General features: G+C 46.9%; 2 protein-coding genes and 1 long non-coding RNA gene across 4 annotated transcripts; 1 reads left to right on the forward strand and 2 right to left on the reverse strand.

The window, feature by feature from the left end:
• Positions 1 to 1,231: 1,231 nt before the first annotated feature.
• prmt1 (protein arginine methyltransferase 1) lies at positions 1,232 to 17,692 on the reverse strand. Of its 2 annotated transcripts, none has more exons than XM_055663076.1 (10): positions 17,570 to 17,692; positions 14,062 to 14,175; positions 12,649 to 12,804; positions 11,820 to 11,883; positions 9,919 to 10,061; positions 9,285 to 9,372; positions 8,196 to 8,311; positions 7,142 to 7,292; positions 5,616 to 5,737; positions 1,232 to 4,452 (listed from the first exon to the last, which is right to left on the reverse strand). In XM_055663076.1, exons 1-10 carry the CDS (start codon positions 17,585 to 17,587, stop codon positions 4,369 to 4,371), a joined length of 1,056 nt encoding a protein of 351 aa, XP_055519051.1. In that variant the 5' UTR covers positions 17,588 to 17,692; the 3' UTR covers positions 1,232 to 4,368. The 2 variants fall into 2 exon arrangements, with proteins under 2 accessions (XP_055519051.1, XP_055519050.1); XM_055663075.1 differs by having other exon boundaries at positions 17,525 to 17,655.
• A 224-nt stretch (positions 17,693 to 17,916) lies between these two features.
• On the forward strand, positions 17,917 to 20,138 carry LOC129713778 (uncharacterized). The gene is made up of 2 exons (XR_008726280.1): positions 17,917 to 18,180; positions 19,846 to 20,138. It is a non-coding gene; the product is annotated as an uncharacterized LOC129713778 (long non-coding RNA).
• A 5,339-nt stretch (positions 20,139 to 25,477) lies between these two features.
• On the reverse strand, positions 25,478 to 43,591 carry bcl2l12 (BCL2 like 12). Its single transcript, XM_055663077.1, has 6 exons — positions 43,425 to 43,591; positions 41,261 to 41,823; positions 34,419 to 34,541; positions 33,015 to 33,103; positions 31,181 to 31,435; positions 25,478 to 27,558 (listed from the first exon to the last, which is right to left on the reverse strand). Exons 1-6 carry the CDS (start codon positions 43,589 to 43,591, stop codon positions 27,511 to 27,513), a joined length of 1,245 nt encoding a protein of 414 aa, XP_055519052.1. The 3' UTR covers positions 25,478 to 27,510.
• Positions 43,592 to 60,000: the final 16,409 nt, after the last annotated feature.

A 60,000-nucleotide genomic window follows, 5' to 3' on the forward strand; every position in this document is an offset into this window, starting at 1 on the left:
TCAAAATATTGTAAACAAAGCAGGCCATTGTCTCCAATATCCTATTTGAGTGGGGAGAACTGTGATCAGATGATTGGTGTGTAGAACATCTCCATGACAGGTTTATCAGGAATGAAGTGCTGGGAATATTCAGGTGAATCTGTGGAGACACTTAACTTTACGATTGGCTTGTTAAATGTCTTTTGTCTTGGTTCCTGAGAAACGCTCATAACCCAAACTGTTTGTAAGTAAGAAATGAACAAAGGTCGTGTGGGAGAGGATCTCAGAAACCGCTGATGGGGAGTGCAAGTAGGCACAGGAAGAGCCGTCACCAACTATCCTCATTGACAGTGAGCAAGTACTAGTGCTCCCAGCTCTGCTAGACAAAGGATCATTCTGAAGAAGGGTTTAGGCCCAAAACGTTGCCTATTTCCTTCGCTCCATAGATGCTGCCACACCCGCTGAGTTTCTCCAGCATTTTTGTCTACCTTCTACTAGGCCCAGCTGCAGTTCGGAAGAAAAGACACGCAGAAGCCCCCTTCCACCCAGCAGATATCTGCAGGATTACCAAAATATATCAAAAACCTGGGTTCAATCCTGTTCATCAGCTCTGTCTATACAGGTTTCCTACTGTGTCTTACCATCAATGTATAGAATTAAGTATAGTTAACAACCACTGACACTGAACAAATAGATCAGCTTCTTGAGACAGTTCCCATGTCCATTTCATGCCAGTTGTTGCTGTAGATCAGTTTGCCAGTAGTCACAGTGGTGCAAAAAAAGGGATGATTGTATTTATTCTTTATTTATCTGCAGGACCACAGCAGCAAGCAAATCTTCTCCCTGCCATTTCACCAGGCTCCCAAACATTTGTTACATATAGACTAGCGGAGACCGATGTTTTGGGCAGCAGTGGTGTAGCTTGTAGAGCTGCTGCCTCAATGCCAGCGACCCAGCTTCAGGCCTGTGGGGAGTTTGCTCATTGCCTTTGATCACATGGGTTTCCTCCCACATCCCAGACACGATGGTTGGTAGGTTAACTGGCCTCTGTATATCACCCCTAGTGTGTAGGAAATGGAAGTGGGATAAAACAGAACCAGTATGAACGAGTGATCGATGGTCAGCATGGACTCAGTGGGCCAAAGGGCCCGTTTCCAAGCTGTATCTGCAAACTAAAGGCAGGCGTTTGTAACCCAGGGAGGAACTTCACTACTTGTCTCATGGTAACAAAGGAAGAAAGACTCAAAGAAGGTAAAGTCAAATTTTTATTCTCAATGAATGTCACCATATATAAAAAAAACAAAAACATAATTTACTACACAGCCACAATGTTTGCCAGTCAGTACTTTGGGGGTTTTAAAAGACCAACATGACAGTCCCAATGCACTAATACTTAAAAAGATTTCAGGTACACGTCATGACTGCAACGTAGCTTTGGAAATGCAACTGCCCCTATGAAGCTTAGGGAGTTGAGAACGACATTCCTTCTCCCAGTTAAAAAGGAACCCTAACCATATTGTAGATTCAGTGCACAACCCATTGCTCTGGTCTCAGGCCAAACTCAACTACCACCAGATACTACAACCCCAATTCCAATCTATCCTGTTAATCCTGTTCTCAGAAGGAATCACAGGCAATTCATGGAGTTATCACAGTAGCCCACTAAACAACCTGGTCTTGGCTCAGTTAACACTGGTCGTGCAACTGCAGCCCAGTAATTAAAGCTGCCAGCATCCCACTGCAGATGACTCCGTGAACCATGCCTTGCTTAGCACTGTGTCTGAGCAGCACTCCTGGCAGTCAATCCAAAGCTGGGTTACAGCCTCTGGATATCATGTTGTCCACATCCAAAACACAATATCCACACATCAAGAAAGCCTACAGCAAGGCAGCACTCAAGATTCTGAGTGGTTTCTAGTTTCACATTCAGACCCGTGGAGCAGACTTAACACGTCAGGCTTGCACTGAAAAATGTAGTCACCCAGTGCCAATTAACATCACCTCAGCCCCCCTCTCCCCCATCCTCCCCTGCACAATTGATCACAGGCATCTTCTCATCAGTGAAAGCAGTGTGACCATCTAGCTTGAGCCACTTGAAGTAACAGGGTGAAAGGTATAAATCAACAGGGCTCTGGTTCAGATAGAGTAGATGCAGGTGGGCAAAACTGGATACTTGTCACTACAAGCTGGAGTGCTTGTCAACATTGGTCACACTCTCAAAGCACCTGCTGGAAAGGTAATGGGTTTTAGTGTGCATGCATTAAATGGAGGGTTGGGTGAGGAATCATCTATTATGAATGACATCCGCCTTCAAGGCTGGCTGGTGAAACAGTAGAGGCCAATTGGAAAAGGGGGGGGTGTGAGAAACATTAGTGTTTTAAGCTAAATATTTGTCTCAATAACTTGTCAAAATAACAAAACTCATTTCTCTACCCAAATGCTGCAGCAACTGAGACTGGTTCATGATGAAATGATAATGAAATGAAAAAGCCAAGGGAGTGAGTGGGGCACGACACATTCCTTCTCCGGGTGAGAGAACAAACCATATTGTGGCCTCTCTGCACAACCCATGTCCCTCCAACCCGACTCAAATGCTTTCTACAACCCTGCTTACAATCTACCCTGATAGTAGTGAGATCCTGTTTACAGAAGGAATCATAGGAGCATAATGTTTTAATTAAATTATTATTCTTTTCTAATTGCCAGGTTACAATTGTCAATGTATGCTGGGGTCATGTCAAGGCTGACTTTTATTAAACTCCCACCTGCTACAACCGTTCGTTACCTGCCTAAGACATGTAAGCTTTAGCTGTGGGGATAAAGGGAGCTGTATTTTTTTTTCTCTGGGGTGCTGGGAGGAAGGAGGGAAGCATAACCATTTCCGTTCTTGATTTTAAACATATTTTCTGCTAGTGGAAATTTTTTTTTTACAAGTAGCTAAGGTTACCACTAACAGGAAATATTTAAAATATCACAGCTTAAAATATTCTTCCCTCTCCCCAAGCCTCAGAACAGGTGATCCAATTGACTAGAACCACAAATGCCAATGAAGCAAGTTGCTACGGTAGTTATGATTATGAAGCCTTTAGCTTGGCTGTGGCATGTTTCACAGTAACACTTAACTCTTGCCATTTGCAAGACACAGAGTCTGTCATAAACCTACACCGCACACATTCAGACCTGGAGGGCTGACGTGCAAGGGAGGAATTTACAAAAAAGCTTTTTGCAGAGGATAAATGAACAGGAGGTACATGGACATGTCGCAATAGACTCGAGTCACCACACAACTGCTGAAAGGTTAAGAGGCAATTCCTTGGGAAACACCAAAATCTAAAGTTCCGGTCATAAAAAGGCGGGGGCTTTCAGAATGTTAAATGGACGGGCGAGTCATTGGAAAAATTCATTATTTCAAGACTTTAAAAATAAATTTAGTTACGCCACACTACTTTTAAATGGGGACAGAGGCAACTTAGAGGGACGAGGAAATCACTAGCTGCTCAATCATAAATGTCAGGACATGATGCCCATGTTAATAATCAAGTGCCTCAAATGTTTCTAAACACAAGATGCGTTTGGAAACACAAGACACTCGTACAAAACCGAGAGAGAAAAGGCACAACAGAATTTGTAGTTATGCCTCTGGTTTCCAACACTGGAGACACATTTGGAAAATGACTAACAAATACCAAGAACAGCTTCTTCAAACCAACTGCATTTGCCCAAATGGAGTTTGTTTGAAATCTCAGTTTACACCTCGATTCTCCCTTCCTTCCCCTCCCTCCCCTCCGTCTCTCTCTCTCTCTCTCTCTCTCGACAGCTTCTGCAGTAACATCCATTTTAACACAACTGTATTTTACAATGCATTCTGCCAGAGATGACAATCATTCCTCAAACAGTAACAAGGTCCCAAACAAGTTACTAAAAGAGTATGTGGGAATTTAGATCCACTTGCAGAAATCTAAAATACCATTTCCTCCCCCCCCCCCAACAAAAACAAATCACAGCTGTCCATGGGATAACCTAGACCTAATCTTAACCACTGCCCCCCCCCCCCCACAAAAAAAAAAAAAATCAGTCAGGAATTTGCATTAAAATGTTTCTGTTTGAAAAGCAAACAAAAACAGTAAAGCAGCGTAAGAATGGTTCCATAGTAACTCAAGTGGCAACTATTATTCTCGGTGCTCTCTCTTTCTCCCACCACCCCACAGCAGTTACCATGCTGATGGATGTCAACTGATTCAGAAAAAAACTGTCAGTCGCACAACCAAATAACAGCTTCCTTTGAAAACAAGATTATCTACATATCGGACACTACAGTAGTCGCAATCCAGCCTGCAAATGGTGCGATGTGGACGGTGCGTATGTCAGGAGTGGTGGGCGGAGACCGATCTAACGCATCTTGTAGTCGATGGAACTGGACATTTCACACAGCTGTCCTTTGAATTCAATATCCACGGTGAAGTCGAGATCTCTCTGTTGGGAAAAATGTTGCACATTTTAATAATTTCCCCCCACCTTGTTGAAATGAAATTGCTTAAAAGCTATGAAAACAATAAAAAGGAGGAAAAGTGCTGAGTAACTCAACTGGTTAGGCAGCATATCTGGAGAACATGGTTAGGTGATGTTTTGGGTCATTCAAAAGCTTGACTGAGCAGAGACGGCTGTACCAAATCTCCAAATGGAGAACGTACCAACAGCCAGTCTTGGTGAAAGGGACCGACCATTTAATAATGTCTTCATTCAGAAGACCATGCAACTTTAGAAACATAGAAAATAGGTGCAGGAGGAGGCCATTCGGCCCTTCGAGCCAACACCGCCATTCATTGTGATCATGGCTGATTGTCCCCAATCAATAACCCGTGCCTGCTTTCTCCCCATATCAATTTTAGATTTCTTCCCAACACAGATCACGTTTTTAGATACATAGGGAATCAGGTATCAATTGGTGCAGCGCCAGAGACACGGGTTTGATTCTGACTACAGGTGCAGTCTGTATGGAGTTTGCACGTTCTCCGTGACCTCGTGGGTTTTCTCTGGGTGCTCCGGTTTCTTCCCATTCTAGAGACGTACAGGTTTGTATGTCAATAGGCTTCTGCAAATTGTCTCTCACGTGTAGGATGTGAAACTGGGATAACATAGAACATGGGTAACCGATGGTCGGCACAGACACGGCGAGCTGAAGTGACCCGTTTCAATGACGTTTCTCTAAACTACTCCAGGGAATGTGTGGAAAGTGGACAGAGGATCAACCTACACGTATGCCTATAAGTTTACGACACAGTGCTTGCTGGAGTAACTCAGAGGGGCAGGCAGCATCGCTGGACAACATGGACAGGCGACGTTTCGTGTCAAAACCCATCTTCAGACTGATGTGTTGCCTTTCCATGTTTTCCAGGGATGCTACCTGACCCCGAGTTACCACAGCAATTATATAATTTGATATAAACCAGCATTGCTACTAAACCTTTTGTCAGTTTGAGAAACGTGCCCACCGCTCACTACAAATTTAACACTGTTCCCACTTGGATTAATAGCAGTGGTCCCTGGACAACATCATTCCTCAATGCAGACCCAGTTCCAGACCATACAACACTCCGAATACAGGACATGGAGCCCGTTTGTGACTTCACACTTACATTGTTCTTGGCGTTGGGTTTCATGCCAACTGTCCCAAAGATCTCCTCGCCTCGCTTGACTGTCAAATAGTCTTCCATGTAGAAAACTGTCTGCTTCCAGTGAGTGTAAGGGGCGTCAGGGGCTGCAATTAAATAGACCATTTACACCATTGGCACAAACATTCTGCAGGGAAACAGTTTATAATCCTCTGAACAGGAGGGTAATGTCCGCACAAGCACGCATAACAAAACATCACAGCTGAGCACCAAGACAGAGGCAACAATTGCACGATTTATGAAATATTCCTTATTCCTTTGGGCGTCACAGCGGTAGAATTGCTGCTTATGGTGCCAGAGACCCGGGTTCGATACTGACTACCGGTGCCGTCTGTATGGAGTTTGTACGTTCTCCCTGTGACCACGTGGGTTTCCACCGGGTACTCTGGTTTCCTTACACACTCCAAAGATACGCAGATTTGTAGGTTAAGTGGCTTTGGTAAAAGTCCCTAGTGTGGGGTAGTGCTAGTGTACTTGCTAGTGTGATTGCTGATCGGCACGGACTTGGTGGACCAAAGGGCCTCATTCTCTAATCTCTAAAGTCTAATAAATGTCTTAAAGGAGGAGAGTTCTTGTGTATTAAGGCAGAAGTTTATTTCAGTTTATTGTGACGTGCAATGAGGTACAGTGAAAAGCTTTTGTTGCGTGCTATCCTGTCAGCAGAAAGACAATACATGATTACAATTGAGCCATGTACACAAGGGTATAACGTTTAGTGCAAGTTAAAGACATTGAGGCTATAGACACAAGGGTCTAACGTTTAGTGCAAGGTAAAGTCTGATTCAGGATAGTCCAAGGGTCATCAAAGAGACATGTATGGAAATGTATAGATTCGTGATAAACAAAAAAAGCAATGCAAAATTGAAGTTACAATCTGATCAGCCATTGTTAAATGGGGCTGATCGACCTAGTACTACACTTGGTGGTCACCACCATCAAACTAGGGAGCAGTCAAAGGAGTAAGGAGAGAATTGGGTGGTAAATTTCAAAAGGTTGAGGCTTAGACCACTAACAGTATTCTCAACTGTGGAGATTAAATGTCAGGAGAGAATACTTGGTGTGGATGTGCTAAGATAGGGAAGTTTATAAGGCTAAAGGTGTAGGAAAGAACAGATGCTGGTTTAAATCAATGATAAGACACAAAATGCTGGAGTAACTCAGGCAACATCTCTGGAGAGAAGGAATGGGTGACCTTTCGGGTCGAGGCACTTCTTCAGACTGATGTCAGGGGAGTGGGCAGTACAGAGATAAAATGTAGTCGGAGAACTGGGAAGGGGAAGGGGATGGAAAGAGGGAAAGTGAGGTCTACTGGAAGTTAGAGAAGTCAATCTTCATGCAGCTTGGGTGTAAGCTGTGAGAAAATGAGGAGGGATTTGAAAACAAGAATTTCCACCAGAAGCTCCGAAAAGGTGTTTTTCTTTTAAACCCAGTACAAAGTGATCACAAAATGTCACCCATTCTGAAACGACCAAGTACCCTTCAGTCAGTACCTGTGGAGAACCCAGTCCTCTTGTGGCAGCGAGTGAACTCAATGTTGAAGTACGCCACCAATGCGTGGATGTAGTCATTGCGTGTGACTTGAAGGCAGAAAGGCGACGTGAAGGATAGGTCGTCGACCTTCACTGTGTAAATATCCACCTCCTGAATGGAAAGAGAATTCAGTAGAAATGAGCTCTTACACATCTCAGCAACTACTCCCCTCTCCCCACCGACTCGTACAACTCAGGGAGCGCAGTGGCATAGCTGCCGTTTCACAGCACGAGGCCCGGGTTAGATCCTAACCTCGAGTGCTGTCTGTGTGGAGTTTGCATATTATAGTCAATAGGTGCAGGTGCAGGAGTAGGCCATTCGGCCCATTCAATGTGATCATGGCTGATCATCCCCAATCAGTAACCCTGCCTTCTCCCCATATCCCCTGACTCCGCTCTCTATAAGAGCCCCATCTAGCTCTCTCTTGAAAGTATCCAGAGAACCGGGCTCCACCGCCCTCTGAGGCAGTGAATTCTACAGACTCACAACTCGTGTGGAAAAAGTGTTTCCTCGTCTCTGTTCTAAATGGCTTACCCCTTATTCTTAAATTGTGGCCCGTGGTTCTGGACTCCCCCAACATCGGGAACACGTTTCCTGCCTCTAGCGTGTCCAAACCCTTAACAATCTTATATGTTTCAATAAGCTTCCCTCTCATCCTTCTAAACTCCATCATTCTCCCTGTGACTACGTGGCCTTCATCCGAGTTTCCATTCTCCTCCCACATCCCAAAGACGTGCAGATTACTAGGTTCATCGTCCTCTGTAAATGGGCAGTAGTATGTAGGGAATGGATGAAAGTGGGATAACTAGTGTGACAGGGTGATCGTTGGTGGGTGTGGACCTGGTGGTCCGAAGGGCCTGTTTATATTATGTATCATTCAAACAATCAATCCTACCAGGGTGGAGGCCTTCTGATTGCCAGCATATTGCCATACAACAGTAGCACAACCATTCCCATCAAACCGTAATCCATTTAACCTCACATTCCCCAAATGGAACAAACTCATGCACTAACCTTGATGAGACAGGCATTGGTCACCAACTGTTTGGGATCCACCACATCCACCAGTGGTTCCTTGATGGCCACATCCTTGATGCAGGACATATCAAAACCATAGACATTCTCCCACCCTGCAGGAAGAGCACAAACAGGCAGGTTACACCAAAACTATATAAAATTCTACCCTACAAAATCTGCCTTGCCCTTAACAAAAGCTTGAAAGGGCTCAGAGAAGATTTATGAGGATGTTGCCAAGACTCGAGGGCCTGAGGTATAGGGAGAAGTTGACCAGGCTAGGACTGTATTGCTTGGAGCGCAGGTAGATGAGAGGCGATCTTAGAGGTGTACAAAATCACGTGGAAGATTGCAACCTTCACGTGGTCCGCCCGGGTTCAACTAATGCAATCAACTCGAGGTGTGCAAAAATTTGAAGATCAAATAGAACAAGTTTTTTTTACACAACAACTTTGGCTGAACGCACGCTTGCGGAAGAGATAGGTGTCAGTACTATCACAAATCACGAGGGGTACATGGATATGATCAGGTAAAGGGGCACAAAGTCTCTTGGGGGCACGGCCTAGTAGGGGTATCGAGAACCAGACGTACATAGGTTTAAGGTGAGGGGGGGGGGGGTAATTTGATAGGAACCAGAGGTGCCGGGGTCCCACAAAAAGTTTGGTTTTTACACAAGGCAGGTGGAACTAGTGGATGGGGTAAACGCGTGGGCTGGCCGAAGAGATAGTGGACGTCAGAACTTATTCACACATTTCAGAAACTTGAAATAGACAAGTACATGGATAAAAATAAATATTTATAGCAAGGAAATTCCCAAAACCAGGGGCAAATTCACACCCCAGGGGGCTAAAGATCCACCACCTAGGGGGTAAATTTGTTGATTCTGAATGCTTACAGTACTTGAATAGGCCTTAGAGTCAACATGCGAGCACAAGTTAACCAAAACTCCAATTCCTAGCTACTGTTTGCAGGAGTTAGCGATGCACAAATTAGCCGAGCCTTATATTACAACAGCAGATGCACTCCATCAATACTTCACTGGCAGCACAACTCTGACAATACAAACTACCCGCCACTCTGCAAACTTACAATGGATTTTATAATCCTTGTATTGTCGGTCCTCAATGGCTGTGACGTACAAAGCAGCTCGGTCAGGGAAAATCAGCCCATCTGGTCGCTAAATAAAAACCAAAAACAGGTTTTAATCAGTGAAAAATAAACGCAGCAAAAAATCCAGCCTCACATACGCACCGTGTCTGGGATAGAGACGGTACGTGTTGGACAGTCAGGTGCAAGTCCAAACTAAAACCTTGGCTCTTATAGCACCATCAGAGACCTTGTTGGTTAAAATGCAAATGACCAGTATCTTCAGCACGCAGCCGAAGAGGGGTAAAGGCAGATGCAATCATGGCTTTCACTATCCAAGGCAATCCTTGAGACAAAGGTATTAGTACCATGGGGAAACCAGGGAGTGGAATGATGGAACTGGTATTTCCATGGACAATCTAGGATTTGAAGAACAAAGCATTCTGTTTTGTGCTGCATCATTCTCTGATTCATGAAAGCAGGATGGAGCAATCGTTACTTCTAAAACAGAGGATGAGGGAAATTGGGCAAAATTTAGTTATGATTGGCACATGCACTTCACATTGTTAAATAGGCTCGTGGACTTCCAGCTGCCAGAATTAATCACAATACACTTTCCATTTGCTTCGATACGTACCAGCCACTTGTCCCGTGCGTAGATAACCGTGTTCAGCATTGACTCGTAAAAGAGACAGTAGCCCATCCACTCACTGATGATGATGTCCACCTTCTCCACTGGCAAGTCCACTTCCTCCACCTTGCCCTTGATTATTGTGATAACTGAAACAGGAAAGAACAACGGACACTCACAAGCTGCACAGTCTCCCCTTCCGCCAAATTATAACCTCCAAAAACATGAAAGATCGAGCATAGCATGAAACAAGAGGGGAACCCAACACGTGTGGGTATTTAGCTGACAGTCACCCATAGTAGACCTGAGCTTTTTTTTGGCTTGTAATTTCCAAAATAACTTAAGTGGTTCTCCAAATCCCAATTGAAATGCATTATAACCAATGTGGCCTGCCTGATCCAAACAGCACTCCCTAATCCATCACTCGTGTTAAATCTAATTTGTGGTATGGAAATGCATTGTAACAGAACAACGTGTACAAAGGACACGCAGGTATACCACGACAGGTGGTGATCCACCATTAGAATAACAAACAACAAAAAGCAAGCTCAGATGTAGTATAGACTTGTGATGCTTCTACTATTGCACAACTTGTTTGTCGGAAGGCTGCATTTCGTGACAAGACTATACCCACCAAGAAATGAAAATGACTGGGTAATTCCATTCCAGTCAAACCTAGAGACCATACTGAGGCGATAGATTTGTCTGCAACTACCCTCATCATGTGTTTTTTTTATTTGGGAAGGATGCTACAACTTCAGGCTCTACTGCAAACTTTCCACTTGAAATAGACTAAACTGTACCATACTGAACTCCGTATGTATCCGAATACTAATCTCAACAGGTGAATCTTGAGAAACTGCTCAAGGAAATAGGACAAACCTGACCCTTCCAAACCTGGACACACGCAAGAAAACTAAGGACTTGCAGGTTAGCAGTTTTACTTGGCGTTTTTGTAATGCAGACCACAAGACCCATTTAACCCACAATCTCCGCCGTCTCAATATTGATCACCCAAAAGATCCCAAGCACAAAAACACAAAATTGCACCCGAGACAATTAAAATACAGATTTTCCTCTACTCAAACAGCTTCTCTCTGGACACATACCCTCCTAATATTACGAATCTTGCTAGCACTGGATTTCAATCTTTCAAAGCTCTTCCAAAGTTATACATCATGCTTACCTGGTGTAATTAAACATCCCCTGAAAACATATTTCCCCCAGCTCCTCGCTACTCAATTTGTTGCTTGGAAGCGTCCAATTCACTTTATAAAGCACGCGTAATCATGAACAGCAGCAGCACACCTAAAGTATTCTTTGTATGAAGTCTACTTAGTTCAGCTGGGCGGCAGCAGCAGGGAGGAAAACCTGCCCCGCTCCAATCAATTATTAAGAGATCCCATGCATAGCACAATTTGAGAACCGACAAACTAGGCTATAAACCCACAGCCACAACCTGCAAGCCAGATCTTGGCCAGGTACCAAGCTGTTGCAAACTGAATAGCATACAAATGGGCAATTCCAAAATAAGCAAATAATTTATTTTGTCTGTAATTTTTTTTTTAAATGCACACAAAACAAACATAATACAGGCAAGTCTCCAGGTTACAGAAAGGGCTTCATTCCAGAGAACTGTCCATAAACCGATTTCTCCACAAGTCACTGTAGCTACCCATATCGCATTGTTTCAGACACATTTGACACAATTCTTACATTTCATCAAACCTAATACTAACACAAGCCATAATAATACTGAGGGAATATATACAGCATAGTTATGAACACAAGACATTTTATTACGATCTTGAAAAGTGCTTAAAAATACAGGAGAATTTGAGTAAAGTTGGATTTCCAGATGGCGGGTCATTCATAACCCAGGAAGTTGCTGGATTGTGGATCCTTACCATGGTTCAGGTTGTTTGCTTTGATGATCTTCTCAGCATATTCAGAGATATTGGAACACTCAATCTGCCATTTAATTTAAAAAAAAACACATTTTACAGGAAGAATAATCATTTGAGTTTTCTTTTATCAAAAGGACAGCTAACACCAATTAAAATGAAGTCCAGAATGAAAAGATTCTCAAATGCAAGAATTCAAAAATGAACCTCGAATACCTATTGTTTAAGAGGGAACTGCAGATGCTGGAAATCAAAGGTAGACAAAAATGCTGGAGAAACTCAGCGGGTGAGGCAGCATCTATGGAGCAAAGGAAATAGGCCCATACCTATTCATCATGATGAAGATTTTTCAGAAGGACTACCATCGTGGCACGCATCATGAAGTCTAACCATTCAAAGAATAGTGGAAAATAGACAGACAAAGCTAACCAAAATATTGAGGCATTAGACTAGGTAATTCCTACATCACCATTTTTGGTCAGTCAATGAGGTGAACTGTTCCCACAAGCCCTGGGAGGCATTGTAGCTGTTTGACAACTGCCAACCACAATGAGCTACAGTATAAATAGGGTTCACTTAGCACAGTTGGCACACAGCCACCCCCTGCTTCAATGTTTACCAGATAAAGATATGGCATTTACATGCCATCTATTTCAAACTATTCAAAGCAATTGAGGTACACAATTTTTGAAACCACCTGTTCCAACATCAGAAGATTGAACTCCTGCAGGACTTTGAATGTACAGATCCTTGGTTTAATGTCACATGTGAAAGACAGCCAGGACTACATTCAAATGAGACTAGTTCCATATAGATTAGGTGTGATCCTTACCCCAATAACCTTCTTAGCACCAGCCTTCGCCGCAAACATGCACAGAATGCCCGTTCCACTTCCCACATCCAGGACTATCTTATCCTTGAAGAGATGCTTGTTATGGTACATGGAGTTTCTGTAGGTTAAAGTGCGAACCTCATCCTTCAGCATTTCCTGCGAGGAGAAAAATCATTGAAAGAGTCACAAAGGCTTACAGGGCCAGGGACTGGGGTTAGGCCCTTTCTCAAAATGAATGTAGGCTTCTTTGCTGCTGCCAGCTTCAAATGCCAAAATTAACTAGACTCCAAATTTACCCTCCAGCGTGCACTGAGAACGCAAGAAATAAATAGGTAATTCCACAGGACTATAGCTGATCTTTTACCTCGGCACCCCTCCTTCACTGGACATTCAATATAATCAGTACTGAGCATCCACAGCCCTCTTTGGAAGGACATAACAAATACACTACTCAATGGGTGAAGACATTTATTTTCAACTCTTCCGAATGGCCAACTTCATTTTATATTCTGACCCTTGCTACTGGATACTCTAAGGAGGTAAAACATAATCCCCACGTCTCTTATCGAGGCCAATACAAATATTGCACATTTCAATTAGACCATTTAATTTCTTCTGAACACTGGAAGGCACAACCCCAGTCTGTTTGATTTCTCTCCTTCCAGAAAACCACCCTTCAAGATTTCCGGTCCACTAGCTGCATTCCCTTTATCACAACTAAACCTTTCATCAGAAGAGATGCACAATATTTCAGACACAATGCCACCAAAGCCCTATATAACTGGGACCAATACATTTCTATGCTGTTTGAGATGTTCAGCTAAACACTTTGCACCTAAATCCTGTGGCAACAAAGTGCAACAACCTGTCCATTGACATTTAACTGCAATCTCACTAGAAGAAAACCAACAATAGTGATCAAATGCTCCCAGTTAGTCATGGAATAAGTTGCATTCCAAGTAATGGTCGTAGCTAGCTATCTGCTAAAACAATAAAGCGCAAACATCAAGACTAGCAAAGTAATTATTTCACGAAGACATACTGGTATCAATACTTTCACACTACCATAATATCCCCAAAGTACTTTAAGATCAATGAAGAGCTTTTCAGAGACAAACACAGGAGTCAATGTGCACAAAGCAGGCTGCCATTGCCCACACTAGCCAGTATGTCAACCCCTCTGGGAACCCTCTAAAACACAGGTAGGTCCCTGCTGAACACCTTGTCAGCAAAATACCCCAAAGTGGAGCAGGCCTTCAGTACCATGCAGCAGAATCAGCATGGGTTTCTATAGCATAAGAACCCACAACATTTTGAGCAGTGGGGAATGTTAGGTAAAGACGTGCAGTTGACATTACCATTGATTTGGTTATTTAAATGGAATAACAACTCTAACCAAGTTTTGCTACTCACCTCATGAATTCCAAAGTGCGCATAGGAATCAAAGTAATAATCCTTGGAGGTCATGTCCTCGGCCTCAGCCTTGACTGGTGTACTTCCATCTGGGGCACCAGGGAGTGAGGTAACCTGGTCAAATCGTTGCATTGAAATAGGGCATGTTGAAAAAGCATTAACCATAATCTTATGTACTTGACTTGACTTTAATATCTTCCTCATTTTCAAACCCCTTCAAGGAGTCTTCTTCTCCATACCTCGCTTTACATTCCACTACAAGTACCTCTCCTTATAACATCTACAGCTGCCCAAATTTGTACACTTTTGCCAATGTTATATCTGTACCTGGATAGGAAAAGTATAGAGAGATGTAGGCCAAGCACAGGCAAAAGGGACTAATTTAGATGGGGCTTCTTGGTCAGGATGGACGAGGTGGGCATGTTTCCATGTTGTATGATTCTATGCAAGCCTACTAAGTTGTCTCCAAACTTGCTCCAATCCCAACAGCTGACACTTCAACTGCCAAATGTACTAAGTCAGATACTTTCCAAACTTTCTCTATTTTACTTCCAGCATGAATGATAACACGGTCAGCGTTTCATTTTTGGTTTAACCACTATAATGTACAAACTGAAATACACACAGTAACTACACAAATTCAAGCTGTTAAAATTCAATTCTGATACAAGGACAATATAAACATCTAGAACAGCAAAAGTATTTAAATGCCTCAAATAAAATCCAAAACGCCAGTTTTAATTACATTAAAGAAAGTAGCTAGGAATAACATGAGGTACATAACTATGTCACTGAGTGTCAGCCTTTGTATTAGAGGAGTAATAATTGCTATGTACATCACCAGGTAATTCTGGGTCTGGGGAAAGGACTCAGCAAAACTGAGTAAAGTAATAATGAAAGCAAAAAGCAATAATGAGCAAGAAAATCCAGTACCAGCTATTTACCTACTGTCTATTGTCTACTTGTGGTTTTAAAGAGAACAAGTGGGAACATTGTAGCTTACCCTGCCATAGTTTTTGGACGTTCACTTGATTTGTACTGCTCCTAGACTGAAATATTATTCAATTCTGCCTATTGTTTAAAGGAAATGAAATAAACTAGAGAATGTTAGGACATTTAGCCTAAATTTCTTGAGGATTAGGTTCTAATTAACTTGTTAATTTGGGACATATTAACCAACGTATTCAAAGCAGTCATCTGATCAGAGGGCAGTATGGGGTTTGTAAACAGCAGGTCATACGCAACAAACTAGTTGACGAAAAATGTCTAAAGGATGCTTTTTATACTCACTATCACAGGGCACTGATATGGTCCCTCAAAGATAAATTACCTAAACTTAAAACTCAGAACACAGTTCAAAGACCTGGCTGTAAAATTCACTCAGCAACACAAAAGGGATGAGAAAGCATCTCTGGATAGAAGGAATGGGTGATGTTTCGGGTTGAGAGCCTTCTTCAGACTAACAGTCAGCGGAGAGGGAGATAAGGAAGTGTAAGGTGTGAAAACGGGACAAGGGGGACAGAGATCGTAAAAAACTGAATAAATCATTGTTAGCTGAGAGACAGTAACAAACAAAAAAGCAAACAGATAATCGGAGACAGTCAGACGGGTTGGAGAAATGGAGAGAAAGGGAAAACGTGGGTTACTTTGAAGTTAGAGAAGTCAATATTCATACCGCTGGGGTGTAAGTTGCAAATATTGGGTTTGCAATTATTTATAATATCTATAAAAAATTCAGATGATGTATTTGCTGATAACAACTTGAAGCAGCACAGCAGCAGCTACGAATGGTGTTTCCTCAGATCAAGTGACGAGGTTTCTAACCATTGCGACAAATTTGTGAGCAAATGTGGATGTCCTCCCGCAGCCCAAGACCAAATGGATAATACAAACTGTAAACTTAGTTGTGTAGAGTTTGAGCGGAAGTGTTCGGAATGCGAGAATATGTAGAAGAATATGTGAGGAGAACGTAGGATTAATGCAAATGGTTAGGATGGAACTGCAGACGATGGTTTAAACCAAAGATAGACAAAAAATGCTGGAGTAACCTAGCGGGACAGGCAGCATTTCTGGAGAGAAGGAATGGGTGGAGTTTCAGATCCGATCCGAAACGTGATCACCCATTCCTTCTCTCCAGATGCTGCCTGTCCCGTTGAGTTACTCCAGCATTTTGTGTCTAATGGAAATGGTTGGTTGGTGTAGACGCGATGGGCTGAAGGTCCGTTTATAACTGCATAACTGTGAAACAAAGCTTTAATATAGATGTAAACATTAGTTCCTATTATATTAATGGGTAGGCAAAGCTGGAAAATGCATTTCAATGCTGGCAAAGGTGACGGCATCCAAGTTGGACGAAGAGACAATCAGAACACATTTGCTAAATGATAAAAAAAAAAGCTATAAATAGAGGCACAAAGGGACTTGGGAGTGCAAGCACATAGAATAGAAGTGCCATTAACAGGTACAGAAATAGTCAATATGGCAAACAGAATGATGACCTTCATATAGAAAGAAACAAGGTGCAAGGGGATAGTAGCTACATTGCAGCCAAACTAAAAGGTGGCCTTTTTAGACAACAAATGTAATCGTCACATTGCCAGGCATCATATCACAAAGGACTATACAGATCTGAGTGGTAGCAAAAGAACAGAGCACATATCAACTAAAATGATACTTGATTATAAAAAGATTGCATAAAATAAAACTGCAATTCAGAAGATTAAACTGTGAATGGGCTGTGTGTTCCAATGTCAGTGATTGTAGAGGGTTGGAGCATTTGACTGCGTGGGCTGTGCATGGGAAGAGGGTCTGGGCATCAGCTTGAGACGGGAGTGGAAGGTGGGCTGGCTCAGTTTGCACAAGAGGCGTGGGGCTGGGCATGGAGAAAGGAGCAAGATGGAGAGCGGGAAGGGGGAGGCGTTGATCGAGGGAAAGGAATCATGCGTTGGGGAGAGGGACTGAGGCGACCTTTACTGGAAAAAAGAGGTGGAGAAGGGGCGCAAGTCCCGTAGATTGGGAAGAGTTGTTGAATGTTGCTGTTCCATTGAAGGTAGACGAGGGGACACAATGTGTGAGGAGGGGACGGGGTGCCCCTGGTCATCCCAGCTCTGGCCCCAGGTCCTCCCAGCCCTCAAAGCCCGGGGGGGGGGGGGGGGGGGGGGGGGGGGGGGGGGGGGGGGGTGCGTGAGCCTTCCAGATTATATAAATTGAAAAATAAATTAGAAAGGTTCGTTCATTGAGCTCGCCCCCAACACACTCGTGAGCGGTAACCAGGGGCCGGGCCGCACGCCGCCGCCATTTTGCCGCCGCGCCGTCCCGCCTCGAACGACCCATTGAGCGGCCGCCGCCCCTCCCACCGCCTGCCTCCCTCCCTCCCTCCCTCCCGCCCGCCCGTCCCTCCGCCCCGCGCCTTCACCAAAGCAAAACACAGGTCATTCGGTGAAGAAACATCGTGGCCATTCACCTCCGGTTTCACCCTCATGCGACTCCCCTCTGCTTCAACACCCACCTCCATACACTCGGCCATCTTGTGAAAGAAGTGCCGTCATGTTCGCCCCGCCTTTTATACCGGGAGGGAATTTGGTCCCGCCCCTGCTCAGTCCCGATTGGCCGCCTGTCCCGTCGGCTCTGATATAATTGGATAAATTAGGTGCCAGTCACGAACACCGCCTCCGTTCGCAGCGGCGTCGAGAGCAGCGATTGGTTCATCCACACGTCACTCCAGACAAAGACCTCTGTCCATTGGTTTGGCGAACGGTAGGGGCGTCTCTCTCGGTCTGGGATACGTTGATTGGATGATTGTGCCGTCTATCAACCAAACGGAGGCGGGGCGTGGCAGGGCAGGCGGAGTGTGATTGGTCGGTGGCGGCCGGCAGGAAGCAGTGCACATCCACACGTGGGGCCGGTCGGAGGATGCTGTTCCTTCTCTGCACGTGGGAGCCTGGGGCTGGAGACTCAGCTCCACCTCACTCATCCTGTCTTCACTACTCGGATGAAATGCATAAAACCGCATACAACGCACTCGGCAGAAAAGGAAAGATGGGTCATTTTCATTTGATTCATAACACTCATCTTGACTAGGGTTGTCAACTTTCTCACTCCCAAATAACGGACAAAACGGTGGGTGTAGACGGGGCATGTAAAGTGCTGGTGGGGGACAAGATTGAGGACATTGAGGGGGGAGGGGAGGGGACATTGAGGGGGGGAGGAGGGGGGACATTGGGAGGGGAGGGGACATTGAGGGGGAGGAGGGGACATTGAGGGGGAGGGGAGGGGGGACATTGGAGGGGAGGGGGGACATTGAGGGGAGGGGACATTGAGGGGAGGGGGACATTGAGGGGGAGGAGGGGACATTGGAGGGGAGGGGGGGACATTGGAGGGGAGGAGGGGACATTGGAGGGGAGGGGGACATTGAGGGGGGAGGAGGAGGGGACATTGAGGGGGAGGAGGGGACATTGAGGGGGAGGAGGGGACATTGAGGGGGAGGGAGGAGGGGACATTGAGGGGGAGGAGGGGACATTGAGGGGGGAGGGGACATTGAGGGGGAGGAGGGGACATTGAGGGGGAGGGGACATTGAGGGGGAGGAGGGGACATTGGGGGGAGGAGGGGGACATTGAGGGGGGACATTGAGGGGGGGAGGGGACATTGAGGGGGAGGAGGGGACATTGAGGGGAGGGGACATTGGCGGGGAGGGGACATGGAGGGGGAGGGGGTTACATAGATGGGCAAAATATAGTGTGCAACTGATGTGCTTAAGGGGACATGTGATTGGTCTCCCTTTCAAGGGAGATGCTAAAAATGCATTTCGTTGTCTCTGTACTGTACACTGACAATGACAATAAATTGAATCATTTCATTTCATTTTTTTCATAACAGGTGATTCACTCGTGTGCGGCGTCAACAGCCCATGCAACACGTACGCAGTTGTATCAGATCTAGGATCCGTCTGTAAGCATGTCCTCCTTCAGACGGGTAGAATAGTTTTGTTTGTCGTCACGTGTACCGAGGTACAGTGAAAAGCTTTTTTTTCGTGCTTTCCAGTCAGCAGAAAGACTATACATGATTATACAGTTTGCAGATACAGGATAAAGGGAATAACGCTTAGTGCAAGATAAAGTCCAGTAACGTCTGATTAAAGATAGTTTGTGGGCCTGCAATGAGGTAGATAGTAGCTCACAACTGCTCTCTGGTTGTTGATAGGATAGTTCAGTTGCCTGATAACAGCTGGGAAGAAACTCCCTGAATCCGGAGGTGTGCTTTTTCACACTGCTGTACCTCTTGCCTGATGGGAGAGAGGAGAAGAGCCCGCCACGGTGTGAGAGCCTGAACATCGGGCCACCCGGGGCGGCGACTGCGGGTGCTCGGAAGGCCCCGACCACGGATGAACACGGAGGGGAGGCTGGCTGGACTATGGTGCCATCCTCACCTTGGTGCCATTTATGTTATGTTGTGTCGTGGACTTTCTGTGTTTGTGTTTTTTTTAATTCAATTTCAATTTTATTTTTAATATGTTTTATTATTTATTTATTACTTATTTATTTTTTATGATTTTTTTTTATGATACTGCCTGTAAGGGAAATTCATTTCGTTGTCTCAAATTGAGACAATGACAATAAATTTGAATACAATACAATACAATACAAGAGGGAGTGAACGAGGTGAGACTGGTCTGTGAATATGTCGGTTGGCCTTGCCGAGGCAGTATGAAGTGTCGATGGAAGGGAGGTTGGTTTGTGTGGCTGCGTCCACAATATCTGAAACATCAGGTCCATTTTCTTCCACAGATGCGACCTGCAGGCTGAGCTCTTAAAGGACTTTGAAGATGCTGGAATCTTGAGCAAAACACAGTCTCTTGTGTACAACTTGATCGACTGCCAGTCATTCAAGTATCCATCATCAAGTTCAAGAGAGTTTATTGTCATGTGTCCCTGATAGGACAATGAAATTCTTGCATTGCTTCAGCACAACAGAACATAGTAGGCATGAATACAGAACAGATCAGTGTGTCCATATACCATTGTATAAATATATACACACATGAATAAATAAACTGATAAAAGTGCAAATAAACAGATAATGGGCTATTAATGTTCAGAGTTTTGTCCGAGCCGAGTTTAATAGCCTGATGGCTGTGGGGAAGCGGCTATTCCTGAATCTGGTCGTTGCAGTCTTCAAGCCCCTGTACCTTCTACCTGAAGGTAGCGGGGAGATGAGTGTGTGGCCAGGATGGTGTGGGTCCTTGATGATGCTGCCGGCCTTTTTGAGGCAGCGACTGCAATAGATCTCCCCGATGGAAGGGAGGTCAGAGCCGATGATGGACTGGGCAGTGTTTACTACTTTTTGTAGTCATCTCTTAGCTTTAACTGCTCTTATCATATCAGCTACGATTTGTGTGCATCCCAGACTCAGATCCTACATTAGTCATTCATTTCATTCCCAGTTCCATAGATCACCATCACAGATGTTAGCTCAAGTCTCACTCTTGCTGTTGACTATTAATTGAATCAGAGATTTCATCTGCGAGGATAGATAACATCCTAGAGAGAAACAAGTGAGAACAGTCTTGAGCTACTATCTACCTCATTGGAGACCATTGGACTACCGTTATTCGGACTTTACCTTGTAATAAACTTTATTCCCTTTATCCTTTAACTGTATACTTTGGATGACTCGATTGTAATCATGTATAGTCTTTCCGCTGACTGGATACCAAGCAACAAAAAAGCTTTTCACTGTACCTCAGTACACGTGATAATAAACTAAATGATCCAGTAGCCGGCTATTCCAAGTCTTCTCCTTGTTTCCTTACCAATATGTATTTCAACTGGAATATAAAAATCCAACTGTAGACGATGGAACAAGAAGTAAATTGCTGGAGGAACTCGGTGGGTCAAGCAGCATCCTTGGAAGCGACGTTTCGGGCTGTGATCCTGCTTGTCATCAGTGTTTTGAGGGAAGACAGCCAGAGGTGAAAGTGAGAGGGGTTGGGAGGTGGAACACGATGGGATGGGGGGTGATGGGTGGATGGAGAGTCTTGGAGACAGAGACTGGTGAGGGGTAGATGGAAACAGAGAAGGAAAAATACTTAGGCATATGAAAGCAGATGTAGGGTGGATGCTGGAAGATGTGAAATGTTAATTTCCCATTTCCACAGATGCTGCCTGATCGGAATGTTTTCAGCATGTTCTGTTTCATTGGTCATACCTAACAGCAGGCCAGCACAGTGCGTGTTGGCGATCACCTGTACCAATGCCCCGCAGTGCCAGATACCTGGGTTCGACCCACACCACAGGCGATGGAACTTGTTCTGCACCTGGATTCATTCCCACACCCCAAAGACACGTGGATTAGCAGGGTTAGTTTAATTCAGAGATACAACGTAGAAACAGGCCCTTCGGCCCACTGAGTCCACGCCAACCAGCAATCACCTGTACACTAGCTCTATCCTACTCACTGGGGACAATTTACAGAAGGCAATTAACCTACATACCTGCGCATCTATGCAATGTGGGAGGCAACCGGAGCAACCCTAGTGGTCACAGGGAGAACGTACATACTCCCTACAGACAGCTCCCGTAGTCAGGATTGAACCCGGGTCACTGGCGATGTAAGGCAGCAGCTCCAATATAAATAAATTTGAGGTTATCCATTTTGGTGGCAAAAACAAGGGGGCAGATTATTATCTCAATAGGGTTAGGTTAGGTAAGGGGGAGGTACAGCGAGCCCTGGGTGTCCTTGTACACCGGTCACTGAAAGTTGTCGTGCAGGTACAGTAGGCAGTGAAGAAAGCTAATGGAATGTTGGCCTTCATAACAAGAGGATTTCAGTATAGGAGTAAAGAGGTTCTTCTGCAGTTGTACAGGGCTCTGGTAAGACCACATCTGGAGTATTGCGTACAGTTTTGGTCTCCTAATTTGAGGAAGGACATCCTTGTGATTGAGGCAGTGCAGCGTAGGTTCACGAGATTGATACCTGGGATGGCGGGACTGTCATAAGAGGAAAGATTGAAAAGACTAGGCTTGTATTCACTGGAGTTTAGAAGGATGAGGGGGTATCTTATAGAAACATATAAAATTATAAAAGGACTGGACAAGCTAGATGCAGGAACAATGTTCCCAATGTTGTGCAAGTCCAGAACCAGGGGCCACAGTCTTAGAATGAAGGAGAGGCCATTTAAGACTGAGGTGAGAAAAAACTTTTTCACCCAGAGTTGTGAATTTGTGGAATTCCCTGCCACAGAGGGCAGTGGAGGCCAAATCACTGGATGGATTTAAGAGTTAGATAGAGCTCCAGGGGCTAGTGGAATCAGGGAATATGGGGAGAAGGCAGGCACGGGTTATTGATTTGGGCGATCAGCCATGATCGCAATGAATGGCGGTGCTGGGTCGAAGGGCCGGATGGCCTCCTCCTGCACCTATTTTCTATGTTTCCATGGCCCACTTGAAATGGCCCCATAGTGCGTAGATCCAGGGGAGTTAATGGGGATTGTAATGAGAATAAAACAAAAGGCATTAATATAGGATTAGTGTAAATGGGTGGTTGATGGTCAGGTCAGACTCAATGGGCTAGAACAATGAAAGCAGTCACAGGCCCTTCAGCCCACAATGTCCACGCCAACCATGATGCCAAGTTAAACTAATCTCTGCCTGTACAAAGGCCGAAGAAAGACACAAAGTGCTGGAGTAACTCAGCGGGACTGGCTGCATCTCTGGTTAGAAGGAATGGGTGTCGTTTTGGGTCGAGACCTTCTTCAGACTGAAAGTCAGGGGAGACGGAGACAAGGAAGTGTAAGGTGCGAAAACAAGACATCAAAAGAGATGTAGTTCAAGGATAACGTAAAATAGATCATTGTTAGCGAGGAGAAGGTGGCAACAAAGCAGAGATAAAATGTAATCAGAGAGACAGGCAGACTGGTGGAAGAATTGGGAAGGGGGAGGGATGGAGAGAGAGGGAAAGCAAGGGTTACTTGAAGTTAGAGACGTCAATGTTCATACCGCTGGGGTGTAAGCTGCCCAAGCGAAATATGAGGTGCTGTTCCTCCAATTTATGCTGGGTCTCACTCTGACAGTGGAGGAGGCCCAGGACAGAAAGGTCAGTGCGGCACTAGATATAATTCTTCCCAGTTTAAAAAAGAATCACATATCTCATCATGTGTTATTAGGAACACAGATTTTATTTCTTGAGCATTCATATAAACATCCACAAGTCTCACCAGTTAAAAAATCAAACAATTCATACAAAATCACTCTCCTTCCCCCTCCCCCCCACACGTTAAAAAAATCTTTATACGCTTCAGTGATTTTTAATTCCAGGTTAGCACAGACAAAGAATTACACATGGTCACAGTATCAGACTTCACAACATGCCTTGCCCAGGTTTGCAGTGCAATTTAATCCCCTCAGGAACAATTATTGCTGGGCCATTGGCATTTATTTGGCAAAGCACCAGTCTTTTGAGGAGGCATGTTGGTCGGCATGGGCAAGTTGGGCCGAATGGCCTGCATCCACACTGTACGACTCTGTGGCTAGAGCTAGTCACAATGCCTTAGCTTTATTCTTCCTGAGATGGCGGGACTGACATTTGATGAAAGAATTGACCGACTAGAATTTAGAAGGATGAGAGGATATCTTATAGAAACATATAACATTCTTAAGTGGATTGGACAGGCTAGATGCAGGAAAAAAGTTCCCAATTTTGGGTGGGGGAGTCCAGAACCAGGAGTCACAGTGTAAAAATAAGGGGTAGGCCATTTAGGACTGAGATGAGGAAAAACTTTTTCATCCAGGGAGTTGTGAATCTGTGGAATTCTCTGCCGCAGAAGGCAATGGAGGCCAATTCACTGAACGTTTTCAAGAGAGTTAGATTTGGTTCTTAACGCTAATGGAATCAAGGGATATGGGGTGAAAGCAGGAACGGGGTGCTGAATTTGGATGATCACATTAAATGGCGTTGCTGGCTCGGAGGGCCGAATGGCCTACTCCTGCACCTATTTTCGAAGTTTCTATGTTTCTACGATTCACGAGGTGAAACCTCACCTGGAAGTTTTTGTCCGTCAGGAATGTTTCTAATCCAGCTCCAACCTTATGAACCAGGATTCCCCCCCCCCTCTGTTCCCTCGCCCCACCTACCCATTGTCCCAGATTAGTGTGTAGTTTAAGGCCACCGTTAATAATATTTAGGCTAATGACCTACAGCAACAAGAATGTTTAAATTGAGAAAAATTAACCAGACAGACTTCAAGTCACACTGAAGCAAAGCAAATTGAGTTGTCCACACAATAAAGTTCGATGATCCAAGAACACACTCCTGTAAACTTTCTGAAATGGAAAAGCCCACAAACATTGTGTGCCCATTTCAGGGAGAACATGGATCAGCCAGAGCCTCACAGTTTAATGCTTAATAACATTATAAGATCTTTCTTTAAACTTTAATTTCACATTTTACAAAAATAAATTAAAATAACATTTACATTTTGGCGTACATCTTCTTGTTAAAATATACAGACTTCGTTACCCCACAGAGCTCGCAGCCCTTTGATCCTTGTGGTGGAACCACATCCAGTATTTTTCGATTTTGGAGCTTTATAATTGGAGAAAATTGTACAAATGGCAGTGTACAAATTCTACAAATGGACCACTATCGTGGTGGTCGATAGTCAAGCAGTCTATCACAGGCCGTCCTCATCTTTGACTGATTTAAAAGTTTCCAACATACATCAATTCATTCAGTCGTATGGATACACGTTCTAAGAATGTCCACTTTCCTTAGCCCATGTCTCAATAGACACTCGGATGACACTGGTGCATGGCTCAATTCTCTCCTCATCCAATGTTGTCACATTTAAGCTACAGGGAGAGGTTGGACAGACTTGGATTGTTCTTCTCTGGAACGTCAGAGGCTGAGGGAAGACTTGATAAAAGTATATAAAATTATGAGAAGAGTAGATAGGGTAGACCAGGGGTGGGGAACCTGCGGCCTTAAGGCTGCATGCGGCCTTCTAGGCCATTAATTGCGGCCTTTTGAATGAATCCAAATTTTGTAGAACCTATCTTTTATTAGTTTTATTTTAATCTTAAAATGAACGTATTTAAAAGTGCCAAGCTATTTGCAGCCCGCACGATAATCGAGACCAGCCCAGGTTTAGAAAAGTCAATGTGGTCGGCCAACAGGTTCTTCTACCTATCTTGCTCTCCGAGTGACTAATTCCTGAAAAAAATGGTCACAAGCCTCAGAAGACATTGTACACAAAGACACACTGGTCAACCTGAGGAGTACCTTCAGCAACAGGCTGGATCCACCAAGATGCAGTACAGAACGCCACAGGAGATCCTTTTCCCCTATGGCGATCAAATTGTACAACTCCTCCCCCTACTGCCATGGGGTAGACACTCCCCCCCCCCCCCCCCCCCCCCCCCAAACTTTCCACATCCCAGTTTCGATCCTGACCACGGGTGCTGTCTGCACGGAGTTTGCACGTTCTCTGCGATTGCGTGGGTTTTCTCTGGGTGCTCTGGTTTCCTCCCACACTGCAAAGTCACACAGGTTTGTTGGTTCAGATCAGTTTAGTTGAATTGGCCAGTCAACTTGTAAATTGCCCCTAATGTGTAGGGCCAGTGCTAGCACGTACGGGGTGATAGCAGGTCGGCGGGGACTTGGTGGGCCGAAGGGCTTGTTTCCACGCTGTATTTCTAAAGCCTAAGCTCTCGTCCCATTTGCCGGGACTATGCGCCCCCAATTTGCTCGTGTTTGGCCCATTTCCCTCCAAACCTCCACAGTCACACAATAACACATTCTTACGAACCTGTTCAACAATAATACTTACAGTCTCAATTAGCTCCTAACTCTTAAATCGGACAGATATATGTTGAGGGCTAATTATTGATTTGATTGTCGTAGAGTCATGCAGTATGGAAACAGGCCCTTCGGCCCAACTTGCCCAAGCCGACCATCATGTCCCATCTACACTAGTACTGACCAACATGTCCCATCTGCGCTGTGTTTGGCCCATATCCCTCTAAACCTATCCTAGTCATGTGCCTGTCTGAGGTTCTATTACTTCGATGCTAAGATTGCTGTTACTATTTATTGACTGTGCATCAAACTACCAGCTAGCACCAGTTGGATGAGTTGACATTTGCCTGTAAAAATGTGGCACAAAAAATCTTATCTGACACCCTTTACAACAAAATGTTAATGCCATCTTCCTGAACTTTATCAGCTTGATTTATTCTTTGACATTCATTCAGGTTACGGGCCACAAACACCTGTTACGTACAGCTACACACACGCACACAGCCACACACACAGGGACAGATACGCGCGCACACACACAGGCAGTCACACAGAGACAGACGCACACACACACACACAGCCAGACACAGAGACAGACGAACACACACAGCCGCACACACAGCCAGACGCAGAGACAGACACACACACACACACAGACGCACACACATCCAGACACAGAGACAGACGAACACACACAGCCGCACACACAGCCAGACGCAGAGACAGACACACACACACACACAGACGCACACACATCCAGACACAGAGACAGACGCACACACACACAGACACACACACAGCCAGACACAGAGACAGACGCACACACACACACACAGCCACAGAGACAGACGCACACACACAGCCACAGACAGATATCCAGAGACAGAGACAGACAGACACACACACACACGTAGACACTGAGACAGACGCGCGCGCATTCACACACACTTTATTCACATCACAGACTGAAAGCTAAAACCTGCAGATCCCTTTTCCCGTCATTTAACCTATAGCTGAGAACGAGGTTAATTTCTGAGTAAGGTCCGTCGTATATTTTCCGCTTTATCTCCTCCCTCTCTATCTTTCATATTGCAAACCTGATTTATTCTCCCTATATTAATGCAACAGTCTTTAGGGCAACATTTGCATTCTGCATGGTTTTTACATTCAGGAATTACAGTGAAATCCTTTAAGTCAGGTTCCCTTTGTCTTTGGCAGTGTCGACTGCCAGTTTTTCTGGATTACAGCCACAAAATGCTGGAGTAACTCAGCGGGACAGGCAGCGTCTCCGGAGAGAAGCAATGGGTGACGTTTCGGGTCGAGACCCTTCTTCAGCATAGACTGCCACAGCTTACGAGAGCAATCTAGCCATCGCCACAGTAGCGTGACTGAACGCAAGTTTTGCCAGGAGTCTCTGTAGACAACCACACACGGAGTTGTATCCCCCTACCTTATAGGACGAGGGTGTCACCTATCCTTAATGTGGCTTTAACCTGCTCGCTTGTTTGGTGGCCGAAACCTCGTTGAACATTTTCGACATTTTATATATATCTTTAAGAAGGTAGTTTGTGTTCTTTGTCCAAATAGCCGAGAGGGGAATTTTCCCCTTGCTAAAGGATCGCCTGAGTTTCATCTTCATTCCCTGGGTTTCACGGAGGTCAGTCTATTTGGTGATCTGACACATCGTCGGAGTGCAGCACTGTCTCCTGTTAGGGGAAATAGAGGCATGGTTAAACGTCATGTACACACCCACACACGCACACACACGCACCCATGCGCGCACACACACACGCACACACACAAAAAAACACCCACACACACACATACATGGACACACACACACAAACACACATGGACACACACACACACACCCCCATGCACCCACACACACACAAAGCACACACGCGCACACACACACACACACACAAAAAAACACCCACACCCACATACACACGGATACACACATACATGGACACCCACACATGCACACACACACACCCCCATGCACCCACCCCCATGCACCCACACCCATACATGCACACACACACAAAAAAACACCCACACACACACGGATACCCCACGCATAGACACACACGGACACACACACACACCCCCATGCACACACACACACACATGCACACACACACACCCCCATACACACACACACATAACCCCCCCCCCCCCCCCCCCCCCTTCCCCAACTCTGTCCAGCACGGTGGCGCAGTGGTAGAGTTGCTGCTTCGCAACGGCAGACACCCGGGTTCAATCCTGACCAGCGGTTTAGTCTAGTTTAGTATATTGTCACGTGTACCGAGGTACAGTGCGTGCTAACCAGTCAACGGAAAGACAACACACGATTACAATGAAGTCATTCACAGTGTACAGATACATGATAAGGGAATAATGATTAGTGCAAGGTAAAGCCGGCAAAGTCCGATCAAAGATAGTCTGAGGGTCATCAGAGACTCGGCTTCCATCCGGACTACGGGTGCTGTCTGTTCAGAGTTTATACATTCGCCCCGTGACCTCGTGGGCTTTCTCCGGGTGTTCCGGTTTTCTCCCACATTCCAAGGACGTGCGGGTTTATAGGTTGAATGCTTCTGTAAATTATCCCTGGAGTGATGGATAGAACTAGTGTACAGGGGAGGGGATCGTTGGTCGGCATAGACAAAGTGGGAAGAAGGACCTCTTTCCATGTTGTATCTCTCAAGATGAGGGGACTAAAGTCATGCGATGGACGCAACGCAATGTCTTTTGATTTTCTCTGTGTCCTTCCACTATCAACTCAATCCAAGATGGAGCTCAAGCGCGTGACCCTGTGCACGCTAGTCACAAGAGTGGATCAGCAATCACGCAGTACAATTGCTCTACTCTGTTAAACCTTTACCCCAACAGCGGCACGTCTCACTTTAATTGTGAAGAAAGCGAATGGCATGTTGGCCTTCATAACAATAGGAGTCGAGTATAGGAGCAAAGAGGTCCTTCTGCAGTTGTACAGAGCCCCAGTGAGACCACACCTGGAGTATTGTGTGCAGTTTTGGTCCGCTAATTTGAGGAAGGACATTCTCCAGAACCAGGGGCCACACAGTTTAAGAATAAGAAGTAAGCCATTTAGAACGGAGACGAGGAAACACTTTTTCCTCACAAAGAGTGGCGAGTGTGGAATTCTCTGCCTCAGAGGGCGGTGGAGGCCAGTTCTCTGGATTCATGCAAGAGAGAGCTAGATAGGGCTCTTAAAAATAGTGGAGTCAGAGGATGTGGGGAGAACGCAGGAACTGGGTACCGATTGAGGAAGATCAGCCATGATCACATTGAATGGCAGTGCTGGCTGGAAGGACCGAATGGTCTATTGCTATTGACGAAGTGCAGCGTAGATTCACAAGGTTAATTCCCGGGATTGGGCGATTGAGAGGATATCTTATTGAAACATATAAGATTATTAAGGATTTGGACACGCTAGGGGCAGGAAACATGTTCCCAATGTTGGGGGGAGTCCAGAACCAGGGGCCACAGTTTAAGAATAAGGGGCAAGCCATTTAGAATGGAGACGAGGAAACACTTTTTCTCACAGAGAGTTGTGAGTGTGGAATTCTCTGCCTCAGAGGGCGGTGGAGGCCGGTTCTCTGGATACTTTCAAGAGAGAGCTAGATAGGGCTCTTAAAGATAGCGGAGTCAAGGGATGTGGGGAGAAGGCAGGAACGGGGTACTGATTGGGGATGATCTGCCATGATCACATTGAACGGCGGTGCTGGCTCGAAGGGCTGAATGGCCTACTCCTGCACCTATTGTGCAAAAGTAGCTGCTCAGGTTCCTATTAAAGACTTTGTGCATCTACCCTATCTATTCCCCTCATGATTTTAGACACCTCTAGAAGTACGCCCCTCATCCCCCTACGCTACAAGGAATAAAGAGCGGCACAGTGGCGCAGCGGTAGAGTTGCTGCCTCGCAGCGCCAGGGATTCGATCCTGACTACGGGTGCTGTCTGTGTGGAGTTTGCACGTTCTCCCCATGAATGTTTGGGTTTTCTCCGGGTGCTCCGGTTTACTCCCACATTCCAAAGTCGTGCGGGTTTGTAGGTTAATTGGGCTTCTGGAAATTGTAAATTGTCCCTGGTGTGCAGCCTAGCGCTGGGTGTACGGGGATCGCTGGTCAGCGTGGACTCGGTGGACCACAGGCCATGTTTTCACATTATATCTCTTAAGTCTAAACATAGAAACTAGGTGCAGGAGTAGAGGCCATTCGGCCCTTCGAGCCTGCACCGCCATTCAATATGATCATGGCTGATCATCCAACTCAGTATCCCGTACCTGCCTTCCCTCCATACCCCCTGATCCCCTTAGCCAGAAGGGCCACATCTAACTCCCTCTTAAATATAGCCAATGAACTGGCCTCAACTACCCTCTGTGGCAGAGAGTTCCAGAGATTCACCACTCTCTGTGTGAAAAAGTACAAGCCTGCCTCATCGCTCCCTGTAGCTCGGGCAACTGTTACCAGGCAACTGAACCATCCCACCACAACTAGAGAGCAGTCCTGAACAGGGGCGGAAATCCCAGGGGGGACTCTGTGAAATCCGCGAGTGGGTGGGGGGGCGGGACTGATGATTGAGGGCGCTGATTGGACGAGAGACGTCAGTCAGCAGGCAGTGCGGGGGGGGGGGACGGGGGGAACATGATGATTCAGCGCGATGATTGAAGGAGGGAGGTGTCGGTCAGAGGCGGACGTGGGGGTGTGGGACTGAGGATGGAGCGCGATGGTGATCGGAGGAGGGAGACATCTGCGGAGCAAAGATCATTGAGCAGAGCTTGAATCGGCCCGGGATCTTCCATCGCCCCGTGTTCAAACTGCCGCGTGGAGGCGATCGAGGCTCCACGACGTTGAAGCCCCCGCCGGCGGATGGAAGTCCCAGCGAACGGTTCGGGGCGGGCAAACCTGCTGTTGCCGGAGTTCGGAGTCGGTCACCAACCAGTTCAGCAAGAGATCAGCAAAGATAGTAGACAGGGCCCACGGTTGAAGCCTCGTGCGTGTGCACATGCACGCACAAGAAATTGTGCCCCACCCCGCCATGTTTTGACAGCGATTTCCATGCCTGGTCCTGAGCTACTAGGTCTACTTCATTGGTGACCCTCGGACTGGACTTTGCTGGCTTTACCTTGCACTAAACGTTATTCCCTTATCATGTATCTATACACTGTAAATGGCTGGATTGTAACCATGCGTTGTCTTTCCGCTGGCTGGTTAGCACGCAACAAAAGCTTCTCACTTCACCCCGGTACACGTGACAGTCGGCCAAACTGTACACATCGCCATAGCGACGGGACAGAACTCACCCATCCTCCTTGCTGCTGCAGCCAGGGGACAAACATGTCAATGTAGTCCATGCTGTAACCCATCAGCTGCTGTACGGGGTGGCTGCTGATGCCGGCCACTCTCCGGGTGAGCTCCATGGTCAGCGCGATCTTCGTCAGCTCGGGGCTCGTGGCGGGGTCCGTGATCTGCCCTTCCACGCTGGCCGTGAAGACCTCAACCAGCCGCGTGAAGCTTCGATAGGACATGGGGCGCTGCAGCAGAGGATCGTCCTTCATCTGTAACACAGCAAACTTCAATAGGCTTCCAATACATTCGACAATAGACCATAGATGCAGGAGTAGGCCATTCGGCCCCTCAAGCCAGCACCGCCATTCAATAGACAATAGGTGCAAGAGTAGGCCATTCGGCCCCTCAAGCCAGCACCACCATTCAATAGACAATAGACCATAGATGCAGGAGTAGGCCATTCGGCCCCTCAAGCCAGCACCGCAATTCAATAGACAATAGACAATAGGTGCAAGAGTAGGTCATTCAGCCCCTCAAGTCAGCACCACCATTCAATAGACAATAGACAATAGGTGCAAGAGTAGGTCATTCGGCCCCTCGAGCCAGCACCACCATTCAATAGACAATAGACAATAGGTGCAAGAGTAGGCCAATAGGTGCAAGAGTAGGTCATTCGGCCCCCCGAGCTAGCACCACCATTCAATAGACAATAAGTGCAAGAGTTGGCCGTTTGGCCCCTTAAGCCAGCACCGCCATTCAATAGACAATAGACAAAAACAATAGGTGTAGGAGTAGGCCATTCGGCCCCTCGAGCCAGCACTGCCATTCAACATGATCATGGCTGATCATCCACAATCAGTACCCCGTTCTAGCCTTCTCCCCATATCCCTTCACTCTGCTATCTTTAAGAGCTCTGTCTAGCTCTCTCTTGAAATTATCCAGAGAACCAGCCTTCACTGCCCTGTGAGGCATAGAAAATGTTTTTCATCATCTCCGTTCTAAATGGCTTACCCCTTATTCTTAAACTGTGGCCCCTGGTTCTGGACTCCCCCAACATCAGCAACCTAATGTTTCATTATTATTAATGTTTAGTGTTTTCATAATGGTCACTGTATGTCATGTTACTTGTGGACGGAGCACCATGGCAAATTCCTTGTATGTGAATACTTGGCCAATAAACTTACTTACTTACTTAGCGTGTCCAAACCCTTAATAATCATACGTTTCAATACAATCCTCTCTCATTACTTCTAAACTCCAGAGTGTACAAGCCCAGCTGCTCCATTCTCTCAGCGTATGACAGTCCCGCCATCCCGGGAATTAACCTGGTGAACCTACGCTGCACTCCCTCAATAGCAAGAATGTCCTTCCTCAAATTAGGGGACCAAAACTGCACACAATACTCCAGGTGTGGTCTCACTAGGGCTCTGTACAACTGCAGGAGGACCTCTTTGCTCCTATACAACTCCTCTTGTTATGAAGAGCAACATGCCACTTGAAGAAAGCAAATGGCATGTTGGCCTTCATAACAAGAGGAGTTGAGTATAGGAGCACAGAGGTCCTTCTGCAGTTGTACTGGGATAACCAACAGATTCACAAAGGCCACTGAATTCCTTCTCTGCTACAGGCCAGGCCGACTTAACTAATTTCCTGCTGAGAACTACTCAGTTCCTGAACCATTCCAGTATTCATGTCCGAATTAGGCCATTCAGCCCGTCTACTCCACTATTCAATCATGGCTGATCTATCATTGAATCTGACTCATGACCATGGATGAGGTGCCAAGGCATTTTACAACCTTCAAATCATTCTCCATAGTTGACCTTAATCCTCACGTCAGCCTCTCACCTTTTCGTTGATCTCGTCTCCTTGTTCCTGCAGCATCATTACGATCCTCCCGATCTCCTTCTCCTTGATAGTGTGCGGGTCGATGATCCCTAAAGAAACCCAACGGAACAGCGGAAGAAAGAGATGAGCCCTTCTGTCATCTCCCTTAATCATAGCGTCCCCCGCGTTTACAACAGACAATAGACAATAGGTGCAGGAGTAGGCCATTCGGCCCTTCGAGCCAGCACCGCCATTCAATGTGATCATGGCTGATCATCCCTAATCAGTACCCCGTTCCTGCCTTCTCCCCATATCCCCTGACTCCGCCTGAGCCCTATCTAGCTCTCTCTTCAAAGTATCCAGAGAACCGGCCTCCACCGCCCTCTGAGGCAGAGAATTCCACAGTCTATTTACGTGGAGATGCAGATTTAAACCGAAGATAGACACTAAAAAGCTGGAGTAACTCAGCGGGACAGGCAGCACCTCTGGAGAGAAGGAATGGGTGACGTTTCGGGTGTTGACCCATTCCTTGTACCCAGAGATGCTGCCTGAATGAAGGGCGAGGGCTATAAACTCCCATGAGCGATGCTCAGAAGCATTAAACCACCCTCGCATCTTTCATTCTCTCCCCTACCTTCCCCTTTTGTTCCTCCCTCCTTTCACTACAACTTATTATTATTATTTTTTTTTTATAAAAACCTCTTAACGTTTCCCAGTTCGCACGAAAGACCCGTCAAGCCAACTCTGCCGCACTCCCCGCAGACGCATCCCGTAATGGCGAGCGTTACCAACGCCGGCTGGACTTTGCTTTTGGAATTACCCCGTAATTCCCCAAAGTCAGACCATCATTTCAGTCCTTCCCCCAGCAACGTCTCATAGAGTCACACAGCGCGGAAACTGGCCCTTTGGGCCCCACTGGTCCGTGCCAACCCAATCTAAGAAGGATATCGACCCAAAACGGTGGCCATCACTTCTCTCGAGAAATGCTGCCTGTCCCGCTGAGTCGCTCCAGCAGTTTGGATCAATTCCCAACGATGGCCTCCACAGCCGTCTGTGGCAATGAGATCAACGGATCACCACCCTTCCGATATCTTCTTGGCTATCAGGGCCCAGCAACCATCTCAATCTCTGATCCAGACACTCAAGGGCCTGTCCCACTTGGGCGTTACTTGCGCGTCACGCAGATGGCGTGCAAAGATTTTGTACATCGCCGCGTGTCACCCTGCCTACTTCACCACGCACCATGTGCACGCATCACGTGCACATGTGGGACAGGCCCTTCATTTTCTTTCTGGGTACACCTACCCTCTGACTGCAAGCCATTCCCACCTCCTCTACACGCCCCCGCCATCCCCGCTCACATCAAACGCCGACTCTCCCCACATGATCACACCTTCTCCCACCAGGTGCCACATCAATAATTACCTTGGCTCGGTGCATGCTGGATGACTGGAGTTTGTTGATCACCCCCCGTGTGGGAGCAGTACTCTTGCGCCAACTGGTCCAACTTCTTTGCCACTTCCGAGTAGAATTCCAAAGGTTCCAGGTCTGAATTCAACAGATAGAAAGCAGGATGAAGGCTGGAGTTAAACACCGAGGGGAAAGGTATGAGGGGGTCAGAAGAGCGACCTCAGCACTGGGGGATATACAAAGTGTTGTCACTGACATGGGTGGAAATCCTGTGGGGTAGACAAGGGGGGGACGGGGAAATGTCCCCCCCCCCCCCCCCCCCCCACCGCTTTGAGAGGTGGGGGACAATCCCCCCCCCATGTTTTGTAATTCGGACTTTATCAGACGCTTTCTAAGAGCTGAATCGGCCCGTTTGTGGGGCCTTTCATCGCCCGGCGCGGCTTAAAATCAAACTGCTGCATCGAGGCGATCGAGGCTCCCGATGTTGAAGCCCCCGCCTGGCGATGAAAGGCCCCGCAAACGGGCCGATTCTAGCCCCACGTTGCTGTTCAGAACGCCCCCACCCCCCCAGTTAGCTAAATGGCTACTACACTCTCCATCACTGAGAGAACGCCATCACCAAAAGTTGCCCAACTTCTTTCGGGATAAATATCAGCAGCAACTTGTCCTGGACCAGCCACATCGAAATAATGGCTAAGAACCCACACCACAACGCCTCTATGTCCTTCAAAGGTTTTCAGTGGCGCAGCGGTAGAGCTGCTGCCTTACGGCGCCAGAGACCCGGGTTCGATCCAGACTATGGGCCGCTGTTTGTATGGAGTTTTGTACATTCTCCCCAAAATTCCTCGTATGTTGCAAAACATACTTGGCGAATAAAGTGCGATTCTGATTCTGACCTGCGTGGGTTTTCTCCGAGATCTTCGGTTTTCTCTGGGAGCTCCGGTTTCCTCCCACACTCGGAAGAGGCTTAATGGCTTTGGTAAAACTGTGAATTGTCCCTAGTGTGTGTAGGGTGGTGTTAGTGTGTCGGGGTCGCTGGTCGGCGCGGACTCGGTGGGCCAAAGGGCCTGTTTCCGCGCTGTATCTCTAAACTAAACTAAATTAAAAAGTTTGGCATGTTCTCAACAACCCTCACCAACTTCTACAAGTGCACAGTCGAAAGCATTTTATCGGGATGCATCACAGCCTGGTTTGGGAACAGCTCCATCCAAGACAGCAACAAATTACAGAGTTGTGGACGCAGCCCAGAGTCTCACCCAAACCAACCTCCTTCCCATTGACTCCATCTACACCTCACGCAGCCTCTGCAAAGCCACCAGTATAACCAGGGACCAGTCACACCGTGGACATTCCCTTCTCACCCCATCAGGCAAGAGGTACAGAAGTTTGATAATGCCCACCTCCAGATTCAGGGACAGTCTTTTCTCAGCTGTTATCATGCAACTGAACCATCCTTTCACCAGCTAGAGAGAGGTCCTGATCTCCCATCTACCTCATTGGAGACCTTTGAACTATCTTTAATCAGACTTTACTTGACTTTATCTTGAACTATATGTCATTCCCTTGATCCTGTGTCTGTACACTGTGGACTGCTTGATGGTAATCACATGCAGTCTTTTCACCAACTGGATCATAGAAAATAGGTGCAGGAGGCCATTCGGCCCTTCGAGCCAGCACCGCCATTCATTGTGATCATGGCTGATCGTACACAATCAATAACCCTTCTCCCCATATCCCTTGATTGCACTAACCCTAGAGTTCTATCTAACTCTCTCTTAAATCCATCCAGTGATGTGGATGGCACACAACAAAAAGCTTTTCACTGTACTGTACACGTCAATAATAAGGTACACGTGACAATAGTATTTTAATTAACATAGAACTAAACTAGAAATTTAGGTGAGGAGGGCCATTCGGGCCTGCAGTATTTTGAATGGCTATCAGCTATCGTTAGTTCTCTACCATACCCCCTGATCCCCTTAGCCAGGGCCACATGAACTCCCTCTTTTATAGCCACCTCAACTACCCTCTGTGCAGAGAGTTCCAGAGATATCTCTGCGTGAAAAAAAAAGTTCTTCTCATCTCGGTTTTAAAGGAACCTTAAGCTTGACCCGTCCTGATTCCCTAACATCGAACAGGAATCTAGTCAAGTTAAGAGTATAGCTATCGCAGTTAGTACAGTTGCAGGAATTATGTGAGATAAAGGGCTAATAGAAAAAACCTCTTGAGCTCACAGGAGCAAGACAGAGTATATTGGCATGGCATAAAGGGATAATAGAAATCTAGCTCACACTAGCACACAGGCACGTAGACTCAGTTATAATGCTAGTTATAGAAACTATAGAATGGATGTGGAGAGGGTGTTTCCATTAGTGGGAGAGTCTAAAGGGCCTGTCCCACTTGGCGATTTATTTGGCGACTGCCGGCATCATTGACCGACAATAGACAATAGGTGCATGAGTAGGCCATTCAGCCCTTCGAGCCAGCACCGCCATTCAATGTGATCATGGCTGATCATCACCAATCAATACCCCGTTCCTGCCTTCTCCCCATATCCCCTGACTCCGCTATCTTTAAGAGCCCTATCTAGCTCTCTCTTGAAAGTATCCGGAGAACCAGCCTCCACCTCCCTCTGAGGCAGAGAATTCCACAGACTCACAACTCTCTGTGAGAAAAAGTTTGTCCTCGTTTCCGTTCTAAATGGCTTACCCCTTATTCTTAAACTGTGGCCCCTGGTTCTGGACTCCCCCAACATCGGGAACATGTTTCCTGCCTCTAACGTGTCCAAACCCTTAATAATCTTATATGTTTCAATAAGATCCTCTCTCATCCTTCTAAACTCCAGAGTGTACAAGCCCAGCTGCTCCATTCTCTCAGCATATGACAATCCCGCCATCCCGGGACTGACGTATCAGGTCACCGAAAGATTCGCGGCATGATGATGTATTGATGCGCTGTGTTTTATCAAGTGTTGCAACATATTTTTTGTCGCCGCTGGATTTCGAAACGTTCAAAATCTTTTAGCGACCCTGATATGATGCCAGCAGTCAGGACAGGCCCTTAAGACTAGAGAGGTCATAGCCTCAGAATGAAAGGACCTTCTTTTAGGAAGGAGATGAGGAGGCATTTTAGCCAGAAAGTGGTGAATCTGTGGAATTCTTTGCCGCAGAAGGCTGTGGAGGCTAAGTCAGTGGATATATTTAAGGCAGAGATAGATAGATTCTTGTGCAGGAGGGAACTGCAGATGCTGGCTTAAACACAAGATAGACACAAAAAGTTGGAGTAACTCAGCAGGACGGGCAGCATCTCTGGAGAGGAGGAAGGAATAGATGGATTCTTGATAGTACAGGTGTCAGAAGTTACGGGGAGAAGGCAGGAGAAATGGGTTAGGAGGGAGAGATAGATCAGCCATGATTGAATGGTGGTGTAAACTAGATGGGCCGAAATGCCTCCTATCACATGATCTTATGAAAGCAGTGAAAAGGAAAAAGACTCAAGTTAAGCAGAATTCGAAAACAAGAAGATATTGGTGGAGGTCTGCTCTGTTGATTGTCACCTTGTCGTGGTGGAGAAGCTTGTGTGGACTTGAGATCCTGACAGCGATGCAGTCTGGAGCTACGCTCCATGTAGGGCCACCCATGGCGGTAAGGTCGAGGGGAAGATCTCTGACAAAGAGCAATCCTAGGATGGTGTGGTGGCTGTCTGTGCACCAGTCTCCCCACGTTAAACAAAGTCACGCACAGGCGTCCTCCATGAGAGGACAGTCATACTCGTTTCGAGTGCCCGTCGATGAAAACACACCTCTGAAGGTCAGATTGATTGTGGTATCTGATTTCTTTGGATAGCGTGCAAAACAAAGCGTTTCACTGTACCTTGGTACACGTGACAATGAACTTAAACATAAACGTAGATCATAATGGTGGGGGGTGGGAGAAGACTGGGAAAGATGTGAGGTTATCCATTTTGGTGGCAAAAACGGGAAAGCAGACTATTATCTCAATGGTGGCCGATTGGGAAAGGGGGAGATGCAGCGAGACCTGGGTGTCATGGTACACAAGTCATTGAAAGTAGGCATGCAGGTGCAGCAGGCAGTAAAGAAAGCGAATGGTATGTTAGCTTTCATTGCAAAAGGATTTGAGTATAGGAGCAGGGAGGTTCTACTGCAGTTGTACAGGGTCTTGGTGAGACCACACCTGGAGTATTGCGTACAGTTTTGGTCTCCAAATCTGAGGAAGGACATTATTGCCATAGAGGGAGTGCAGAGACGGTTCACCAGACTGATTCCTGGGATGTCAGGGCTGTCTTATGAAGAAAGACTGGATAGACTTGGTTTATACTCTCTAGAATTTAGGAGATTGAGAGGGGATCTTATAGAAACTTACAAAATTCTTAAGGGGTTGGACAGGCTAGATGCAGGAAGATTGTTCCCGATGTTAGGGAAGTCCAGGACAAGGGGTCACAGCTTAAGGATAAGGGGGAAATCCTTTAAAACCGAGATGAGAAGAACTTTTTTTCACACAGAGAGTGGTGAATCTCTGGAACTCTCTGCCACAGAGGGTAGTTGAGGCCACAGTTCATTGGCTATATTTAAGAGGGAGTTAGATGTGGCCCTTGTGGCCAAGGGGATCAGGGGGTATGGAGAGAAGGCAGGTACGGGATACTGAGTTGGATGATCAGTAATGATCATATTGAATGGCGGTGCAGGCTCGAAGGGCCGAATGGCCTACTCCTGCACCTAATTTCTATGTTTCTATGTGATGGTGGGACTAAGCCAGGCAAGTGATAGGTGGAAGGTACACAAAAAAGCTGGAGAAACTCAGCGGGTGCAGCAGCATCTATGGAACGAAGGAAATAGGCGACGTTTCGGGCCAAAACCCTTCTTCAGTGATAGGTGGATACAGCGGAGGAGTAGGGTTTGAGTGGTAAATGTTGTCACATCTACATCATCACGGGCTCTTGGTTGTGAAACAAACTGCGTCACAACGTTGTGGGAGAAACTTCATCAGAAGGATTAGTTCAGGCAATGGACAGGCAGTGACTTGCACTTAAAAAAAAAAACACATGCCTGACACCAAATGTACATTCCTTCAAGTCAGGGGCACAAAAGCAAGAGTAGACCAAGTCTTGACCACAAGAGAAATTAAAGATATCATTACATTTAAGGAGATAGACACAAACAGCTGGGGTAACTCAGTGGGACAGGCGGCATCTCTGGAGAGAAGGAATGGGTGGCGTTTCGGGTCGAGACCCTTCTCCAGTCTGAAGAAGGGTCTCGACCCGAAACGTCACCCATTCCTTCTATCCAGCGTTGCTGCCTGTCCCAATAGACAATAGGTGCAGGAGTAGGCCATTTGGCCCTTCGAGCCATTCAATGTGATCATGGCTGATCATCCCCAATCAGTACCCGTTCCTGCCTTCTCCCCGTATCCCCTGCATCCGTTATTTTTAAGAGCCCCATCTAGCTCTCTCTTGAAAGCATCCAGAGAACCGGCCTCCACCGCCCTCTGAGGCAGAGAATTCCACAGACTCACAACTCTCTGTGAGAAAAAGTGTTTCCTCGTCTCCGTTCTAAATGGCTTACCCCTTATTCTTAAACTGTGGTCCCTGGTTCTTGACTCCTCCAACATCAGGACCATGTTTCCTGCCTCTAGCGTGTCCAAACCCTTAATAATCATAGAGGACCATCGTAAATTGGAGGAGCAGCATCTCATATTTCACTTGGGCAGTTTGCACCCCAGCGATAGGAACACTGACTTCTCTCATTTCAGGTAGTCCCTACTTTCTCTTCCCCTTCTCAACTCTCCCTCAGCCCTCTGACTCCTCCTCTTCCTTTCTTCTTCCCGCCCCCCCCCCCCCCCACATTAGTCTTCAACCCAAAACGTTGCCTATTTCCTTCGCTCCATAGATGCTGCCTCACTCGCTGAGTTTCTCCAGCATTTTTGTCTATCTTAATAATCTTATTTGTTTCAATAAGATCTCCTCTCATTCTTCTATACAAGCCCAGCCGCTCCATTCTCTCAGCATATGACAGTCCCGCCATCCCGAGAATTAACCTTGTAAACCTACGCTGCACTCCCTCAATAGCAAGAATGTCGTCCCTCAAATTAGGGGACCAATACTGCACACACTACTCCAGGTGTGGTCTAACTAGGTTAATTGGCTTGGTGTAATTGTAAATTGGTCCTAGTGTCTGTTAGGTAGCGTTAATGTGCGGGGATCGCTGTTCGACATGGACTCGGTGGACCGCGCTGTATCTCTAAACTAAACTACATAGGGATGGATCAGCCATGATTGTATGGCAGAGGCGACTTGATGGGGCTGAAAGGCCTAATTCTGCTCCTATCTGACCTTATATCACACATAGATAGGTGGACAAAAATGCTGGAGAAACTCAGCGGGTGAGGCAGAATCAATGGAGCGAAGGAATAGGTGACGTTTCGGGTCGAGACCCTTCTTCTGGCTGATGTGAGGGTGTGGGGGGGGGGGGGGTGGGAAGATGAAAGGAAGAGGCGGAGACAGTGGGCTGTGGGAGAGCTGGGAAGGGGAGGGGAAGGAGAGAGAAAGCAAGGACTACCTGAAATTGGAGAAGTCAATGTTCATACCGCTGGCCAAGCAAAATATGAGGTGCTGCTCCTCCAATTTGCGGTGGGACTCACTCTGGCCCATAGATAGAATATTTTCACACTCTAAGCACATTAGATAGAGCAAAGGGGAAGATGCAGAGTTCTAGGCATTGTAACACTCTCTAGGGACACAAACTCCCCACCTTTCCCCATTCTGGCCGATTTGCCTCCAGGCCACCATTTTGGATGACCCGTCACTGACAGCAAATAAAATGGAAGAAACCCGTGACTGACCTGGAGTGTGGAGATTTAGGGCTAGTGTTGTGGGCCTTGGGGACGTAGGTGGAGACGTCTGGCTTTTCTTGGAGTGAGCGTTGTCACTCTTCTTCGTCCCCTTCCGAAAAAAATTCAAAAACTTCTGTTGTCCACTCATCTTCTGTTTGCCGATGTCCTCCATGTCACTGGGGAGAGGTTCCGGCTGCCCCACAAGGCAGTCGATCGAGGGCCTCATGCTTTTCTGCCTCTTTAAGGAATTGGACTTGGAGTTCGATCTGCTGCTCTTTACCACAGTCCGGTCGCCATCAAGGAACTCCTGAGAAACCTTGGTCTTTTCGCTCCTCTTCTTCGATTTCTGCCGTTTAATCAGCTTCTTGATGGCCGTCTTGAAGCCGTGCTTCTTCTCCTCCGCCCGGCAGATCTCCTCGTCCGAGGTGCCCCAAACAGCGCCCTCCTCATGTTCTTGCAGATGCTTCATGCTCCTCCCTTTCTCCTCGTCTTCTCGCTCCAAGCTCCCTTTGTGGGACGACTTTGGCTGCCTGATCGGGTAAATGATGTTGCCATCCTGGCTGTCGGGAGTCCTTTAGATCCAAAAGGAAAAACGTTGGTGAAACAAAAGAGTATAGAAGTTGGGCGGCCAAGAGTGTAGAGGTTGGGAGGTCATGGGTTTAGAAGTTGGGAGGTCATGGGTTTAGAAGTTGGGAGGTCATTCGTTTAGAAGTTGGGAGGTCATGGGTTTAGAGGTTGGGAGGTCATGGGTTTAGAAGTTGGGAGGTCATGCGTTTAGAAGTTGGGAGGTCATGGGTTTAGATGTTGGGAGGTCAGGAGTGTAGAAGTTGGGAGGTCATGGGTTTAGAGGTTGGGAGGTCACGAGTATAGAAGTTGAGAGGTCATGGGTTTAGAAGTTGGGAGGTCATGGGTTTAGAAGTTGGGAGGTCAGGAGTGTAGAAGTTGGGAGGTCATGGGTTTAGAGGTTGGGAGGTCACGAGTATAGAAGTTGAGAGGTCATGGGTATAGAGGTTGGGAGGTCATAGACAATCGACAATAGGTGCAGGAGTAGGCCATTCGGCCCATCGAGCCAGCACCGCCATTCGCTGTGATCATGGTTGCTCATCCACAATCAGTACCCCGTTCTTGCCTTCTCCCCATATCCCTCGACTCCAGTACCTTGAAGAGCTCTATCTAACTCATGAGAGTCGAAGTTGGGGGGGGTGTGGGGGGTCATGAATATAAAGTCGGGAGGTCATGTCACAGTTATACAAGACGATGGTGAGGCTGTATTTAGTATTGTGTTCAGTTCTGGGCACCATGGTATAGGAAAGATGGTGTTAAATTGGAAAGGGTGCAGAGAGGATTTAGAAGGATGTTGCCAGGACTTGAGGGCCAGAGCTTAGGGAGAGGTCGAGCAGGCCGGGACTCTATTCCCCAGTGCAAGAGGATGGGAGGTGATCTTATAGAGTATAAAATCATGAGAGGAATACATCGGTGGATGCACAGAGTCTCTTGCCCATGGTATAAGGTGAAAGGGGGAAGATTTTATCGGAATTTGAGGCATCATTTGTTCGCACAAAAGGTGGTGGGTGTATGGAACAAGCTGCCAGAGGAGGTAGTTGAGGCAGGGACTTTTGCAATGTTTAAGATGCAATTAGACAGGTACATGGATAGGTCAGGTTTAGAGGGATATGGGCCAAACGCAGGCAAGTGGGACCAGTGTAGATGGGACATGTAGGCCGGTGTGGGCAAGTTGGGCCGAAGGGCCTGTTTCCACACTGTATCACCCTGTTAGGTGGCTACACAAGGACCCGAGATGCTGGTTTACAAAAGAAGGCAAAAGTGCTGGAGTATCTCAGGGTTTAAAAAAGAACTGCAGATGCTGGAAAAATCGAAGGTAGACAAAAATGCTGGAGAAACTCAGTGGGTGAGGCAGCATCTGTGGAGCGAAGGAATGGGTGACCTTTCGGGTCAAGACCCTCCTTCAGACTAAGGGGATCAGGCAGCATCTCTGGAGAACATGGATGTGTGGCATTTTGTGTCATGACCCTTCGTCAGACTGATTGTGGTGCGTGTGTGTGGGGGGGGCGAGAGGGGTCGGAGATATTGGCAGAAGGGCCTGTTTCCACCCTGTATCTCCAAAACAAACAAACCTAAAATCTAAAACACGAAGAGAGAGCAAGAAGCTTACTTGGCTTTGAACTTCCTCGAGTCATGGTAGCAACGGCCAACATGGCCGACAGAACCGCCCTCATTCTGCACCCTCCTCAGGAAGGCCTCTATGACCAGCTGGGTCTCGCTCTTCAGCACCTTGCGGCTGTGCCTCTCCTCTGGGCTCCGCTTACTATTCTCTGCCATCCTGGTGAGAATATCCTTCCTGGTGAAGTAATAATTGAAGCGTAAAATATTTTACGAAGTAAAAGATTAGCTTGACTTTTTTGGGTTCTGAATAAACTGAGGTTTTATAATTCTGTACCACATTAGAGGAACCACGGGGACCTGGAAGCTAGAGGCCTGCATAGTAGCTTTTCTGATAGCGCTTCCTGTTATGCCCAGGGTAAAGGCACTTAACAATAGTGGGAGAGGATGTGTTTCCTGGGGACTTGGAAACTGAGTGAACAGAAATCTTCTGTGGTGTAAACATAGAAACATAGAAATTAGGTGCAGGAGTAGGCCATTCGGCCCTTCGAGCCTGCACCGCCATTCAACATGATCATGGCTGATCATCCAGAAGAAGAGATGTATCAACAGAGCCATCTGCATCATCAAAGACCCTTACCACCCATCGCATGACATTTTCTCCATCCTCCCATCTGGGAAGAGGTACAGGAGCATTAGCTGCAAAACCAGCAGGATGCTCCCCAGCTTCTTCCCACAGGCTATAAGACTGTTAAATGGACTTTGCCCCCTGCCAAGTATCGCGCACAAGCCCCCACACCTGCCTTCTCTCCATACCGGTCGCTCTGATCCCCTTAGTAGAGTGTTAAATTTGTTCATGACATGTATTTTTTATTGTCATTTCTATTTATTTTTTCTTGCAAACTGATTGAACACTGGTTAACAACCGTTTTTTTGTTTCCTCTGGGTATGCTACTCAGGAAATGACAATAAAGATTTACAATTACAATTACAACTACAATACCCCCTGATCCCCTTAGCCACAAGGGCCACATCTAACTCCCTCTTAAATATAGCCAATGAACTGGCCTCAACTACCCTCTGTGGCAGAGAGTTCCAGAGATTCCCCACTCTCTGTGTTAAAACATTTCTTCGCATCTCGGTTTTAATGGATTTCCCCTTATCCTTAAGCTGTGACCCCTTGTCCTGGACTTCCCCAACATCGGGAGCAATCTTCCTGCATCTAGCCCAGTGATTCCCAACGTGGGACTACGCCCCACAGGGGGGCAATTGAGCGCGACTGAGGTCTGGGTCCAAATTTTCGATTTTTATTTTTTTGGATTTTCCATCAGGTAAACATATGTGGTTTATGTTTCAGATGTTATTTTGAGTAAATAATTGTTGTGGGGTAAAAAAAAGGTCTTTATTGTGTAGTTATTACAACCAAGGTATTGGCGTTTTAAGCTTCTTCAGCTGAAAGGAGTTCACTTTTTAAATGATAAGTTACATGTCTCAGGATTTTAGAGGTGATTAGGTGGGGCACAAAAAAAGGTTGGAACCACTGATCTGCCAATTAAAATTTTGTGAGTCAGTGATATGATGCCAGGACGTGCCGTCACCCTGACTGACTAAATGATAAAATGGTAACTATTAAATATAAATAGTAAAGGCACGGGATAATTATGCTTCCCGAAGAGATCGATCTCTTAGGTAGGCATAATTCTCCTGTGCCTTTCATCGGCAGTACATTAAATATGGCGACGGTCCATAAAGGCAGCTGAAATTCAGCCTTTACACCATGGACTGCACGCATGTGCTGCACAGCAGCCTACTGCGCGTGTGCAGCGCAAGTTTCTTTTAAAAGCCGACTGGCAGCTCGCCGGGGAGAGAACAATCTGCGCATGCGCGGTTTTCAAGATTTTTTAATCCCCACTTTAAAAATCCCCACTGACTTGGCCACTTGTGGCAATGAATTGCACAGATTCGCCATCCCAAAGAAATTCCTCGTCAACTTCATTCTAAAAGCTACGTCCTTTTATTCTGAGACTGTGCCCTCTTGTCCTAGACTCTCCCACCACGGGATGCATCCTCTCCACGTCCACTCCACCCAGGCCTGTTTCCATGCTGTGGTTTTCAATCAGTTGGTTGGTCGATTTCAGACGACACAAGAGGCTCCAAACACTGGAAACCCGAGCACAAAACAAACGGCAGTCGGAACTCAGCGGGACAGTCGGCATCCGTGGAGGGGGAAGTCTATTTCTCTCCACAGATGCTGCCGAGCCTGTAGAGTGTCTCCAGCTGTTGTCTCGTTGAGCCTCATTATCTATACTAGTGGGGTGGATAGATTGCAACATTCACGCGGTCCACCCTGTTTCGATGAATGGAATCAACCTGGCGTGCACAAACAGAAGATCAAACAGAAGAAGTTGTCTTACAACTTTAGGCTGTGCACGCTGTACACAAGAAGATCTATACTGGTTTCCACCTAGGCCACAGCTACCAATGGCCTGTTTCCTTTAACATCATTACTTTTTTGCATACATATGTTCAAAATCTCTCCACGTCACCGCCAATATCTCTTTCATTTCCCTTTCCCTCGACTCTCAGTCTGAAGACGGATCTCGACCCGAAACGCCACCTATTCCTTCTCTCCAGAGATGCTGTCTGGGCCCGCTGAGTCACTCCAGTTCTTTGTGTCTATCCTGCAGCTGTTTGTCTGTTTCAGCAGCCTTGTGTCGGGCATGCAAACAATGTGGTCTGCTCCACATAGCTGTGTGTAATCACAGCCTCAGCGCTGTGGAATTTGATCTGGGAGATGAGGCTTGACATGGGGTCACAGTCCTGGCTACGTCCTTCAAATGCCTCGAGGTGGCTACAGTAAGTAGTTCAGGTGACTAAAGCACAGGCGAGAGGGAATGAGGGATCAACGCTGCCTTTAACAAAATGAGTTTTGCATCGCCTAGCGTTTAGTTTAGAGATCCAATTCAGCGTGAAAAAAGGCCCTTTGGCTCACCGAGTCCGCATTGACCATTAATTTAGTTTAGAGAGACAGTACGGAAACAGGCCTTTCAGCCCACCAGGTCCGTACCGACCATTAACCGATCCCCGCACATTAACACTATCCTACACACACTAGGGACAATTTACACTTTAAACAAGCCACTTAACCTACAAACCTGTACGTCTTTGGAGTGTGGGAGGAAACCGAAGATCTCAGAGAAAACCCAGGCAAGTCACGGGGAGAACGTGCAAACTACGTACAGACAGCACCCGTAGTCGGGATCGAACCCGGGTCTCCGGCGCTGCAAGGGCTGTAATGGCCCTGTCCCACGGTGCGAGTTCATTCCAAGAGCTCTCCCGAGTTTAAAAAAAAATCAAGCTCGTGGTAAGCATGGGGTCGTCTCTTAGCGCTAACGGCAGGTACTCGGGAAGACTCGCTAACGGCAGGTAAGCACGGGAAGACTTGTGAAGATTTTTCAACATGTTGAAAAATGTCCACGAGATCCCCGAGTACCGACGAGTGGCCATTACCGTAAATCTCCGAGTTCGAATCAGGGCAAACTCGGGAGAGAGAGCTCTGGGAATGAACTCGTACCGTGGGACAGGGGTTTAAGGCTGCAACTCTACCGCTGCGCCACCGTACGTCCAACCATTGAGTCGAGTTGTTCAGTTTATTGTCACGTGTAGCAAGCAACAGTGAAATACTTTGGTTCACCCGTTCAGGCATTCCGCCTGCGGGGATCCGAAGGCAAGCAGCATCTCTGGCACTATCTCGTCGTGCCATGAACCCAGATCACCTCCTCCATCAGGCTATCAGCAGCGACCAGAGGCCACTCCGACTGAAGACCCGTCACCCCTTTGCCCCACGTGGAAAACAACTCCTAGCATCCATCCAGCCAATTGAGACAAAAGCACACTGGATAGCCACCAAGTGGTCACAGGAGTGGAAGGCAACCTCATCTTCACCAGATAAAAGCTGTCCAGGGTCTGACATCCCCAGAGGAGCACGGGTGAAGCTCAACAGACTTGGTACCGGAGTTGGGCGTTTCAATGCCAGCGTGTGGAGATGGGGCCCAGCCTGTGAATGCGGAGCAGAACAACAGACAGCCAACCATGTCATCTCTGGGTGCCCGCTCTACCCCCCACCAAATGGAGCTGTGTCAGGGCCTGGCAGATATTGACGCCAACAGAGACAACAACCTGGCTGCTCAACACCCGGCTTGAGATCTAACTATTCCTTTTGTTTATTTATGTTTCATTCGCAAGAAGAAGAGGAAGTGGACCCGTTCCTTGTTATTTCCCTCTCTCATTCACTTCCTCTACGCGGGGGGGGGGGGAAATTAATGGGGGCCAATTAACAAACGTTGGAGTGTGGGAGCACCGCCGAGAAAAGCCACAGGGTCACAGGGAGAATGTACAAACTCCGTACAGACATCACCCAAGGTCAGGACTGAACCTGGGTCTGTGGCGCTGTGAGGTAGCAAACTCTAGCAGCGCGCCACCATGCCACCCGATGATGTCTCCTGTTCAGTATTTCAATATCCTTTTCCTCATCTGACCAAGAGAGGAGCGTTTCGGGTTCCTCTTCTAGGTCTGCACAAGTACTTGAAATCTTTATTACATTACTTCAACGCTGGCAGCAAGACAAATCAAAAATGGCTGCAACACAGAATCAAAGATCCTATAGGGTGATTTCACCAAATGTCAAATGAGCGTAGATCCCCCCTCACGTGACCGAAAATTTTAACTGGAGGACATATGATCCTATAGGGTGATTGCACGCAAATTTCATCAAAAGTGGCATTATTAACTTACTTTTGAGAAATCCCCCCTCAAACGTGATAATTCCGATATTTTGGATCTTTAAATCTGGACGGAAATGTCGGCATCACATCGCAGCTGTAGACCACCTTCAGTCCCTCTAACCTTACTGCAATGGGCTGAAAATTTAGGTCGCTGTGCTTCACGGTACCCCGACAGCACAGAAAATTTCAGCGGATGTTTTTAACGGTGGTGCCTGTTTTCACTAACATGTACCGATCTGACATATGTCCTCCAGTTAAAATTTTCGGTCACGTGAGGGGGGATCTACGCTCATTTGACATTTGGTGAAATCACCCTATAGCGGAGCAAGATAGACCACTCCTTCTTAATGCAATGGGCTGACGTGTATTATGCAACAGAACGGAACGTGGGCCTTTTATTCATCCATTTCCGTAACCGGACCCGACCCGACCCGCAGTGTAATCAACGTGGCAGGGGAACAGTTTGTTTTAATAAATTAAAATTCTGAAAATGAGGAGAAGATTTTTATCAAATAACTTTTATTTTTACGAGGATGTTTCCGTAACCGGCTTCCGTCTCCGCACTAGTATCCTACGGGATCTTTGGTGCGGAGACGGAAGCCGGTTACAGAAATGGGGCCTCAAATTACCCATGAATCTGCCCATGACCGTACAACGGTCCTGCTGAGAGCCCCCCCCCCCATCCCACCTGGACTGTCTCCCTCAGATGGTCACGTCGCACAGTTCATTTATTTTTTAATTTTTTTATTTTTGACATCGGTTGGAAGCTGCATACCAAATCTCGTTGCACTGATGTGCAATGACAATAAAAGATATTATTATTATTATTATTATTATTACGTGTTTTGCGTCGAGTGGACGATCTTGCTCGCTATAGGATCTTTGCACAGAATCTGACTGCACACAAACACACACACACAGACACACACACACACACACACACACAGACTGGATAAACTAATAACAAAACATCTCCCTTTGTCCTGTGCAGCGACACCTACTGCACGGGAGGAGCAACGGGTCCTCCCACCCCACACGGTCCACCAAACATCACCGAGCGTTGAATAGCCATCGGTGTTCGTTCACCTTCTCCGAGATGTGGCTCCCAAGATACGGTCCACATTTTACAGGGATTGCCCCTGTTGGAGGGCATCAGTGTGCGGCTGGGGCAGGTCAGGCCGGGATTTTGGCCTTGCAGATATTAAGTGCAAGGGCAACCCTCTTCTCTGCTTCAGAGTCAGGGATGGTTGACTCCCAGCTCTGGCAAACCCTAGCTCTCCTCTGCTGCTCAACTACTAAAGCACAGGGGATTATGATTCTGGAATTTTTTGGAAATTTAGTTTAGTTTAGTTCAGTTTACAGAATCAGAGCGGAAACAGGCCTTTCGGCCAACCGAGTCCTCACCGACCAGCAATCCCTGCACATTAAAGGGCCTGTCCCACTTTCTCACGACCTCTGCCGAGTTTGCCCTTGACTCATACTCGCAGCATGGTCGTCACGAGGTCGTAGCAGGCCGTGGTGCTAGTCGTAGGTACTCGTGGCATCAAGTAGGTCGGGGCGTTTTTTCTAGCATGATGAAAAATGTCCACGAGTAAAAAAGGTCGTGAATGAGGTCGCGAGAGGGGATCTTACAGAAACTTACAAAATTCTTAAGGGGTTGGACAGGCTAGATGCAGGAAGATTGTTCCACGCAGTTAGGGAAGTCGTAGGACAATACAGACAGCGCAGTAGTCGGGATCGAACCCGGTCTCAACCGCGATCCTTTAAAAGCAACTCTATGAGCGCCACCATGCCGCGCTATTTTTTCACACAGTAGGGTGAATCTTAGTTCTCAACTAACTCACCGGCAGATCTTTAGTTCCCTCTTAACCCCATTCTCCTGCCTCCTCCCCATAACCCCTGACACCCATACTAATTACGAATCTATCTATCTATCTCTGCCTTAAAAATATCCATTTGACGGCCTCCACAGCCGTCTGAATTCCACAGATTCACCACCCTCTGACTAAAACAGACCCCAGTCTGTGAGGTTAGACAAGCACACCTCTTCACCCCTCACCCTGAACACCGGCGTCCCTCAGGGCTGTGTGCTGAGCCCCCTCCTCTACTCCCTCTTCACCTATGACTGCACACCTGTACATGGTACTAACACCATCATCAAGGTACTCGTGGCAATCATGTATCAGCGGGGCTGGCCTACAGGAGGAGGTCATGCACTTAGCAAAATGGTCCAACGACCTGGCCCTAAAAAAGACCAAGGAGCTCGTAGAATGAGGTCGCGAAAGCGGGACGAAAGCCAGGCCACCCCCATTCACACTACACTCCACACACTAGGGACAATTTTACACTTATACCAAGCCAATTGACCTACAAACCATGTACATCTTCGGAGATAACCCACGCAGGTCACGGGGAGAACGTACAAACTCCATACAGACAGCGCCCGTAGTCGGGATCGAACCCTGGTCTCAGCCACGGCAAGAGCTGTAAGGCAGCAACTCTACCGCTGCACCACCATGCCGCTCTAATGTAGTCACAGTAGGTTGGACAGCTTCTCATTAGTTCTCATGATTAACATCACCGGCTGATCTTTCGTTCCCTCTTAACCCCATTCTCCCGTCTTCTCCCCATAACCCCTGACACCCATACTAATTAAGAATCTATCTATCTATCTCTGCCTTAAAAATATCAATTTGACAGCCTCCACAGCCGTCTGAATTCCACAGATTCACCACCCTCTGACTAAATAAATTCTTCCTCATCTTTCTCAAGAAACATCCTTTAATCCTAAGTAATCAGCATCCCTGAAAGATAGAAAATAGGTGCAATAGTAGGCCATTCGGCCCATCGAGCTAGCACCTAGGATGGTCAAGGCCAAAATCAGTACTCCGTTCCTGCTTTCTCCCCATATCCCTTGATTTCGTTAGCGCTCTATAATCTATAGAGTCTTACTGCACAGAAACGGGGCCATCAGCCCAATACGATCAAGACGCCCCCTCGAAACTAGACCTATTTGCCCGCATTTGGCCCCATACGCCTCGAAACCTGTCCTATTTACCTACCTACCCCAATGGCTTCCGGTGGCTTGGTATGCATACGAATGTATTTCTCATTACTTTGATATACATTTATATATACACACAGCAATGAGAACGATTCAAATATTGATTAATGTTTTTTTTTTTAAACGTGAACTAAAAATCAATAGACACGTTCAAATGCATTTCTGCCCCAACACCGCCCTGAAAGAGGAAATGAGAACGAAAGTCACAGCAATAAGCAAAACCTGACAGGAGAATCCATTTGGCCACAGGGTCAAGGGTCAAAAGTGTTTAATTGTCACGAGTCTTAGATTAGTTTAGAGATACAGCGCAGAAACAGGCCCTTCGCTAGTCCGCACCGACTAGCGATCCCCGCACATTAACACTACCCTACACACACTCGGGACAATTATACATTTACTGTCCTATCCTTATACCTGTCTAACTGCTTCTTAAACAGTAGGCAATAGTCAATAGGTGCAGGATTAGGCCATTCGGCCCTTCGAGCCAGCACCGCCATTCAATGTGATCATGGCTGATCATCCCCAATCAGTACCCCGTTCCTGCCTTCTCCCCATATCCCCTGACTCCGCTATCTTTAAGAGCCCTATCTAGCTCTACCTTGAAAGTATCCAGAGAACCGGCCTCCACCGCCCTCTGAGGCAGAGAATTCCACAGACTCACAACTCTCTGTGTGAAAACATTGGGATAGTCCCTGCCTCAACTACCTCCTCTGTCAGCTCGTTCCATACACCCACCACCCTTTGTGGGGGGGGGGGGGGGGGTGGAAGATTGCAACCTTCACGTGGTCCGCCCTGTTTCGACTAATGCAATCAACTCGACGTGCACAAACGGAAGATCAAATAGAACAAGTTGTCCAACAACTTTAGGCTGTGCACGCCACACGAAAAAAAAGAAGACCACCCTATGTGTGAAAAGGTTACCCCCCCCCCCAGCTTTATTTGGATTTTAAAGTAGCTAGGGAAGTTTAATTACTTTAATATGGTCTCTAATTGTAAGCTGTTTACTGTAAGTTTGAGTCATAAGTTCCAACAGCTAGTAGATGGTGTCAACGTGTACCTCTGCAGGCGGAGCTGGTATTGGCAAAGAGAGATTTAACATCGGGGGGCAAAGACAATCTGCCAACTCCCACCATTCCAACTTTGGGAATGCCAATTCCAACTCCTACCATCACTAATTTCCAGCTTGCTCCGCCGGGCTTCATCTGAGGTGTTTTGCTTGGCTTCGAGCCACAAACAATGAAATCTCTCTTCGGTTCGTTCGGTATCAATACAGATCTGGTTTCGTAGCTTGCTTGCCTTTCCAGCCTGGTTTCGGTGCAGGACGAGCGATTTACGTTCTGCATCCGTGTCAACCAAAACCACGAGGAATTTGCAAACGTAAGCTATAGAAACCAACAGCACTGTGGTGACCTGAAGGCCGTAGAGTTGCTGCCTCACAGCGCCAGAAACCCGGGTTCGACACTAGATTCACATTCCTGGAATGCTGTGGAGTACGACCTGACCTGACTACGGGTGCTGTCCGTACGGAGTTTGCACGTTCTCCCAGTGACTGCATGGGTTTTCTCCGGGTGCTTCGGTTTTCTCCCACACTCCAAACCCGTGCTCAACCCAGCGGCATGAATATTAATTTCTCTAACTTCAAGTGACCCCTCCCTTTCCACCCTTCCCCCATCCTAGTCGTACTAGCTTCGAAGTCGTCTTGTTGAATCGCGATGTCTGTAAAGGGCCTGTCCCACTTGGCGATTTATTTTGGCGACTGCCGACATCATATCAGGGTCGAACATTTCAAAACCCAGCGGCGACAAAAAAAATGCCGCGACACTTGGAAAATGATGTCATACGTCACCGCGCTGTGAATTTCTCGGCGACCTAATACGTCCGTGGGACAAACAATCGCCAAGTGGGACAGGCCCTCGTCTCGTTTTCACCGAACCCACAGCTAACAATGGCCTCGTTTCCTTTACCATCTTTACTTTTTTGCACATCTTTCATTCATTTGTTCTATATCTCTCTGTATATCGCCGTCTATATCTCTCGTTTCCTTTCCCCGACTCTCAGTCTGAAGAAGGGTATCTGACCTTTACAGGCAAGGGTAGAGCTGTGAACGACACATCCTTTATTGGAGGGTATGTAATACCAAACCAAATGCACTGGCTGGTTCCACCATGTATCAAATTTGATATGCATGCGGTACACATGATTGATAGACACAAAGTGTTGGAGTAACTCAGCGAGACAGGTAGCACCTCTGGATAAAAGGAACGGGTGACGTTTTGGGATCGAGACCCTTCTTCAGTGCATTTGGAAGTCTGAAGAAGGGTCTCGACCCGTAACATCAGCCATTCCTTCTCACCAGAGATGCTTCCTGTCCTGCGGAGTTACTCCAACACTTTGTGTCTATCTTCGGTGTAAACCAGCATCTGCAGTTCCCCTCTGGTAGGCATTATTCCCTTCCCCCTCAATGTCAAATCACCATTTTTGTTTTTGTAAACCAGCATCTGCTGTTCCTTGCGTCTACAAATCCTCATCTATGTCTGAAGACGAGTCCCCACCCGAAACGTCACCCGTCCACGTTCTCCAGAGATGCCGCCTGGCCCGCTGAGTTACTCCAGCATTTTGTGTCTCACCTTCTATGCGTGTTTGCGAGCATTTAACTGCTGGCACCATGAGAGATATAAACTTACGCAGACAGTTTTTAAATATAACCAAGCGTGAATTTAATAATTTCTTTACTTCCCTCGACTGCAAGCCCCGAGAGCTAAATTTAACATCTCTATGGTAACCATTCCATGTTCTGACATTTACTGGGAATTGCTTCTCAAAAATGCTCTTTAAACAAAGCTAACTTATTGCTAACCCTTACAGCAGATGTAACCTTATCCAGGACAATCTAACTACATCACAGAACATAGAAACATAGAAAATAGGTGCAGGAGTAGGCCATTCGGCCCTTCGAGCCTGCACCGCCATTCAATATGATCAGGGCTGATCATCCAACTCAGTATCCTGTACCTGCCTTCTCTCCATACTCCCTGATCCCTTAAGCCACAAGGGCCACATCTAACTCCCTCTTAAATATCGCCAACGAACTGGTCTCAACTACCTTCTGTGGCAGAGAATTCCACAGATTCACCACTCTCTGTGTGAAAAATGTTTTCCTCATCCCGGTCCTAAAAGATTTCCCCCTTATCCTTAAACAGTGACCCCTTGTTCTGGACTTCCCCAACATCGGGAACAATCTTCCTGCATCTAGCCTGTTCAACCCCTTAAGAATTTTGTAAGTTTCTACAAAATTCTTAAGGGGTTGGACAGGCTAGATGCAGGAAGATTGTTCCCGATGTTGGGGAAGTCCAGATTTTCAATCCATTAACTGTAACCCCAAGGTAGACAAAAATGCTGGAGAAACTCAGTGGGTGCGGCAGCATCTATGGAGCGAAGGAAATAGGCAACGTTTCGTCCCGAAACGTTGCCTATTTCCTTCGGTCCATAGATGCTGCCGCACCCACTGGGTTTCTCCAGCATGTGTCCACCTTCGATTTTCCAGCATCTGCAGTTCCTTCTTGAACTGTAACCCCAAAATGTACTTCGAAATAACACATATTACATAGAACAGCACGGTCTAAAATATCCACGGTGTACAAGATGCTGATTTAAACCAATTCCTTTGCCTGCACGTGATCCATTCCTCCTCTATTCCGTGAATATCCATGTACCTATCTAGTCGGAAAATGTTGAAAATTTCGGCGACCTATCACGGATGTCATCAGTCACCTGTAAAGGTTGCGTAAGTGGGACAGGCCCTGTACAGACTCTGTACGTTCTCCCCATGAACTGCGTGGGTGTTCTCCAGGACCTCCGGTTTCCCCCCACACTCCAAGGACGTACGGGCTTGTAGGTTACTTGGCTTGGTAGAATTGTAAAATTGTCCCGCAGTATGTGTGGTTAGCGTGAATGTGCGGGGATCGCTGGTGGGTGTGGACTCAGTGGGCCTGTTTCTGCACTTGTCACTAAACTAAAAGGGTGATGGTGGAGTCATAGCCTCAGAATTAAAGGGCGCTCTTTTAGAAAGGAGATGAGGAGGAACTTCATTAGTCAGAGGGTAGTTAATCTGTGGAACTCATCGCCACAGAGTTGCTGTGGAGGCCAAGTTTTATGCTGCCCAACTTGCTCAACCACTCCCGACACTTTGAAGGTAATTTATAGGGAGCCAGTCCACCCACAAACCTGCACGTCTTTGGGACGGGGGAGGGGGAAACCAGAGCACCCAGAGGAAACCCACGCGGTCCCCAGATAGAACGTGCAAACTCCACACAGTCAGCACCTGAGGTCAGGATCGAACCCAGTTCCCTGGTGCTGTGAGGCACGCCTCTACCAGCTTCGCCACTGTACCGCCTTGACAAAACATCTGGCAGGAAAGTATTGTTATCGTTACTGCCGCTTGGACCGAGATAGTGAAACATTTGGCATGCCAACCAGTCAAATTATACCATACATGAGTACAATGGAACCATACACTATTACAACAGCTAAGAGAGCCAGCGTTCAGGATATAGTGTTACAGAGGTATAGCATTACAGTTTCAGAGAATATGCAGATAAGAAAAAAGTGTAGAGGGTAGAAAAGGAACTTGATGTACAAGTTCTCCCTTTCCCCTCCCCTTCCCAGTTCTCCCACAGCCCACTGTCTCCATCTTATAGAAACTTACACAACTCTAAAAGGGTTGGACAGGCTAGATGCAGGAAGATTGTTCCCGATGTTGGGGAAGTCCAGAACAAGGGGTCACAGTTTAGGGATAAGGAGGAAGTCTTTTAGGACCGAGATGAGAAAAACATTTTTCACACAGAGAGTGGTGAATCTGTGGAATTCTCTGCCACAGAAGGCAGTTGAGGCCACAGTTCATTGGCTATATTTAAGAGAGAGTTAGATGCGGCCCTTGTGGCTAAAGGGATCAGAGGGTATGGAGAGAAGGCAGGTACAGGATACTGAGTTGGATGATCAGCCATGATCATATTGAATGTCGGTGCAGGGCCGAATGGCCTACTCCTGTACCTATTTTCTATGTTTCTATCTCTTCCTTTCTCCTTCCCGCCCCTCCCCTCAACCCCACATCAGTCTGAAGAAGGGTCTCAACCCGATACGTCACCTATTCCTTCGCTCCGTAGATGCTGCCTCACCCGCCAAGTTTCTCCAGCATTTGTGTCTACCTTCGACGTGCAGTGAGATCAGTGTTATTGCTCAGTCAATGGCTGGAGCAAATTCAATGCCAGTTTCCTTGTAGAGTTTCTCTCTCCAACTATAGCGCTGCTGTAATGACTCAATATCATTACGTTGATGCCTCAGGTAAGGTTAGTCATGGGAATCTCAGAACATGTTCTTCCTCCACATTGTGAAACATTCCGCCCCTTGATAAAATTTCCAACATTTCCACATCGGGGGAGAAACGGCTATGACTGTCTACCCTATCTACACCCGTCATCATTTCGTCTACTATCACCTCCAACTCCTCCAGGACCTCCGGTTTCCCCCCACACTCCAAGGACGTACGGGCTTGTAGGTTAATTGGTTGGTAAGAATTTGTAAAATTGTCCCCCAGTGTGTGTGGTTAGCGTGAATGTGCGGGGATCGCTGGTCGGTGTGGACTCAGTGGGCCTGTTTCTCTGCACTTTTCACTAAAACTAAAAGGGTGATGGTGGAGTCATAGCCTCAGAATTAAATTGAGCTAATTTAGAAAAGAGGTGAGGAGGAACTTCTTTAGTCAGAGGGTAGTTAATCTGTGGAACTCATCGCCACAGAGTTGCTGTGGAGGCCAAGTTTTATGCTGCCCAACTTGCTCAAACCACTCCCGACACTTTGAAGGTAATTTATAGGGAGCCAGTCCACCCACAAACCTGCACGTCTTTGGGACGGGGGGGGGGGGGAAACCAGAGCACCCGGAGAAACCCACGCGGTCCCCAGGTAGAACGGGCAAACTCCAAATCACAGTCAGCACCTGAGGTCAGGATCGAAACCCAGTTTCCCTGGTGCTGTGAGGCACCGCTCTTCTACCAGCTTCGCCACTGTACCCACTCGTCTATGCCTTGACAAAACATCTGGCAGGAAAGTATTGTTATCGTTACTGCCGCTTGGACCGAGATAGTGAAACATTTTGCATGCCAACCAGTCAAATTATACCATACATGAGTACAATGGAACCATACACTATTACAACAGCTAAGAGAGCCAGCGTTCAGGATATAGTGTTACAGAGGTATAGCATTACAGTTTCAGAGAATATGCAGATAAGAAAAAAGTGTAGAGGGTAGAAAAGGAACTTGATGTACAAGTTCTCCCTTTCCCCTCCCCTTCCCAGTTCTCCCACAGCCCACTGTCTCCATCTTATAGAAACTTACACAACTCTAAAAGGGTTGGACAGGCTAGATGCAGGAAGATTGTTCCCGATGTTGGGGAAGTCCAGAACAAGGGGTCACAGTTTAGGGATAAGGGGGAAGTCTTTTAGGACCGAGATGAGAAAAACATTTTTCACACAGAGAGTGGTGAATCTGTGGAATTCTCTGCCACAGAAGGCAGTTGAGGCCACAGTTCATTGGCTATATTTAAGAGGGAGTTAGATGTGGCCCTTGTGCATAAAGGGATCGGTGGGTATGGAGAGAAGGCAGGTACAGGATACTGAGTTGGATGATCAGCCATGATCATATTGAATGTCGGTGCCGGGCCGAATGGCCTACTCCTGTACCTATTTTCTATGCTTCTATCTCTTCCTTTCTCCTTCCCGCCCCTCCCCTCAACCCCACATCAGTCTGAAGAAGGGTCTCAACCCGATACGTCACCTATTCCTTCGCTCCGTAGATGCTGCCTCACCCGCCAAGTTTCTCCAGCATTTGTGTCTACCTTCGATGTGCAGTGAGATCGGTGTTATTGCTCAGTCAATGGCTGGAGCAAATTCAATGCCAGTTTCCTTGTAGAGTTTCTCTCTCCAACTATAGCGCTGCTGTAATGACTCAATATCATTACGTTGATGCCTCAGGTAAGGTTAGTCATGGGAATCTCAGAACATGTTCTTCCTCCACATTGTGAAACATTCCGCCCCTTGATAAAATTTCCGACATTTCCACATCGGGGGAGAAACGGCTATGACTGTCTACCCTATCTACACCCGTCATCATTTCGTCTACTATCACCTCCAACTCTCCAGCAGAAAAACAAATTTGTCCAATCTCTCATTATAGTTAATCCCCTCTAATCCAGGCGGCATTCCGATAACAGGTAGACGCAAAATGCTGGAGTAACTCAGCGGGTGAGGCAGCATCTCTGGAGAGGAGGGATGGGCGACGTTTTGGGTCGAGACCCTCCGTCAGTCTGAAGAAGGGTCACGACCCAAAACGTCGCCCATTCCTTCCCTCCAGAGATGCTGTCTCACCCGCTGAGTTACTCCAGCGTTTTGTGTCTACCTTTGATTGCAGTTCTTCCTTGCAACATTCGGATGAACCCGATCTGCACCCCTCCACTTCCTCCCTACAATGAGGTGGCCACAACTGCACGCAGACCTCCAAATGTAACCTAACCAAAGTCCTATCAAGCAGCAACACTCAAAAGCCCCACCGGTTGAGGCAAGCGTACAAGAAGCTCTCAAAGTCTCGGCCGAAATTATCATTGACCATCACAGACACCAAACCACAATATAGCCTCACATCTGAAATAGGTACAAAAATGGTGCTTTCTAGTCAACCACTTCCTCACATCCTGGGCTACACACTCCAAAGCAGCTAACTTTTGAAAATCTCATGTGAGATTAAGATCGCAATTCGGCATGTTTACAATCACTTGAGGGGGGACTGATTGATAAAATAGTGAAAGGCATGGATAGTGGATGTGGAGAGGATGTTTCCACTAGTGGGAGAGTCTAGGACCAGAAGTCATATCCTCAGAATAAAAGGACGTTCCTTTAGGAAGGAGACAAGGAAGAATTTCTTTAGTCAGAGGATTGTGAATCATGGAATCCTTTGCCAGATGGCTGTGGAGGCCAAAGGCAATAGACAATAGGTGCAGGAGTAGGCCATTCGGCCCTTCGAGCCAGCACCCCCATTCAATGTGATCATGGCTGATCATCCCTAATCAGTACCCCGTTCCTGCCTTCTCTATGGATATTTTTAAGGCAGAGATAGATAAGATTCTTGATTAGTACAGGTGTCAGAAGTCAGGGGTTATGGGGAGAAGGCAGGAGAATGGGGTTAGGAGAGAGATAGATCAGCCATGATTGAATGGCTGGGTAGACTTGATGGGCCGAATGGCCTAATTCTGCTCCTATCACATGAATTTCATCCCTAGTGTACGACAATGCTCGATTCATCCCCTCTCCTGGTGTCAACAATCTGATCACCTTACTGTTTCTATGTAGTGCCACATTTCACCCTCCCGAGTGGTCTTTCGGGACCCCGAGGGTATATCGCTCGGTCTCCACCGATCCCATCTCCAGAGCCAGTGGCTGAGACCTCTCATGTTCCCACCGCACTGACTCGTCCTTCCACTGGCTGCTGGCACTAGTGAGCACTGTGTGAGCCCTGATCTTTACACCACACTCTACCACAGTGCTGATACTTCCCAGGGGAAAAAACGGGGGCGGGGGTTAAGAAGAGAATAAGTGATACAAATGGGCCGATATGGAGTGGGGAAGATGGGGATATAGGAATGGGGGGGGGGGGTCACAAGAAAAATAGACCCAAAGGGGGGAGGGGGGGGGAGAGAGAGAGAGAGAAACAGGGAGAGAGAGAGGGAGAGAGAAA

Source organism: Leucoraja erinacea, chromosome 37, assembly GCF_028641065.1.
Source record: "Leucoraja erinacea ecotype New England chromosome 37, Leri_hhj_1, whole genome shotgun sequence".
Taxonomy (NCBI): Eukaryota; Metazoa; Chordata; class Chondrichthyes; order Rajiformes; family Rajidae; genus Leucoraja; species Leucoraja erinaceus.

Bases quoted from the DNA above. Each gene is read 5' to 3' on its own strand.
- prmt1 (XM_055663075.1), bottom strand. From the start codon at position 17,587: ATGGCCGAGTGTATGGAGGTGGGTGTTGAAGCAGAGGGGAGTCGCATG. The intron at 12,805-14,061 runs GTGAGTAGCAAA...TTCTCCTCGCAG, and splicing joins CGCACTTTGGAATTCATGAG to GAAATGCTGAAGGATGAGGT. The intron at 8,312-9,284 runs GTAAGTTTGCAG...CTCTTCCTGCAG, and splicing joins CAAGGATTATAAAATCCATT to GGTGGGAGAATGTCTATGGT.
- bcl2l12 (XM_055663077.1), bottom strand. From the start codon at position 43,591: ATGGCAGAGAATAGTAAGCGGAGCCCAGAGGAGAGGCACAGCCGCAAG. The intron at 33,104-34,418 runs GTAATTATTGAT...GGGTTTCTTTAG, and splicing joins CCAGCATGCACCGAGCCAAG to GGATCATCGACCCGCACACT. The intron at 31,436-33,014 runs GTGAGAGGCTGA...GCTGTGTTACAG, and splicing joins GAGACGAGATCAACGAAAAG to ATGAAGGACGATCCTCTGCT.